General features: G+C 39.1%; 1 protein-coding gene across 1 annotated transcript; it reads left to right on the top strand.

Moving 5' to 3' along the window:
• Positions 1–46,393: 46,393 nt before the first annotated feature.
• Positions 46,394–71,164, top strand: Ndp (norrin cystine knot growth factor NDP). The gene is made up of 3 exons (XM_057760220.1): positions 46,394–46,528; positions 61,105–61,479; positions 69,966–71,164. Exons 2-3 carry the CDS (start codon positions 61,312–61,314, stop codon positions 70,191–70,193), a joined length of 396 nt encoding a protein of 131 aa, XP_057616203.1. The 5' UTR covers positions 46,394–46,528; positions 61,105–61,311; the 3' UTR covers positions 70,194–71,164.
• The last annotated feature ends 925 nt before the right edge of the window (positions 71,165–72,089 follow it).

Raw genomic sequence — 72,089 nt, 5'->3', positions numbered from 1 at the left:
CTCTTCTACTATAGAGTATTGGTAGCTTCACTGCCATTACCATAGATAGACTTAGCTTTCATTGCCATGGCTCTCAGGCGAAGGTTATCTCTACTCCTTGATGGTCATCTAATTTTTGGAGGAATAGCTATATTAACAACACTAGGTCATCACAATGGTTACTCAAAGTACAAGTGGAGGACACAGAGGTGATATGGAAGTGTTCAGAGTGAAGTTATTTGAGAAGAACTTGAAGTGTTGTTAGCTGTGAAGGTGGAGAATGGGTACTATGCACTAAAACACTGGCAGTCTTTACAAGCTGGAAAAGGTGAAGAACCTTTTCTCCTCTAGATCCCGCAAAATCGACATTTGTGCATTTCGATTTCAGCCTACTGGACCTTAACTAATGAGACTGTGTCACAGTTTTACTCTCTTCCACTGTCAAATCATAAATTGGTGTTACTTAATCCATCTTGGTCTGTGTTTAGGTTATGACATAAACAGAAAAAATAATTAAAAGACTTTGTCCCATTTTAGGTCTGTGATAGGCTCTTGCCAGTGAGTGCACTGAGCACACATGGGACAAGGTCTGGTATGAAGCTAGAGAGCTGAAAAGGAGAATTCAGATGCCCCTAGGTAAAAAGCAAAACTTGGAGATTGAAGGACTCTATTACAAGTGACTTTAAATCACCATAGGACAGCTAAATTGAGCTAAGCAAAGTAGCAGATGTCATGATTCCTATATGCTGCTAATTCACACCTTTGTCTTTGATTAAGAATCACCGTGTAAGGTGCTGTCATACAGTTCATTAGTAGAGGGCTTCCTTAGTATGTTAAAGGCCCTTGGACCCATCTCCAGCCCAGAACTAACATATGATATTAAGACTTATCTTAGATTGAACCTTTTAATCTCCAATACATAACTAATATATGAGATCAAGATCCTTAGTTCCATCTCCAGCACAGAACTAACATAGGAGATCAAAATCATTCTAATTGCAATATTATCCTTCTTAAGAATCAAACAAGAATGCTATACAAGTATAACACAAATAAGTCAGCCTCAGTGAGGAATATCTGAAATGTGGGTATAAGAGATAGAGAGATGTGCTCTCACATATGTTTTCCTTTTCCCTCATCATAATAGATATTTTGGGTGTACAAAGCTACTCAGCTGTTCTTGTTTAGAGTTGTGGCAATGTGATTAAGCTCTAGCCAATGGCTAGAGGAAAAGGCTGAATCAGTTCCTTTTCTTACTTTCTGCTGGCTGGAATATGGATGTGGAATGAACTGTTTTGGACCCTGCAATGAGAGCACCGGCCTGGACATGGTAAAGTAATGCAACCGTGTCTGAGAAAGTCCTATATAAACTCATATTTCTATGACAAGGAATAAAATTATCTTTGGTTGTTTCCAATATTACTGAAGGTCTCTATTTTGATGTACTAAACAAATGCACTGACTATATCTGCAGATGTGTTTAGCTGGGTTCTTTCAAATTAAAATAATAAAATAATAATAAACATAACTCTGTCAACTGTCTTAGTTACTATTCCACTGCATGGGAAAACATTGTGACCAAGGCAGCTTATAAAAGAAAGCATTTAGTGTGTGGGTGCACCCCTCACGGTACTGAGTTCCTTGCTCGTACTCTCTCTCCTGCTCTTGATTTGGACCTTGAGATTTCAGTCCGGTGCTCCAATGTGGGTCTCTGTCTCTGTCTCCTTTCATTGCCTGATGAAGGTTAATATTCAGGAGGATGCCTATATGTTTTTCTTTGGGTTCACCTTCTTATTTAGCTTCTCTAGGATCACGAATTATAGGCTCAATGTCCTTTATTTATGGCTAGAAACCAAATATGAGTGAGTACATCCCCTGTTCCTCTTTTTGGGTCTGGCTCACCTCACTCAGGATAGTGTTTTCTATTTCCGTCCATTTGCATGCAAAATTCAGGAAGTCATTGTTTTTTTACTGCTGAGTAGTACTCTAATATGTATATATTCCATACTTTCTTCATCCATTCTGAACATAGCAGACAATGAGGACTACTGAGAACTCAAGAAAAATGGCAATGGGTTTTTGATCCTACTGCACGTACTGGCTTTGTGGGAGCCTAGGCAGTTTGGATGCTCACCTTACTAGACCTGGATGGAGGTGGGTGGTCCTTGGACTTCCCACAGGTCAGGGAACCCTGATTGCTTTTAGGGCTGACGAGGGAGGGGGACTTGATTGGGGGAAGGGGAGGGAAATGGGAGGCGGTGGCAGGGAGGAGGCAGAAATCTTTAATAAATAATGGCAGCTAAAAACAAAAAAAGATCCGCAGAGTTCCACAAAAAAAAAAAAGCATTTAATTGGGGGCTTACTTATACTTTCAGAGATTAGTCCATGACTATCACGGTGGGGAGCATGGCAACAGGCAGGCAGATATGGCACTAGAGCAGTATCTGAAATCTTACATCACGATCTTCATGCAGGAGACAGTGCAAGAGTGCAAGACTTGGCCTTGTATAGGCTTTTGAAAATTCAAAGCCCACCTCCACTGACACACCTTCTCCAACAAAGCCACACCTCTTAATCCTTCCTAAACTGTCTACCCACTGGGAGCCAGAATTCGCATATGAGCCTATGGGGGCCATTCTTATTCAAAACCATTTCAGTTAACTTTGACCTAGGGGTGACATGTTTTTTTTTTTTCCTCCTGACGGTAATGATTAATTTTGATTTTTAACTTGATGGTATTTAAAATCACTTCGAAGATCAGGAGTGATAATGAATGAGTTTCTGGGAAGGTTTAACTGAGATGGAAAGACTCAACCTAAATGTGAGCATACCAGGCACCGAATCAGAGGAAGGCAGTAAGCCAAGAACCAGCATTATTCCCTCTCAGCTTCCTGACTCTGGATGCAATATACACTCTCTCTGTTGGCCCTATTGCTAGAGTACTTTAATTCTCACCACAGCTTCTCCACCATGGAGGACTTTATGTACCCTTGCCTCTAGTGGTCAAATAAAAAAATATCCCTTACTGTCTTAAATTGCCTTTCTCAGGAATTTTGCCATGGCAATGAGGAAAGTAACTGATACACTTGACAATAGCCTTTTCTTCACTGTATTCACTAGTCAATAACGCCCATTTAACTGCCTTACAGTCATGTAGGTGAGAAATCCAGCACCACTTTTGCTGGATTAGAATTAAGATGTTGGCAGACACAAAATGAACTCCATGTTTTTTCTATGTACTTTTGTATTGCTTTGGCATTTTTTTTTGTCTTACTGGTTTTGTTTACTTAAAAAAAATAGTTTGTCTGGTTTTTTTTCTTTTATTGAGAGAGAGAGGAAAAAAAACATGAAACTGGGTGAGGAGGGAGGTGGGGGGAATTCTGGGAATAGTGACAAAGGGAAAAATATATTCAAAATATATGCTTCTGACAAAACTAAATAATTAAAGAAATGATGTTGGCAGAGTTGTGTTCCTTCTTCAAGGATCCAGCAGAAGGGAGTGCTTCCTATATGATTCCTTGTCTTTCTAGTAGCTATAGGCCATCAGCTTTTCTTGGTTCATGGGATTCTTCCTCCATTTTGAAAGCTAGCAGTGTTGAGCTAAGACTGTCTCATACTCACATCTTATCTCTGCTTCCCCCTTCAACAGTCAAGAACACTTCTGATTAAAATGGGCTACCTGGATAAACCAAGGTCATTTCTCCAATTCTAAGCCAGCTGACTAGTAGCTATAATGCAATTCTATTTATGTACTCAATTCCCCTTTACCATGTGATCTACTATATTCACAGTCTCTGGGGATTAAGGCATGGTTATCTTTGGAAAGCCATTCTTCTAAGCATTGTCCATCCTGCAACAATTCTATTTATGTGTGTACATGTATGTACATCCACTTCCTACCTTTTTCCAATGTGAAGCCTAGAAGCTATGCCATCTTCATATCAACTGAGCACACTTAGCACCTAGATTTTGGTTTCTATCTCCATAAAAGAAACATGAAGTCCTTGGAAAAGGGGGCGACTGCAGGGATATGACAGAGGAAGTTCAAGCAGGGTGGATCAGTCCACTGAGTCAGAAAGTCAGGAAGTACTCAGAGAAGGATAAAGGGTTTTCCAGAGTACATAGGAGCCACCTTGGCCATTATTTAATCTGAGACAATCTAATTTGAAACTAAACAATGATTGTAAAGGATGGTAAACCAACTGTGGCGGCGTAAATGAATGCAGAAAGATTATAAAAATATATACAGCTTTAATAAGGAAATAGACTTACAGGACCACAGGTTCCCGTGGAGAACAGGAAAGGCAGAGCAAAAAAGGGGCTGCTGGGATCACGCCCAGCAGATTTATCAGTAAACATTAGCCAAAGGCGAACATGCCCCCAATGGGTGGGGCTATATCCCCTTTAATAGGACAAAAAATTAGGTAGGCGGAGTAGACAGAACAGGATGCTGGGAGAAAGAAACCGAGTCAGGAGTCGCCATGATTCTCCCACTCCAGACAGACGCAGGTTAAGATCTTTCCTGGTAAGCCAGCTCATGGTGCTACACAGAATATTAGAAATGGGTTAGATCAATATGTAAGAGCTAGCCAATAAGAGGCTGGAACTAATGGGCTAGGCAGTGTTCAAAAGAATACAGTTTCCATGTAATTATTTCGGGGCATAAGCCATGCAGGCGGCCGGGTGCTGGGGACACAGCCCCGCCGCTCATATTACAACAACCAACTGCATAAAATAAAAACCCTTGAGTCTGTCTATGTAAATAAGTAAATGCCATTCAAGGGAAATTTCTTTCATATTAGGTCACAACTAGAATTATAATGAATAATAGAAACAGAGAATCTCCATTTCACATTACCATAAAAATAACTGATTTAATGACTAGAACCAGTCACTGATGTCCCATTTAAGCAGAGTATGGTAGAATACTTTCCCGTGATCTATGTAGACATAAAATAGCATGCAATTCCATTGTTGCTCTTGGAAAATATGATCCAGGCGCTCTTGACTTTCCTAGATGTACAGAAGTGCCTTGGTAGACTATGAAGGCCAAGCATCTAACATACACAGCTGGGAATACATGTACTCAGGGGGAGAGGCAAGAGGATAAGCACAAGTTTGAGTCCAGCCTACATTGACTGTAGGGAGATTATGTCTCAGGAAAAAAGAGAAGAAAAAATAAAAAGCAGAACTTAGCACCCAACACTTAAAATACAGGGGTATTTAAGGAACCTAGCACACACAAGTGAGTGGTATTAGAATCAGGCATTGTCATTAGCATTTAATTTGCTATTTAATTATGTTGTTTTAATAGAAAAATAGCAATTGTACACATATATGAGGTACAATGTGATGTTTAAAGATATCATTTGGATGATTATCAATGATAAACTAAATGGATCTACCATGTTGTTTCAATTTTTATGAGATATTTGAAATTTGTTCTGTAAACTATTAGAAAATATACAATATGATTAACACAACTTTTTTTCTTTCTCCAACTGAAACATAAGCATTCTAGAATAATTTCCCTTCCTCTTTCCCCCAAGGATCCTGTGAATCACTATCCTACCTTCTGTCCATTCTGTCTTAGCTACCTACCACTGATGTTATTTTAGTTATCTATCCTTATCTACCCTGTTGTACAATAAATATGGAAACATATTTGTCCCATCTTGCCGAAACTATGTACACTTAGATGAATAGCTCCCATTCCTCTCCTTCTACCTGCAGTCTTTGGAAATCAGCAATCTAATCGTTACCTCTGTCAATTCAGTGTTTTCAGATTTCATATATGAGTGAAATTATGGAGTATTTTCCTTTTCTGTGCCTGGATTATTTCATTTGGTGCACAATATCCTCTGTATTGATGCATTTCCACAAATAACAGAATACCCTTATCATTTAAAGACTGAATAATATTTCATTGAGTATATTTACTTTCTTTTTTCACTCACTAGTTGAAGGATATATGTTATGGTTCCAGCCACACAGTGGTAGCAGGCACTTCCGGTTCCAGGTCCATGTATGTACAGACAAGCACTCAGGCAAAATACTTAGCCTCCCCTGGACCTTAAAAGGCCCTGCATGATTTATGTGCAGCATGGTTGCATCAGCTACGTATGACACAGCTACATAAACCCTTGCGTGCATGTGTGAGCTCTGTCATCTGCTATGATGTAGCTACATAAACCCCTGTGTGCATGTGCTAGGTAACCTTTAAAAAACGTCCCCATGCTCTCTTTCTCCACACCAACTTTCCGAGGCCTGCATACATGTATCTCTCCTCTAATAAGCTCTAAAGTGGGTTTTGGTGTGTGTTCCATTTCACTTGTGCCAGGTAATTTCAATATCTAGGTAGGTTTCATACCTGGCTGTTGTGAATCATATTGCAACAAACATAGGTTTGCATGGATCTCTATAGGATGCTCCCTTTGATTCCTTAAACACTTAGGAGTGGTATAGTTGTCCAAAGAGATGTTTTTCATAAAACTTTCTGCTAATTTACAATGTACCAGGGTTCCTTTTCCTCCAAATCCTTATCACTCCTTTCATTTCATCTTTTTGATACTAGCCTCTAACCTGACCTTAATGATTAGTAATATCAAATATTATCAATATCAAATATCATGGCACTGTTGGCCATCCATATGTCTTCTGTTGCAAAATATCAGTTTACATCCATTTCGTTTATTAGTGAGTTGAATTTCTTATATATCTGGATATCAGCCCCTTATCAGATGCTCACTTTAAAAACATTTTCTTCTAATTTGTAGATTGTGATTTTCCTTCTTTGTTTCTTTTACTCTACAGAACTGTTTAAACTGATGCAACCCTATTTTTATCTTCTTTCTTGTTCATGTGATGTCATATCAAAATATTATTGAGCTTTATACTTATATTTTTCCCACAGCAATTTTATAGTTTCAGGTCTTAATTAAAGTCTTCCCTCTATTTTGAGCAAACTTTTGTATATGACATTAGATAAAGGTTCAATTTCATCATTTGTATAATTTCAGTTTTCTATTATTTAATAATAATGAGCCTGCTTTTTTCATTTTATTTTTCTGTTGGGTTTTTTTGTCTACTTGACACAAACTAGAGTCATTTAAATATAAGGTGCCTCAGTTCAGAAAATGCCCCCATCAAATTGACCCATAGGCAAGTCGATTGGGCATTTTTTTGATTTATAATTCACGTGGGGTACCTTAAACTTTTGTGGGAAGTGACATTCCTGATCAGGTGTTCCTGGGTTATATAAGAAAGCAGTCTGAGCAAACCATGAAGAACAAGCCAGGAAGCAACATTTCTTCTTGACCTTTGCTTCAGTTCCCGCCTCCTAGTTCCTGCCTTGAGTTCTCGCCCAGACTTCCCTTCGTAGTAGAAGCTGTAAGAAAATAAATACTTTGACCATGGTGTTTATCACAGCAATATAAAATAAACTAGGACAATTTTATTGACACCTTTGTTATAAATCAATTGACTGTCAATGCAAAGGTTCAATTTTGTTTAATATATCCTGTTTCTTTGGTAAACATATGTTTTATGTCAGTAATATAGTAAAGGTTTTGCTTAGATATTAATTGTGGTACAAATATATTTTAATGGTACTTATATTAAGCAAATATTATATACTTTATAGTATACAAATGTCTATGTAACATACATATTTACATATATATATGAATAACAAAAAGATTATGAATGACCCTTGATATTCTATAGGGTTTGGGATTGGTTCCAAGAACTCCAAAGATACAAAAAATTGAGGATGCTTAAGTTCCTCATGAAATCAGGCAGTATTTGTATATAATTTAAGCATACGCTCTAATATATTTTAAATCACTTCTAGGTTACTAAAATATCTAATTCAAATGAAAATGACAAGAAAAAAATGTACATGTTCCAAACACACACACAACTTTTTCAGATTATTTTAATCCATGGTTGACTAACTCCTTGAATAACAGGACCTACAGATATGGAAGGCCAATCATACAAAACAAGGTAGCATAGTTATTAAGTCAGTTATCCTATTTTGGCTAGTTTGTTTTAGTGGGTAGTTCTCATTTGCATCAATTTCTTATATGCATTTGACTATAGTCTACATTAGATCTCTGTACTAGTTTATCCTACATATTTGCCACTCTGTATCCTTTCATCTATATCTCATTTCTTTGTGTCCCTTGTCCTTCACACATGTTACTTTTATTTTGTACTCTATCTTTGTATACTTGGAAATTTCTATTATGCTTTTTAGATTGCACATATAAATGAGATCATGAAATATTTTTCTTTGTGTATTTAGCTGTTTTTATTTCCATATTCAACCATACCATGACACATTATTTAGCCCTAACAACAGTGGAATCTTATCAGAGTCTTATTATTTTGACTATAGTAGATCAACAAAGAAATGTGATATCAGAGAATACTAGTTCCTCTGGATTCATTCTTTTTTTATCATGATTGTTTTGATTGCCTGGATCTTTTGTTTGTTTGTGCATTTTTGTGATTCTAAAAAATTTAAAAATTGCATTTTCCTATTTCTGTGGAAAGATGACATTGGTATTTTGATAAATGGTGTACTGAACCATTAGATTACTTTCTCTAGTATGGATGTTTCAGCAGAAGTCTTCCTGTCTGCCAAATACAGTAGAACTTTCTATTTATTTGTATGCTATTCCATTTCTCTCACTAATATTAAATAGGTAAAATAATACAGATCTTTTGCATCCTTACTTAAACTTATACATATCTTGTTTGCTTTTGGTTGTTATTTAAATAAGTTTATTTTCAAAATATCCTACTTGAAATATTCATTATTTATATATATGAACAAGATTTATTTCTTTTTAAAATTTTACATAAGATAAAAATGTAGTTTTAAACTCATAATCCACTTTTCTTAGATTCTCAGTTGTTATTATGCATGTGTCTCATTATTTCTGGCAACTACTGATTTCTTTTTTTTTTTTTTTTTTTTTTTTGAGCAGTGAGGTAGGGTGTTCCTCACTCTTTTTTTTTTTTTAAATATTTATTTATTCATTATGTATACAATATTCTGTCTGTGTTATGCCTGCAGGCCAGAAGAGGGCACCAGACCCCATTACAGATGGTTGTGAGCCACCATGTGGTTGCTGGGAATTGAACTCAGGACCTTTGGAAGAGCAGGCAATGCTCTTAACCTCTGAGCCATCTCTCCAGCCCCTACTGATTTCTTTTTGATATTGACTTTGTGCCTTTTAGTAAATGGAGACTGCTCTTTCATTATCGGCTGCCAGGACTCGAATAATCACGCAGAAACTATATTAATTACATAACTGCTTGGCCAATGACTCACACATATTTTTTAGCTAGCTCTTACATCTTGGATTAGCTCATTTCTATTAATCTGTGTATCATCACAAGGCTATGACCTATTGGTGAGATTTCAGCATCTGTCTCCTTCAACAGATACATGGTGTCTCCTTGACTCCATCTACTCTATATATCTCTGTTCATATTTCCCACCTGGCCTTATTCTGCTCTGTCATAGGACAAAGTAGTTTCTTTATTAACCAATGGTAATAAAACATATTCACAGCATACAGAGGGGAACCCCACATCATCATGTAGCTTTAATGATTTTTTTAATCAGTTCAAGAAGTTTTTTTTATATAATCTTTATAGCTATCTATATCTCTATCTAGCTGTAGATCATGTCATCAACAGAGATAATTTAATTAGCAAACATTTTACATATTGTAATTTGAAGCATTTAAATACAATGGGTAAAGTCATTGGAAAGAAACTGTATTTGGCAAATAGTTCTTATAATGGGCCTGAATAAGCCATGCTTCTTTATATATTTTTGATTTATTTTTTTTAAAAAAAATTATTTATTTATTTTTTATGGATTTTATTGAGCTATACATTTTTCTCTGCTCCCCTTCCTGCCTCTCCCCTCCCCCATTCAACCCTCTCCCAAGATCTCCACACTCCCAATTTACTCAGGAGACCTTGTTTTTTTCTACTTTCTACTTACCATGTAGATTGTATCTATGTAAGTCTCTCTTAGTGTCCTCATTGTTGTCTAAGTTCTCTGGGATTGTGGTTTGTAGGCTGGCTTTCTTTGCCTTATGTTAAAAAATCACCTATGAGTGAGTACATGTGATAATTGTCTTTCTGTGTCTGGGTTACCTCACTCAAAATAATGTTTTCTAGTTCCATCCATTTTCCTGCAAAATTCAAGCTTTCAATGTTGACCATAGAACTCACTGTATGAATTCCTTTGGACTATAGGGCATTGCCATACTTAAAAGAGTAAGAAGCCTAATAAACATCTTCACAGTGAGGTTTATCTGCTTGGAATGTTCTAAGATGTCAACAAAGCTGCTGGGCAGAAGCCTATCTCAAGGTTATCATGAAACCCCAGAGAGTATCCACATGAGGAGGACTAGGGTGTTGTGTTATTTTAAACAGAATTCTGGCCTTCAAAGGCTATCCATTTCCTCATCTCTGAAACCTGTGAATATATGCTATATCTACCATTATGTATTGATTTTGTAAACCCGGTCACTGTTCTGTTAAAGCATAAAAATAATTTAATTTTTAGTATTGCAAAAATAAAAATAAGATATAAAATATATGACAGGAGAGACCACTCAGTGATTAAAAGTGATCCTGGTTCAGTTCCAAGCACCACAGCTGGACTAGGATTATTGCATGTGTGTGATAGTTTGTTACCCCATTATTGTAAAATTAACACAAAAGTCTATAATCCTAGTCAGCTATGAGCTAAATGTACTTGACAACACAGAAAAAAAAATACCAGTCAATCCAGAGTCTGGAGAATCAATATTTGGCTGTGGTCCCGAGGGCAATTCTCTGAAGGATATGAATGCATGTATATCCAAGTGATAGATACTTCCATTGCAAACAGTAGAAGAGTACTTGTACTATTTTATTGCAAAACTGAGAATATGTGTGAGAACATTTGTTAAAACAATACAGATGTGTCTCAGAAACTAGAAAATGAGGTTAGACTATATGAGGGCCTGAAATTAAGGCCCCAAAGCCATCAGATGCACAGCAGGGACTAAGGTATGATTAGGTTCATGAGCAGAGCTTTTAAAATGAGGTCCTGATTTCCATCTCTCCACAACAAAAGAGAATAAATAGGCACAGCAGCAGGACATCTCTGTCTCTTGAGGGCCAGATGTTCTCTCTTCCCTACCTTTCTCTCCTTTTATTCCTTCGGATTGTATGATTATATGACAAATCAGTATATTTCCAGCCCAACTTTCTCTAATTTGCAATCTTGCCTCATATACAAGAAAGTATGGATGAACCTCATGAACGTCATTTCTAAGTTTCTCGAAGAAACAAACAGTCCAAGACCAGAGTGGTTGTGCACACCTGTAATCCCAGCTGCTTGGAAGGCTGTGTTGAGTAGATCATGTCTTTGAAGCTAGTCTGGACACCAAAATAAAAACCTATCTGAAGGAAGGGAAGAAAAGAGAACAGGAAGATGGAAGGGGTTCAAGACACATAATTATGCAGCCATAGTTCAATCGCTCATGGTCAGGAGGGCATGCCAACCAGCATAAGCATAGTCAACAGGAGCCCTGTTAGTGTGCCTGTCATGGGCAAGCAACAACACATGTTGGCATTTTGAGGCAAGCAGACATGCCAGTGGCATTCTTACAACCCAGTTCTTCTAGTTAACCTGTTTGGTCTTGATTTTGTAACTGTGGAAAAATATGAAAAGCAGGGCAAATGATCCCAGGTGCCAATGCCTGGAATTCTGGGAGTTCAGATCCAGATGCTTATTTTGGGAGAGCCTGGGTAGATTTAAGAGCTCCTGAGACACTTTCCTGAAATTCTCACAACCTACTCATAGACAACAAAGCTTAAATTGCTGGGACATTTGGGGCCTGGGAATTCAAGAAAGAGATGTGTCCTTTGGGGGTGTGTGTGATAGACAGCCTATTGAGCTGAATCTGCCTTCACCTCTTTGTGCTTTTTCATCTTTCCTGACACATGCCTTCATTTGAATAATCGAAACTCCCATGCTCTTACTTGTGATTCCTTCTTAAAAGTGAATGAACTATTGTGACTATAATCAAATATGTAATTAAAATATTTACTGCTCATTTTGAGTAAACATGCCTTCAGGAGAAAAAATACTCTGCATTCTCTACCCTTATTTTGTATTACTCCTGGTTGAGAATCTCTGATTTCAATGATAGAACACTAGTCCATTCTGTGTCTTTTCTCTTCTTTTTTTATCTATTTGGAAGACTATTTTCATATAAATAAAATAATTTGTAGATTTTACTATATGACTAAAAGATTACTTATAATATCATATTTATAATTATCAGTAAATTAATAAAAACTATAATTCTCATAAAAAGGCATTGGTAAAATAATAATAGTGGATTCAGGAGCACATGAACTTCCATTGAAGGATACATGCTGATGTTTCAAAGGAATGCAAAGTAAGAACTAATAAATCATAGGAATTTTTAGAAATAAACAATGTGCTTTTATGTTTATTCTATTTACAAAAGAATAGTACAGTTGATTCATTATTTTAAATTGTGATAGAATAATTCTTTTTTATTTCTTTTCTTTTCTTTTTTTTAAAAAGAAAACTATCTATTTTCATTTTACATACCAATCTCAGTTCCTTCTCCCTCCCCCCCTTCCACTCCCCAAAGAGGGTAAGGCAATTTGCTTTGGGGAAGGTCCAAGGTCCTCCCTACTATATCTAGGCTGAGCAAGGTATCCATCCAAAGAGAATGGGTTCCCAAAAATTCAGTACAAGCAGTAGGGATAAATCTTGTGTGTCTTTTCTTAGTGGCATTAATTATTACTAAATCAACCTTTGTTTGGAATATAAGAAATGACCTTCCAGTGAAGATACAGGAAGATACATTTACTAGCAATGAATCAATAGACTAGGGCCATTTTATTTTGTTAAATTTTCTTTTATCAGACAGCTTTATATTTGTTGTTTAAATGTGAGCTATTTTATATGTACCCACATACTGTGTCATGCATTCTGAAGTGTATAGAAAATGCATTTGTACAAATGAATGAAATCTCCAATTTCATGCTTTACTGACCTATACATAGCTAGAATAACCAGTTTTCCTATTGTGGCACTCCTGCCTATAACCCTAGCGGTATTCAAAGGCACACTATATCTTTATGACTCTCATATCCCCATCTGTACTTGGAGACTGCTCATTCATTTCCTCATTGCCCAGACACAAATAATAACACTGAAACTATATTAATTACAATACTGTTCGGCCAATAACTTGTGCATACTTCTAGCTAACTCTTGCATCTTAAATTAATCCATTTCTATGAATCTGTGTATCTCCATGAAGTTGTGGCCTACCAGTAAGGTTCTGGCTGGTGGCTCACATCTTTCTCATTCAGCAACTACATGATGTCTCTTTGACTCTGCCTACTTTCTCTCTATATCTCTATTTGGATTTCCTGCCTGGCTTTATTCTGCCTGCCATAGGCCCAAAGAAGATTATTTATTAACCAATGGCAAAAACCAAACAAAACAAAACATATTTGCAGCATACAGTGGGGAATCCCACATCACCCATCATTCATTCAGAATTGGGTTTACTATTGTCATTGTCTTGAGCATTGTCAATAAAGCTCCTTAGAAATCATACTTTCCTTTAAAGACTCAATTATTTTCAATGCATATCATGAGAAGGCTGTCATGCAAAAAAAAAAAACTTTTCTTGGAACAGTTAAAATAAGAATGGATTAGGTGTTTTATTTTTTATTTTCAAAAAGGTCCAGAAGAATATTTTCCAAAGTGTCCAGTGAGATGTCATCAGCCATCGTGTGGGTAAAACATGATAAGAATACTTGCTGAAACAAATATTGAGACCTTTATTGAAATACCTTTGTGTTAGGTCAGAGTTCTCCAAAGAAACATAACTAATGATATATGGAGAAAGAGATGGAGGTGGGGAGACAATCAATGGTTATGGGGGCTGATAAGGTCCTTCGCCTGACATTTACAGGATAGATACCCATTAGACCTAGTGCTGTGATCATAGTCTGAGATTCATTACCTGAAACCAGAGGAAGCAAACATGTACATGCCAGTCTGGAGCTTACGAGCTGCCTCACCTCTTGAAGGGAAACAAAATTGTGGTAAATTCTTCCTTCTTCAGCCTTTTCCTCTATTTAGTTCCTCATGGAACTGACTAATGCCTACCCACATAGGAGAGGGCCATCTATTATAATGAGCTCCTGAATTCAAATGTTAACTGGGTCTCAAAATACCCCCACAGACACAATGACGAATTTGGGTGCTCCATGGCCCAGAATGACAATACATATAATTTACCACAGCTGCCACTCAAAGCTTTCAATACACTGATGTAGAGGTGTATACAAGAAAAAGATATGTGAACACTGCTTCAAAATAAATTGGAGGTCTGGGCATTGGGAACACATGTCTATAGTTTCAGCAATCAGAAAGTTTACACTGAAAGATCTGACTAGAGTCCCAATGTCCATGGCTAGTTAATCTACACATAGCTGGTCAAGGTCACTTTGCACTATATAGCAAGACCCCATTTCAAAAGATAAAATCAAAACAAAATGAATCCCAAAAGTACTTTATTAAAGACAACACTGGGAGGCTATAATTTCATACAATGTATCTTTAAAGACCTTTACCTATTACTCATGATGTTTTATTTTTTAATTTTTAATTGATGTGAACTTTACAACATAAACCCAAAATACGTTCATCTAAGTTACTTTATTGCATTTAGTACATTTTCAGTATTGTACTAACACTACCTAGCTCTAATTCCCTGTAATCCAATGTGAAAAGGGAGATGATATGGGACGTCTTTCTGTATATGTGTTACTTTAATTTGTTGATGAACAAAACTGTTTGGGCCAATGGCTTAGCAGAGTAAAGCCATATATATATATATATATATATATATATATATATATATATATATATAGAGAGAGAGAGAGAGAGAGAGAGTAGGCAAAGTCAGAGAGATACCATAGCTACTGAAGAAGACAAACGTCAGATCCTTACCAGTAAGCCTTGCATCAATATATAGATTAATAGAAATTGGTTAATTCAAGATGAAAGAGCTAGCTAAAAATATGTCTGAGTCGTTAGCCAAACAGTGTTGTGATTAGTATAGTTTCTGTGTTATTATTTGGGTCTGGGTGGCTAAGAAACAAAAGAACAGTTTCTGCCTACACGGATTTCTCTCCTACCCACCAGTTCCCAAATAATCACTTGGAGGCTTACTATTACTTATAAATGCTCCGTCAATAGCTCAGGTTTATTACTAACTAGCTCTTACATTTTAAGTTAATCCATATTTCTTGTTTGCACTCTGCCATGTGGCGGTACCTTTATTAGCATGGCAATTCATCTCTAGCTCCCTCTGCATCTTGCTGGTGACTCCAGAGTCCACCCACCCTTCTTTCCATCATTCTCAGTTTGGCTTTGCTACCTAACTTCCTGCCAAGCTACTGGCCTATCAGCCTTTTATTAACCAATGAGAGTAACTCATATTCATAGTGTAGAAAAAGGATTGTTCCACAACAATTCCTAAACATTTTCAGCATCCTAAAATGAAGCTCTGTACCCACTAAGAAACTAGTCTCCATTCCACCTCCCCCAAGCTCCTAGCAACCACCATTCTCTTTTTAGTTTCTGGATTTAATGTGCAATTTACCAAAAATAAAAAGGACTATTTTTAGGGCTGTTTTAGGTCCACAGAAAAAGAATGGAAAGTACAGAATGGTCTGCTATTCCATGTCCTCCCCCCACATGCAAACCTCCTACACTATCAACATTCACCATCAGAGTAATACATTTGTTACAAGCCTTTGTTGGCTTTTTAATGGGACATTTTAAAGGTTCTTCAAAGCTGTGTTTTCATAACTGAAGCAGTTTATGTAGGCAGAGTAGCATGGCAAATGTCTACAAAATTGTTCTATAATTCAACTTTTTTAAGGCCATTGTCCGTGGCCTCCCAAATGATGTCAATGAACTTTTCCCCTCTAGCTCTCTACTTCATAGCATTCTTCTTCATGACTTTAACACATGACTGTTTGGACATAGTCCAGGTGTGAGCCCTTTATATTCTATCTTTTATGTGGAATATAAAACTTCAGATCATTGTTTTAATTTTGTTAGTCATTAATATTAAATGTGTGTTAATTAATTGATTAATCATTAGTTCATCCACTATTAGTATGAGAGATAATGTTAGTAAAATATATTATATACTATGTACACAGTAGGTGAAATTCTTTGAGCAGAAACTATGCAATTTATTTATATTGATTTTCTACTATATTTTCCAATTATAAACAAAACTAAACAAACTCCCCTTGGTTCAGTGTTTTTTTTTTTTTTAAGCTGAATTCTTGCTAGCTTCAATAACTTTAGCCAACACAAAGCTTTTGCAGTTATTTTTAAAACTTCCCATCCTTTCTCTGGGATGACAGACATGTTCTTGTGGAGTTACTATGAAGCAAGTGTTAGGAAACAACCTCAGCAAGGGGACCACTGTGGGCCTGCTTCTACTGACTCCTATACACCATTGGGATTTGGAGTGGTTGGTACCTGCCCAGATACTTTTGTCTGGTAACGGATCCATGGTCTTTTCTGAGTACTCTGTTGTAACATTCCCATCTGAACTCAGAAACTGAAGTATTGTTCTCTTTGCTATTCTTGTGCTTGGGACAACCTGGGCTTGCTTCTTTTATACTGTGGGACGGCACAGAGATCCCTGGGTTCCTTTTAGATCTTTCTGACTGAATACTTCAAACATGCATGAGACATTTTCACAGTTCCCCTTCTCTAAAAAAAAGAATCTACATTATAAAAGATGTCAGAGAACAGTAGTTCAGTGTTGCATAACATGGTGTAAATATTGTGCAGGCATTGGCATAGAAAATCAATAAGGGATGGTTTCAGGATTTTTAAAAGAGGAAATTGCCATTGATTCCCTTACATTATATAGAGTGATGGGGGAAACGTCTAATTCCACATTGTACTATGTAGGGATATATTAGATATGATCATGGAGAGGATGGTTGTCATTTTAAAAGAATGGTTGTTGTAGCACACTACTAAAGCAGCTGAGAAAAAAGAGATTTGGTGGAGGATGTGTTGAACTCTAATAAAAACTACAGGTTATCAGGGCTAAAGAGATGACTCAGTGGGTAATAGCACTTGCTGCACAAGTATGAGGAGGTAAGTTTGGATTATTGTGAAAAGCTGGGAATGACCATGCATGCACCTGTAACCCCAGAGCTGTGAGGTGTGGAGACAATCAAATCTCTGGGTTTTGCTGACTGATGCCTAGATAATATACAGCAAGCTCTAGGGGACAGTGAGCGATTCTGCCTTAATGGAATAAAACAGAGTGATTGACAAGACATGCAACATTTTTCTCTAGTCTCCTCACACACCTGCACTCTCATGCACACAAGTACATACACAAACACACACAGAGAGGTGTCAGGAGCTAAGAGTGAGAGAGAGACAAAAAGTGAATAGCAATTGAGAAAAATACTGTGTTTCTTTGTAAGCTCACATACATTTGTGGTTTTGTTAGTTACTTTCTTGTTGCTGTTAGAAAACATCATGACTGAGGGAAGTTATATCAAAACAGTTTATTTGGACTCAAGGTTTCAAAGATATAAGAGAGCATCATGGAAGGAAGCATGGCAACAAGCCATAGGCCCGGAGGCAGAAGCAGAAAGCTGAGGGCTCACATCTTTCTATGCAAGCAGGAAGCAGAGAAAGAGAAAGGGAAGTGACAAAAGGTTTTATCTCTCAAAGCCCTCTCTCAGTGATGTGCTTCCATCAACAAGCCACACCTCCTAAACCATCCCAAACAGTCCCACCAATTGGGGACCAAGTATTCAAATATATGACCCTATGGGGCATTCTCATTCAAACCACTACAGTGTTATAGTTTGAACTTGATGTTCCCTAAATGCATGGATTAAAGGTTTGAATCCAGTGCAGGGTCCACAGGTTATTAACCAAATCTACATGTTAATCCACTAATGAATTCCTAACTACCTAGATTCCTAGATGCAATAATGAACTATTGGAGGTGGTGGAATCTTTGGGAGGTAGACCCTAGTTAAAGGATGTAGGTGAATGGAGGTGCCATTGGAGGGTTTCTTTGTCCCCCATCCTCTTCTTTGCCTCCTGGCTACCGTGAAATGAAAACTTTTCTATGGCAAGTGCTCTCTGCACATTCCTAATATTTTTAGGTTAGTTTTTTTCTGTTTAAAGAATTATTTTCTCACCTATTTGAAAAGAAAAAGGACTGACAGTTGGTTATTTTAAAAAACAAGATTTAGTTTAACTAAACTGAATGTCTCCAAGCCATTTAATGCTTATTTTTATACTATATATAAAGCAAATACAGAAATATGCTCAAAAACCTGTGTTATATGTTTTAATGAGAAAATATAATTTACTTTACTTGTTGAGTGATCAGTTTGATAGGTAAGAGAGTCATGAGTGATATCTATTCCGAAGTCAATGTATGGTGGATATTTGCTGTTCACAAATAAGCATTTCAGGGATTTGCTGAGAGGGATACATTTTTTTCTGTGAGTTAGAGGACACAGTCACAGTTGAGCTAAGTGCCTGTTCATCTCAGAGTTGCATAACAGCCTTGTAGGATAATAAAAGAAGAGCACAGATTGAAATAAGGTAGCGAATCCTCAATTACAGAACGAGGTAGCACAAATGGTGAAGTGTGTGCGCTTGTCTGTTGATTAATAGCTCATATTTATTTATTTATTTTTCTGCTTATCTATTATGCTGAGGTCCTGGCCAAGGGCCTTGTACAGGACAGACAATGGTTCTTTCACTACATCACTGGCTTCAAAGAATGACCACTTGTTTTTTAGAGGAGCTTCCAGGTACAAACTTCCATTCATGTACAATCATGGGGTCATCACTGTCTTTCTGATTGCTTTCCTTAGGCTGAGAGCTGCTCTGGTAACATTCATTCAACAGAACCAGGTAATGACAAAAGATTTTTTTAAACCCCTTAAAGTGGAAGCTCTTAGGAAGGGGAAAAGGGTAAATTCAAAGAACAGGTGCTATGAAACATACTCTTATTAAAATTAAAATTAAGTTCTCCACCTGCCCCAGGATTGAACACAAAATTTCATGTATGTCTGGCTCTACTATAGAGCTGTAAATAAAGAATAAATATTCCAGTCAATAAATGGGCGAATGAAAGTAACAGATACTTTTTCAGCAGATGGAGTAAATGGGCTGGAAAGTGGTTTGGTGGTTAGGTGAATGTACTGCTCTTTCAGAGGATCCAAGTTCAATTCCCGTGATCCACTTGCTAATTTTAGCTCTACAGGATCCAATGCCACCATCTGGATTATAAGGGTACTTTCATTCAGGTGCAAATACTTTTACACACACACACACACACACACACACACAATTGAAAACAATGAAAATAAATCTTTTAAAAAGATGAAGCACAAATGGCCATCACCAGACTCTGGGTTCATGCACCTGTGGCTGAAGACACGCACGCACACACACACACACACACACACACACACACACACACAATGAGAAGGAGAAATCAAGTTTATGGTGAGTGACTGAGTCCACATTCTATACTAAGAACTCAGAGCCTTTAATTGTATCTGCTCCAGTACAATTTATAGAAGAGTCAGGATGGGTTTGGACATGTGACAAATTCAGAGGACCCCCAGAGCATCTTAGAGGAACCACTTAGGTTCATTTGGCTCTTCATTTCTAGAACTAGCTGGATTCTTCCTAACTGTGGATTTCCAAGTCTCTGTTTTTTTTTGTTTTTTTTTTTTTTTAAATGCTGTTAAAACTCAGTCTTCATGTTTCATCTATAACTGCCCTTCATTCCCAGAAACATTTCCTGAATTCCCATCTGGAAAGTTAACAGTTTGAAATTATATGTTTGTTTGCTTGCTTTTTTTGCTCTTATTCCATTGGTAACGACAGGTCCATTAATGTGATCTTCCCACTGCCAAAAAAAAAAAAAAAACCCACACATACACGCATAAATGCCAGGCGGTGGTGGCGGGTGCACACTTTTAATCCCAACACTCGGGATGCAGAGGCAGGTGGATCTTTGTGAGTTCGAGGCCAACTTGATCTACAAGAACTAGCTCCAGGACAGGCTCCAAAGCTACAGAGAAACCCTGTCTCAAAAAACAAACAAACAAACAAAAATACCACAGATAATTTATTTTCTCAGAGTTCCAAAAGCTAGAAGATGGAGTTGAAAAATATGGAAGCTGACTCCTTCCTAGGCTTGTCTTCTTGGTTTGCAAATGTCCAACTTTTCTTAATATGGTCTCTGAACATTTGTTTCTGAGTTCAAATTTCTTCTTTTAATAAAGACAGCAATTATAGTAGATCAGGACCTACACTTATTTTCTCATTGTAAGTTAATTATCCATATAAAGATACTATCTCCAAATACAGGATCATTCTGAAGTTCTGAGGTTTAAAATGTCAACATACAAATTTGAAAAAGGGACATAAGAAATTGTGTAATTTTCTCATTGCCCAGCTCAGCACCTACAACAGTGTCCGTCATACAATAGCTTCTTAACAATTGTTAATAAAGAAGAAAGAATCTATTCTTTCCAAATGACCCAGAACAGACCTTCCTTTGTGGTTCTTGCACGCTGGGAAATTCTTATTCTTCCACGTTTATTCTCTGCACTTTGACCAGTTCTGAGTTTCTGCATTAACTGCTATCTACTGAGTGAAGAAACTTCTCCAATAGGTCTGAGAGCTGCACCAATAAATAAATAGGTGCAAAAAGAATACTTTATATTATGTCCATTTAGCAAAATAATAATAGAAGATATACATATCACTTTACACATATATCCTTACAAATATATATTTATAACCTTCCCAAGAAAGATAGGTTGACTTATTGGAATATACAAAATACACGATGATGGATTTTAAAATGGAACAGAGCTGGGGGTGTACTTCACTGGTAGAGTGATGCTTCTGCCTATGTTAAGCCATCTCTAGTGCTCTAGTGCTGAAAGAGAAGAAGGTAGAGAAAAAGAGGAAGGAAAGAAGGAAGGAAGGAAGGAGGGAGGGAGGGAGGGAGGGAGGGAGGGAGGAAGGAAGGAAGGAAGGAAGGAAGGAAGGGAGGGAGGGAGGGAGGGAGGGAGGAAGGGAGGGAGGGAGGGGAAGAAAGGAAGGAAGGGGGTGAAAGGGAGGAAGGGAAGGAGGGAGGGAGGAAGGAAGGAAAAAAGGAAAAAGGGAGTGGAGGTGGGAGGGAGGAAGGAAGGGAGGGAGGAAGGAAGGAAAAAAGGAAAAAGGGAGTGGAGGTGGGAGGGAGGAAGGAAGGGAGGGAGGAAGGAAGGGAGGGAGGAAGATAGGAAGGAAGAAAATAACTTCAAATTTGAAGATTTTTAAAGAAGTAGGTCACTAATTTTCCATATAAAATGTGTACTCTAGACAGCTGCATTTAATATTACTCAGTGTTTGCACATTTACCAGCACCTGGACAACCTCGTTTAATTTTTGTCAGTTTGATACACGAAATGTGACAGACACTTTATCTTCATTCTCATCTATGTTTTATTACTAAAGAAGTTAAGCTGTATTAAAAACTGTTAATATCACAATCTTGATTTTTATTGCTTTCATTTTGTTATATATTTAATATAATATTTTTATTAATATTTGAGAATTTCATATATCTATACTATGTATTTTTATTGTATTTGCTACCCACTCTTAAGTCCTCCCAGACACAACTCCCATACCCTACCAACGTTTTGTCCTCTGGTTTTGCAATACAGTACACTGATCCCAAGTTGTGTTGCTCATATTTATGAGTGTGGGGCCATCCACTGGAGGGTGATAGACCTTGCAGGGGCCACACCCAGTTTTCACTCCTCCAGAAACTCTAAAGTGTCAATAGCTCCTCAGCTAGGGGTAGATACTCAGGAACACTTCCCCTTCCATGCTGGAATCTTAACTGACTTGATCTTGTGCAGTTCTTATACAGGCAAGCACACTTGCTATGAGTTCTTCCACATAGTAGTCCTGTCATGTACAATAGGCACTGTTTCCCAGTCCTCACATCAAATGTCTGAATCTTAAAATCTTCCTGCTCCATTTTCTGTGAAGATCCCAGGACCTCACAGGGAGGAAGTGCAATATAGATGCTCCATTTTGAAGTTTAGCACTTTGTATTAATACTCTGAAGCTTAGTCAGATGTAAATTTTTTTTGTTAACTACCATCTACTACATGAAACAACTAGAACAAGAGCAACAATAAAAGAAAAAACAGAAACCTTCTCAGGTATAACTGAAAGCAATAGTAATCTATGTTGGCTTTAGCAGCACATGTACTTAAAAATGGAATAAGAGTTGCAGTAATCCAGAAGTATAGAGATAAAAATTTAGAGGGTAGTTTTTGCTATTCCATTTAGCAAACTAACAGCAAATTTATCTCAGAGGCTATAAATTCCCCAACCATATAAATAAATATTGGCCAGAGTTATAGTGCTAAGCATGTATTTCACTCTATTAAGTGGGCACTAAATCCAATCTTTTTGTTTGTTTGTTTGTTTTTGTTTTTGTTTTTCGAGACAGGGTTTCTCTGTGGTTTTGGAGCCGGTCCTGGAGCTAGCTCTTGTAGACCAGGCTGGTCTCGAACTCACAGAGATCCACCTGCCTCTGCCTCCCAAGTGCTGGGATTAAAGGCGTGCGCCACCACCGCCCGGCTACTAAATCCAATCTTAAAGCAGTTGGCTGCTCCCTGATTGCTCTTTGGGCTGAGGAGGGAGGAAGACTTGATTGGGGGAGGGGGGGAAATGGGAGGTGGTGGCGGGGAAGAGGCAGAAATCTTTAATAATTAAATTAAATTAATTAATTAATTAATTAATAAAAAAATAAAAAAAATATTTGTGCCAGGATTGGACTCATGAGCATATCCTACAACCTTGGTCATTACTGTAGTACACAGGGTTCACAGCTCTTTAAGGCTGTTGATGACTGTCCCCCTCAGGAGCCTACACAGCACCTTCTGGTAGATGAAAATAGCCAGTAGGAGTATAGATTTCTGCTCAGTACCACCTTGAACTCTCTATGTTCTGTGACAAAAATGTATGGTATTTTCAGCAAAAGGGTCTTTCGCATCAAGTTATTGTGGACAGACAAGAATGATGTCAAAAGTCTATATTATTTTGGAGCAGGGTCTCCAGAATACTTTTGAGCAGGTAGAATTTATTTGGAATATAATAATGTCAAATTGATTTCTCCACAATCTTTTAGCCATATTATATAATAAATTTGTTTTCTTGAGTAAGGAATGGGGCCTGAAGATCACCTTACCTATCTATGCTGAGCTACTTTCTGGTTTGCTCTTATACAGACCATGTGCAGGTAAACACATGTGCTAGAAGATATGTATGTAGAATAGTCATGTCATATTCAGAAGATATCATTTTACATCAAACCTTCTCATTCTCTGGTTCTTCCATTATTCCTACCTCCTCTTCTGTGATGTTCCCTTAGCCTTGCTGCTGGTACTAGTAGTTGATGTACATGCTCTGTTTGAGTCTGAGCACTCAATATTGTATTCTCAGTACTTTTAGTAGCTATCCATCTCTTCATTGAGTTTTCCTCACTACATAAACAAATTTCTCTGACCAAGGTTGAGAGCAACTCAGGTCTATGGCTATAAATACAAATATTTAGAAGGTCCTTTAACTTATACCATGCGTATATTCCCCATTCTCTAGTGGATGATCCCATATCACATATACTTATAGGTAGCACTAACTAGATGGACCTAACAGATTGTCCCCCCTCCCCATAAAAAGAAAGTATAAATAGAAAGACATGAAATTGTAAGGGAAGTATGTTAGAGAGGATATGGGAGAAGTTGGAGAGAGGTAAACATGATCATAGTTAAATGTATACATGTATGAAAGTCTTAAAAATAAAGAAAAACATAAGTAAGTGGGGTTTTAAATGCCACAACTATAATGCAGTGAATTCTTAAACATCTTTGTCACTAGGAAATATGTTCTGAATTTTTAATTTTTGATGATTTGTTTATCTAGTTCTGTATTGCTAGCATTATTATGACTTTATGGTGCATTTTATCACTTGGTTTCAAGCCTCTTCTCATTTTTTTTCCAAAAATCTGTATCTTCCTGTATGTTTATTCTTTTTTGATAAACTTTAAAAGCATTTTAACAAGTTGAACAGTATTTATGTGATATTAGATTAGATCAGAAATATACTACATTCATAAGCAAACCAGAAAAAAATTAATAATCATGGGGACTTTGTACCAAGAAATATCTATGTCTACAATGCTTTTTGTACATTATTGCCCTTTACTTAAGGTCATTGATAAACATGGTATTTTACTTATTTTGTAAATTAAATAATTGCTTTATTGTGAGTGTATATTAACTGTATAAAATAATGGGATTCATTGTGATATTTAAATACAGTACTTTGATCATATTCACCTCTTGTTAGCATTCTGTATCCCACACCCTCCATTCTCTTCTTTTCCATGGTAATCTCCCCTTTTACTTTAATGTTTGTATTTTCCAGATTTTATATGTAAGAATACTTGTCTTTCTGAACCTGGCTTATACTTTAAAAGTGTGTGTGTGTGTGTGTGTGTGTGTGTGTGTGTGTGTATACACCATTGTGTACACATGAAGGTCAAAGGACAACTTTGTGGAATCATTTGTGTCTTTCCACCTCTACATCATGTGGTAGCTGATTTTGGTTATCAACTGATTCTAGAATCAACTAAAAACTGGAACCTGTTAAGCCTTCTCATGAAAGACTTTCCTTTGTTTCAGACAGGGTCTCACAATGTAGCACTGTTTATACTGGAACTTCCTATGTAAAATAGGCTGGTCCTGAACTAACAGAAATCTTCCTGCCTCCATCTTCTGAGTACCCAACCACACGAGGAATTTTGAAATTTAATTGTGTGCGTGTGAGTCTGTGTACATTAAGTGCAGGTACCTGCAAAGGTCAGAGGCATCATAACTCCTTGAAGATGGAGTTACAGGTAGTTATGACCCAACATGGGTTCTGGGAACTGAATTCATGTCCTTTGTATGAGTGGTACATGCTCTTAACTGTTGTGTCTTAGGAACTTGATCAGATTATTTGAAGTACAAAGAGTTCACCTACTTGCCTTTAGTTTTGCTGACAAGTTCATCTATCCTGTTGTCACTGCATTCCTTCACTGATATTAAAACCAGCTCCTCTTGGGTTTCAATGCAGACTGAATACCATCAGCCCTCTAGGAATCCTCCAGATCTTCAGGGCCAGAATGGGACTGCTGAGATATTCATATTGGTGGACTGAACAACTATAAAATCTTTTGCCTCTCCAATATAGGAAAGTCACTGTTGAAGTACCAACACCATATCATATAAATCAATCTAACAAATATTCTTTTAATATATGCATTCATTCTCTAAGTTCTGTTTCTTTAGACAATCCTGATTTATACACAGAGGCTCCAGGTGTTTAGGTTTGCACAGCAAGTGCTGCTATGGTGATGGGGTGAGTGACAAAATTCTCAACTGAATTAGTCTTAGCAGGATAAGTAAATTCTCTCTTATTTGGCTTCTCTGATAATAACCTTGATATTCTTCATGTGATTCAGCTTTGCTTCTGTATTGTTCTGTTTCTTTAGTTTCCAGTATAGAAGAACCCAAGACTGTGTCATCACCCAGTGAGAGCTTCTATATTATTTTGTAGAATTGGAAGCTATTTTGATTTGTGAAAGACAGTTGAAACTATAACTAAATTAGTCATATCTTTGTCATTTAAGATGAATAAATTACATCTTGATTTTTCCTGACTTGGAGCAAAGACCTGTGTTTTACTGTCCTGTACCCATGCATTGTTGTCTAAGAATTGTAAAGTCAGTGGCGTGGTAGAGGTGAGCTTAACCCCCTGGTACTTTCTGTCCCAATGCCTGTGAGCAAAGTGGCCCTTATAGCCTTTTGTCAACTCTCCCTAAAACAGCTGCAGAAGTCGGGATGGGTTCATGCTGATAAAAGAGATCTAAGAGTCCTGAGCAGAGTAATAACAGTACTCAAGTTGGATTCTCTAATTGTTAAGTAATCTTTTCCAATGGTGTTTGTTTTGCATAAACACTAAATTAAAAAGAAAAACAAACAGATTAGGGTTCTAGAATTTTTCAAATTACTCCGTCTGATAGCCTATAACAACAATTAGTTCACCTATGCTGGAATGCTTTGGTAGAAGACCATGGTTATCTAGGGCTAGGGTTGGCATCTTTTTTTGAAAAGCAAAAAGCCACCTAGCAAGGTACATATACCATATGTATTTTGAGTTGAAGCCTGGGAAAATTATGGGTAAGATTAAGCTTCTCTGAACATTATTTTTCATTTGCATTGTATAGACATGAGAAAAATAAAACCTGAAATTTTTCATTATGTAATAGATTTGGAATACCCTTTGCTTAGGAGTTTGCAAAGTTTTTATCACTAAAACCAGCTCAGTAGAAGACCCAAAGTAAGTTATCTCCAACAATAACAGATAATGCAGTAAAATAATTTATGTGGAAATTATCTATATAACTAAAATGTAAGTTGAAGAAAGCCTCCTAAAACAAGGTTTTAATTCTAACAAAGCTTATTAATGCTTCTGTTTTCACTCAATTTTAACTAGAGCTTCAATAATATGTTCAAAACATAATATACATATATGCTAAAGTATTTTGTATTGTGATCTCCATAGTAAGAGAGTATTCATTTACCCTGTCCAAACATTGTATCATAACCTTAAGAAGCAAATTACCCATTCGTCATGTAACAGATTGAAATTTTCAAAGATGACGGAATATATTGCCCTACCCTCTTTGAGATGATGTCTCGTGTAAGCCATACATAAATTGTTATATAGCTCAAGATGAATTTGACTTTCTGAACCTCTTTTGCCTCCACCTCCCAAGAATTAGGAATATAGTCATAAGCCAATATGTTCAACCTTCATGATTTTCTTACAGTATGATATGTTGACAGTTCTCCATTGAGAGATAGCATCTGTTTTCTTTTCTTCAACCTAGGAGGACTTCTGTAACTGCTTTAATTGACAGAATATGCTTATATGTTACTGTGTGACTTCTGGTCACAAATGGCTCCCTAGAATTAACTGACTAACCAAATCTCAAGCCTAGCCACCATGTTGTGAGGAATTGTAGAAGCCACATAGGTATATTCCAGGTGATGTTCCATAGAAGTACTCCTTATGTACTCCTTAGAATTTCAGACTCCCGCCTCTTTCTGTCCTAGATGAAACCTAGGCATTATTGTATAACTACCACCTGTATATAGTGTGCTTTCTGTGAGGTCCTGACCCATAGAAGCCACAGGTACACTAAATTATTGTTATTTTGAACATTAGGTTGGTGGTTAATTTCCCGAGACATGTACTAGTGATCCATTGTTCTTTATTGGTTTAAGACTTGATTGTCATATACTAGCCTTCCAAGTACATACAGTTCTGTTTAGGGACCCATTTATGTTTCATCAATATATTTAATAGTATCTATTGAGTAATGAACTCTTCTCCTTGTATTATTATATAGTCTATTGAGTATACCCATGTACCTCCAAGGTAACCAATCAAAAATGGACCAAATATATGACAATTGTTCCATAAAATAATATCACAGCATGATATAGTGGTTATCATAATTTGTTGTAATTATATTTTGCATAAAGACTAAGTCACCTAATGAAACAGTTCTCACAATATATCTCCATTGTTAAGCACTCCAATACTGTGATAGTATATATGGAGTCAATGTATAGAAAAAAAGATCCCAAGTCTTTGTTGCAACAAAGGTTTACTTCACATACACACTAACTCTACTATGGATCACTCCTCTCTCCGGATAATTAGGTTCCACATAGAGATTCAGTGATTTAAGCTGCTTTCATGTTGTGATGCCACAATCCTCATATTAAGCCTCCAATTTACCCAAGTATGATAAGAAACAGCCAGAGTTTGTGCTTGGGAATCTTCCATTTTCATCTGGAAGTGATATCTGTCCTACCAAATGGCAAGATATAGTTATATTGTCCCATTAACAATGAAGTGAACTAAGCAACATAGAAAAACATATGGATACTGAGTGAACAGATTATTCATTTTTTTCCAGAAATTTCATAGACAATTCTCATCCATATATCACTACTGACAGATTTTAGGATCTGATATATTGACTTTTAGGTTTTTTTTTATTTTTAGTATTAAAAAAAAGGAGTTTCAGGTGACCATGGTGGTGCTTTCCTGTAATCTTAGCACTTGAGAAATGGAAGCAGGAGGATGAGGAGTTCAATGTCATCATTGTCTACAGAGTGAGCTGAGTTAACCTGAGCTACATGAGACTTTGTCTCTAAAATCAAATCAAAACAAACTCAGAATAGTTTTTATTGGTGCAGGGAATAAGTTAAAACATGGAGGGACCTAAACTGTTCCCTATTTAATTAAATTGATTAGTTTTTCTATATTTATTTTGCACCTAGTAAGAAAAAGCTTTACCACTCAGGAAATCCTGCTGAAGAGAGGGAGAAAGGGTTGCTGGAGCCAGAGGCGTCAAGGACATCACAAGGGAACCCATAGAACCAACTAACCTGGGCTCATAGGAGTCTGTGTGGGACCTACCTAGGCCTCTACATATGTGTGACAGTTGTGTAGCTCGATCTACTTGCAGGAATCCTAACAGTGGGAGCAGGGCCTGTCCCTAATGCTCTGGCTGGCTTTTGGAAACCTATTCCTCATAGCTGGGTTGCCTTGCCCAGCCAAGAGTAGGAGCTTAGTCCTACTGCAACTTAATATGCCATGCTTTGTGACACACATGGTAGGCATGCTTCTCCATGAACAGAAACAGAGAAGGAGTGAGGTGGATGGGAGGAAGGGGGAAAGAATGGAAGGAGAGGAGGAAGGGGAAACTGCGGTAGGGATGTAAAATAAGTGAATCATTTTTTGAAAAAGAATGAACTCTTCTATCATTGAACTGTTCTCCCAAGCCCCCACGTTTCTATTCTATACAGCGAGAAGTTTATATTCCTTATGTCACGATTCCTGCTGATCAATAATTTGTAGGTCTTGATGAGCATGAATCTTTATTTAATATTTACTTCATTTAGCTTAGTATATAACAAATTTTTAGATCTATACCCTAAAACTAATAATGTTTTCAAATTTCCTTAAGGGTTCTCCTCTCACAGTTATTGTTCCCTCACTGAAGTACTAGTCAGAGAAACTGATTTGAAGCAGAAAATATAGCACATGATGGGAAGTTCTCAATAATTTAAGAGTTCTTTGGCTTTAAAAGAATAAAAGATAGCTCTATGAAAGATAAGATAAAATGCTGCATTAAATAAGGAGCTTCACTCAAAAAAGCTTTGGAATGATTACATAATTTTATTTGGAATGTCTAAAACAGTAAGCAAAGAATGGACTTTTGTCAATTTTTTCTTGAGCTGGCATACCATTCCCCTTGATGGAGGGGAGACAAACTTGTGCTTTTAATATTTATGTACTCATCATCACTGTAGAAATACTACACCATTGCCTAAAGGTATATGACCCTTTAGTCTTTTGTTGACCCGCCTCATTTAGTATATCACTGGCATTATTGGGAGGTTACATTGTACTTTTGTGTTTCTTTTTCCTTTTTGGAATGGATGTACACCCTAGGACTGCTCGAAACTTAAATATTAACTGACACAATCTGGGCAGAAGGCAGTTTGTGTGCCCTTTCTTTTCTATAGCTCCCCTTGAAATGATCTGCCTTCATATCTCCCACATGTTTCTGAAGCCCTTAGTTCTAGCCACTCCTTGACTTGAGTATGTGCTAGATACTTTCTAATTAAAATCCTTTTTTTGTTGTTTTTTGATTGAGTTGGGTCTTGTATGTATTCCAGGCTGGTCTTGAACTTACTACCCATACTGTATAGCCCAGGATGGCTGAGAATTTCTAATTTTCCTGCCTCTACCTCCCAATTGCTGGGATTACAGGTGCACACTACAATGCCTGCCCTAACACAAGTCTTGATTTCACCTCCATCCCTATGACAAATGTCTTTACTTTTTCTTATTTCTCTAAATAAAAATGTGTTTCAGTTGGTTGTTTAGTAGAAAAGCCTGTACATTCTTGAATTCCCCTTTACTCCTTATGTAATACAAAGCTAACCCACTAGCAAGTTCTTCGGGAAATCTTCATTCAGAGTCTTTCCAGAATCCAACAACATTTCACCAATCCACCACTACTAACCTAATTCAAGTTTTCACTAAGAGGTAAGTGTTAATTTGTCCATGAATTATCCCATGCAGAGATGGAATTGGCCTCCTGCTAATCTCCATAGAAACTGGCCCAGGCCAGTACTTAAGGCAATCAATCTTGGTGAGCCCTGAGGCTTGGATCCCAGCCTTCTAAGCTCTGCAGCTGGGATAGGGGTTGGTACTTCTCCAGTGGTAATCACTGATATGCTAAATCCTGCTGTCAGCTCCTCTCCTCTATTGTAATTGGGGTTCTGATATATTATATAAGATTCTGATATATCATAGTGTTATTATATTCAATTCCCTCATTAAACCAGAGGAGAGATTGACAAAAATAGGAATAGAATCTGGTATTGCTGAAACATATTCCTTATTTTTCCCTGTAATTCTGGAAATGAAGCCTATTGCCTCAGGGCATGCTATGCAAGCATTCTGCCCCTGACTTATACCCCTTGCTCTCTAAGTCATATCCTACAAAATTCTGGCCCCTTATCATATCAGGAAAGATTCTTGGGTTTCCCCTAATGTTATTCAGCATAAAAGCCCTGTTTCACCGAACTTCCGATCCTTTTCACATCTGGCACCTGATATAAAGCTTCCTCCAAGTCTAAGGAACATAGAGAACTCACATGGATGTTGTGAACACAGTTTCAGAAGATGTGATCGTTTGGCCTTCTGAGCATCTGTCTTCAATGTACAATAGATATTCTATTATGCCCAAATCAGAGCTCTTGGCTTTGCCTCCTACATTCAATTCATTGTACCCATATTTTAATTGTTCCTATTTTGATTCAATGGAAACACTATTTGTTCATTCTAAAATGCTAACTGCCATCTCCACTATCTCTTCTCCTAAACTATTAATTCAGTCTACCAACAATTTCTACAAAGATCCTACTTTCAAAATATAGCCAGAATTCTACCATATTTCATTTCATTGTCCTTCAAAACATAGTGGACTATTTACACAAAGAGCCTAAGGTAATTGTCAATATGAATTATGTCATCCTCTAGTTCGCTTCTCCCCAATCAGACTAAACTATACTCTAACTACCCAAATGTCCATAGACTTATCTGCCCCTTGACACTATTTTCTCTTGCTTTTGTTCACTTTGCTTTAGCCACATAAGTCTTCATTCACAATTTTGATTCTGCTAAGTTTCCTGGCCTTCTAAGATAGTTTCCTCTGTCTGGAATGGCCTCCTAGTCATTAAGACTTCTCTTCTGCCACCCAAGTCTCCATTCAAATACTGCTTCTTTCTGGCCAAGTGTATATGCTAATCATTTCAGCTGAAGTAATACCCCTCTTTGCTCTGTATGTTTTTGGCCTTTTTCATTTTGCTTTCCTTGCAATTATTGTCACGTGGAAGCTACTGTTTGTGACTTGTGGTCTGTCACTCTAGTGGAATGTGAGTGTCATGTAAGCAGGTGCTTTACTTATCTTATTTGTAACTCTATCATCTCTAAGGTTTAAAAACAGAGCTGACATTGCTCAAAAGGTATTTCTTGAATAACTGAATAAAAGGTGTTAAAGAAAAAAGTTTGGAAAGACATTCCTCAAATACCGGGAAAAATCAGGAGCAAATAGAAAAACATAACTATATATATTAATCCAATAATTATTAGATTCTTAATGATTCTAATTGAATAAATAAATGTCTGTATAAATTAAAACTGCCTTTGTGCACCACATAGAAAAACTATAGAATATCTTTATAACTATTATTTTTATTTACTAAAGTGACCAATTGTTAAAAAGATTTTTAATTGAAAAATGGTAAGTTTGGGGCAGAGAAACTTCTATATATGCAAGTTTTCTTTAGGGAAAAGTAAAGAAGTATCAAATATATTGAATAGCACCTTTTATATTTTTTGCTGAAATAAAATGTTCATTTGAATATTCAATGGCTAATCCTCATTTCAAAAACTGTCAGAATAAACCCTGAGAGTAATTTGCCTATGTGAGATTGTTCATACTGACCTTACAAATTTTTTGAGTTTCTACTATTGTAGTGATATTGAGATACAAAAGTTAATTAAAATATATTTCTAATTGAATGTCACATTTTACGTTAAAAGAAGTTAATAGTTTTAGGATTTTTGAGAAATAAGGCTCAAAAACAGGTTCTTTTATTTTGAGGAAGCAGGCTAGGTGTACTTGTACCTGCAGTCACAGCACTTAAGCAATGGAGGCAGGAAGATCGGGAGAGCAAAGCCAGCTTTGGCTTTATAGTCAGTGTGAGGCCACCTGATCTACACGAGACACTGTCTCACAAAACACGCCAAGAAAAAAGATGATATGAGGTGAAACTTCAAATTTGAGTATAACAGTTTTGTCTTGTTCTCTGGAGGATGTCCTTTTCTCAAACGTTATGGGCCTCAGAGCACATGAGTTAAACACAGAGCAATGCAACTTGAGATCTAAATCAGTAGTAGTTCAATGTCTCAAGAAACATGCACACTAACTTCTTAAATCAATCTCCCCTATCTGTAAGACATTCTAGAATAAGTTGCCTTTTCAAAATTTTAGAGCTCCATTGGCATTCTTAGTCTGGGGCAATTTTGGTGTGATTGAAGTAAGGATGCAATACCTGGAACCTTAGGAGAGAAGCAGATGATTAGGTCAATTTGATACACCAGAGAAAGGTGCCAGTAGGATATTTAAATAGAGACTTCTTTCTTCTCTTTACATTTATTATTATTATTATTATTATTATTATTATTATTATAAATTTCCACCTCCTCCCATTTCTTTCCTCCAGTTTCCCTCCCCCTCCCTCTTCAGTCCAAAGAGCAGTCAGGGTTCCCTGCCCTGTGGGAAGTCCAAGGTCCTCCCCCCTCCATCCAGGTCTAGGAAGGTGAGCATCCAAACAGGCTAGGCTCCCACAAAGCCAGTACATGCAGTAGAATCAAAACCCAGTGCCATTGTCCTTGGCTTCTCAGTCAGCACTCATTGTCCGACACATTCAGAGAGTCCGGTTTGATCACATGCTCCATCAGTCCCAGTTCAGCTGGCCTTGGTGAGCTCCCATTAGATCAGCCCCACTGTCTCAGTGGGTGGGTGCACCCTTCACAGTCCTGACTTCCTTGCTCATGTTCTCCCTCCTTCTGCTCCTCATTTGGACCTTGGGAGCTCAGTCCATTGCTCCATTGTGGGTCTCTGTCTCTATCTCCATCCATCGCCAGATGAAGGTTCTATGGTGATATGCAAGATATTCATCAGTATGGCTATAGGATAGGGCCATTTCAGGCTCCCTCTCCTCAGCTGCCCAAGGAACTAGCTAGGGACATCTCCTTGGACACCTGGGAACCCCTCTGGAGACTTCTTGAGAATAAGTAAAAGTTATTGTTATGAACTTCCTTTGAGCTGCCTGATATTTGAAACATGAAATAGAAAAAAAAATCACTCATTTGAGTATTAATAGAGAAGACAACTAAGTTGCTGAAAAAAAAATGAGATTTCGAGATTAGTATGGATCCTATAAGGACACGTTCACTAAGAGAAGAAAGAATTTTCTAGAAGAGTAGCTCACACATGCTGGACACTATGGAGAAATCTCATAGGTTAAGGAATAACAGCATTGAAATAAAATGGATCCAGCAGTTTTTAAATGCTAGCATGGAAGCCTTCAGCAGCAGAGCAGAATACTATGCTGTGACATAATTTCTCATGTAAATAAATCAGGACTAATTTTAGAATTGTATTAAAGCAAGATGACACACATTTTTGGAGGACCTGTTTTCTTCTTAAATTTGTCCTTTTTTCCCTCAAATGTTCTTTAGACTGCCTTGAATTCTAGCATTTTAGTTCTCTGTATACAGTTATTTATTATCTTTTGAGGATACTTCTCAGATAATCTATTTAGAACAAGAAAGACTAGATAGAAATCTTGATTTTTCTATTATGCCAACAATGTTGCTCTTTAAGCAATTTCTACAAAGGTCAAAAGGTGCCTAAATTTAGAGCCCAGAGTCGTTTTCCTTTCAGTATCTTTTTTATCAAAATACTGATTTATGCCTTTGATGAGATGTACAGTATGTTGAAAGAAGAAATGTCTTCTCGGGGCTTTGAAGAAGCTCGTAAAATGGTAAAGAAGATGCCAAGAGAGATTATTCACTAAAATGTGTACATACCTAGTAATTTCTTAGCTCAAATAAGTGCTCTAAAGTTGTTTATTGAATTGATGGACTGAGTATATTTATAATGGCTAATGTCTGCTTTTTTGGAACAACCTGAATTGCTGTTTTGTTTTCTTGAAGCAGACTCCATAGCCCAGTAATCTTAGGAGAAATGGGAGATGTGCATGCTTTGGGGTTATTGTTATTGTTTTTTATAGGGATTTTTAAAGAATAGTTTTAGATTTACAAAAAATTGAACTGAAAGTAAAGAGAGTTCTCATATGCTACCCATAATCAGTACTATTGTGTACTGATTATCACATTTGTTACAAATGATGATCCAACAGTGATATATCATCATCCCGAGTCCACAGTTTACATTAGGATTTGTTCTTGATATTGTTCATCCTGCTGATCTAGACAAATGCACTCACTATTACACTAAGCTGTATAATGATGAATATCTATCTCTAGACTATCACATATAGTAGGTTCCCTGATCTGAATCTCCTCTGCACTCCATCTATTCAACCTTCCCTCCCTACAACTACTGGAAGCCATAGTTCTTTTTACTGTCTCCATAGTTTTGCCTTTTCTGAAATGGCATGGGATTAGAAGCACATACTATATAGCTTTTTAGATACCTTTTACTTAGTAAGATGCATTCAAAATTTTCTATGTCCTTTAAAGTTTGATAGCTATCATGGTGAACTACAATGATACCTGCTACCTAATGACAGTTTTAATCTCGAACATTTTATTTTCCCCATGGAAGGCCAAAAATGTTTTATTCTACAACTAAAAAATTGCCAAGTGAAACAAATATAGTTCCTGAATTCACTGGTTTACTGTAAGGCATGAAAAAGAAGAACAACTAAAAGATATACATGAATATACAGGAAAAGTATGTACATGAAAATCACATGCACAAAGTACTGGTAGATGAATCAAGCACCATAAAGGCATGGAAGCAATTGTCCATGCATGACCCAGGTCAAGGGAACACTATGACAGATGCTAATTGATAGCACCAGCTAATTAAAATAATTCTTCATTCTCACAGAGGTTCTAGTGGCCAATGCCAATCAGATCCGATACTCAGACAAGTGAGTATTCAAAATGCACTGGGATTCATATTCCCAGAAAGTGTATTAACTGAGCTTCTAGACATCAATTTTGGTACCAAAAATCTTGTTTGCACATTGGTACATAGTTGTCAGTGAGTTGTCAGCCAACTGTCAAGGAGACTATCAATCAGTCACTTGATTGAGTTGCAACGTGTTTCACAAAAGAAAACTCAAAATGAAGTACTATTGAAGAAGAGTCCATATTAATTCTGATTAAAGTACCAACTTACTTAGATTTGCTACAATCATAACATGGGAAAATGCACCCTATGGCAATTGCTTATTTCTTTTCAGTGCTGACAAATAGCATGTGGATATACCATAGTTTATTCATTTAAGCATGTAAGGTGTTTAATTGAATTCAGTTTTTGACAATTACAAATAAAGCTGTTATGAACATCTGTAGATAGGTTTTGTGTCCTAAATTTTTATTCATTTGATCAATATCAATCAAGGAGTGTGACTTCTGGGCCACTCAGTAAAACTGTATCTAGTTTTGTATGAAATTACTAAACTATGTACAAAAGGCCTGTACTAATGAATGAGAGCCCATGTTGCTCCATGTTGGTTTTAGTATTTGGTGATGCATTGTTGTCAATGACTTGTATTTTTGCTTATTTATCAATATGTAAGTAGTATCTTATTTTTACTGTGGCTTTCTTTTTGTCTTTTTCTTTTTCCAACTTTTTATGTGGTGATAGGTATAGGATTGCAACTTTCGGCTTAGCAGGCAGCTGTCCCACCACTGCGCTGTATTACTTAGCCCTCTCATTGCTATTTCCTTTGGGAACTCTAGGACATATGTTGTAGATCATTTTATAATGTTATTATCTGCTCTCTATGTGTGTATTTTGCTGGGATGTCTATTCATATAGTTAGCTTTACTTTTATTTTATTTTATTTTTTACTTTTTCAAGACATGTCACAGCACTGGCTGTCCTGGAACTCCCTCTGTAGACCTCAAAGTCACAGAGATCCACCTGCCTCTGCCTTTCTAGTGCTGGGATAAAATGTGCACCACCACCGTGTAGTCCAGTTAGCTAATTTTTTATAGCAAATTATTATTAATTTTTGTTGATTAATTTAATTGTTATACAAACATACATCAGATGTATCTTTTACAAATATTTCTTCCCAATGTATGGCTTTTCTTCTCAATTCTCTTAATATAGTCTTTCTTTGAGCAGAGCTTTTCAATTTTAATTAAGTCCAACTTCTTAATGAGTAATGCTATTAGTATTACGAGAGGGATTTTTTTTTTTAAAAGAAAAAAAAACTCAATCCTTGGTACTTTCATATATGCTTGTAATCTCAGTGCCATGAAGGGGTTGCTGGAGGTTTATCATGAGTTAGAGGCCAGTCTGTGCTATGTAGCATGACCCTGTTTCAAAGAAAACTGGGGTAAAGGGACGTGTTAATGTTAACCGAGCATAAGGATGTATGGAACAGCTATATAGAAATCCACTGGTTTATAAGCTAATTAAAATATAATTAAAAATAGACAAACAAACAAAGAAAAATAAACAACTATTTCCCGTTCCTACCCCCTACAAACTGTTTTAATTATCCTGGATGAAGTATGAACATCAGCAGTGTCAAAGCTCTCCTCTCAACTCTGAAGTTAGGAAGCACAGATTTAAAGCCACAGATTCTGTACCTTTTGTCTGGTTTCAGGCAACATCTTTCTAAGATTAAAATAGAAAAACAGTCCTGGAGAGGCAGCTTGGCTGTTCTTGCAGAGGACTTGAATTCAGTTCCAAATACACACTTCAGATGGTTTACAGCCACCTATAACTGGCTGTAGGTCATCTGACACCCTTTTCTGGTTATAACCTCTCCCCTTGACTCTCTTTCTCTCTTTGATCTCTTCCTTTTGATCCCAGCATGGCTGTCCAGCTTTCCCTCCAGATCCCCACCCTTCTCTTGGTGGCATCCTTTCTTTATCAAGGTGAGCTCCATCAGCCACATTGCTTTAAATGCCATTTCTAGGTTTATAGGCAGCAAATGCATAGCTCCAGCTCTGAAGTAGTTCCTGAAAAATCAGTCTTGAATATCAAGCCATCCTCTCTACATTTTAATTTCTATGTCCTTGAAGAAAGTCACGCTGAGCCTTTCTGAACTGAATAATGATTTCAACGCTAGACTCTCACTCTGTACTTCTTCCACTGCACTATGAGGCATGACTCATCCCTGAAGTTTCTTTTTTAAAATCTAATCCAAATTAGAACCTAGTTTTCTGCATTCTACTCCTAACAAAAATCTGTCCCTTTCACTCTGTCTTTAATGAAAGCCACTACCTTATTTTGACTGGGAGACTTCAATGGCCTCTCCATGTAACTCCTCCCTCCCTACCATTCTATCTGTCCATGATTCATATCCACCCAGGATTGATATTGAGCTCCTGGAGACACAAATCATTGTTTTCAGCCCACAAAGAATGTCCTTCCAATTGCAAACAAACAAACAAACAAACAAACAAAAATGTAATCATTTCCTAGGGCTGCTATATCAAAGATCACCAAATGGCTGCTTTCAATCAATGGAAATGGAATGTCTTACAATTCGGGAGGCTGAAGTCACTGTGCCAACAGAGCTATGTTGACTTTGGAACTCTAAGGGAGATCCTCCCTAGTCGATTCCCGTTTCTGATGGTTGCTGGCAATCACTGGCATTGCAAAGCTTGTGGATACATCACCCCACTTACATGACAATTCAGCCCCTATGTGTCTTCACATCACCTCCCCTCTGTCTATTTCTTTTTTTTTCCTTTTTATTTATTTTTTATTCTTTTTTAATTAAAATTTCCACCTGCTCCCCGTTTCCCATTTCCCTCCCCTCCTCCCAAATATTGCCCCCTCCCCCAACTCCCCTCCCCCTATCCCCACTCCTCTTCTCCTCCCCCCACACCATTCCCCCTCCCTCTCGATACTGAAGAGCAGTCCAAATTCTCTGCCCTGCGGGAAGACGAAGGTCTTCTATCTACGTCCAGGAAGGTGAGCGTCTAAACAGGCTAAGCTCCCACAAAGCCAGTTCATGTATTAGGATCGAAGCCTAGTGCCATTGTCCTTGGCTTCTCATCTGCCTTCATTGTCCGCCATGCTCAGAGAGTCCAGAATCAACCCATGCTTATTCAGTCCCAGACCAGCTGGCCTTGGTGGGCTCCCAATAGATCAGTTCCACTTTCACAGTGGGTGGGTGCATCCCTCGTGGTCCTGATTTCCTTGCTCATGTTCTCCCTCCTTCTGCTCCTCATTTGGACCTTAAGAGCTCAGACCGTTGCTCCAAACTGAGACTCTGTCTCTACCTCGATCCATCGCCAGATGAAGGTTCTAAGGTGATATGCAAGATATTCATCAGTATAGGATAGGGTCATTTCAGGTTCCCTCTCCTTAGTTGCCCAAGGTACCAGCTGGGAACATATTCCTGGACACCTGCGAACCCCTCAAGAGTCAAGTCTCTTGCCAACCCTAAGATGGCTCCCTTAGATAGGATATATACTTCGCTGCTCCCGTATCCTCCCTTCCTATATCCCAACCATCCCAGTCCCCCGAGCTCCTCCCATCCTCCCCTTCTCATGTTTCTCATCCTATTTCCCCTTTGCCCCATGCCATCTCACCCGCAAGTTCCCAGTTTTTGCCCTGCAATCTTGTCTACTTCCCCTCTCCATGCGGATGACTATATGATTTTCTTTGGGTTCACTTTCTTATTTAACTTCTCTAGGATCACAAATTATATGCTTAATGTCTTTTATTTATGGCTAGAAACCGATTATGAGTGAGTACATCCCATGTTCCTCCTTTTGGGTCTGGGATACCTCACTCAGGATAGTGTTTTCTATTTCCATCCATTTGCACGCAAAATTCGAGAAGTCATTGTTTTTTACTGCTGAGTAGTACTCTAATATGTATATATTCCACATTTTCTTCATCCATTCCTCCATTGAAGGGCATCTAGGTTGTTTCCAGGTTTTGGCTATTACAAACAATGCTGCTATGAACATAGTTGAACAGATACTTTTGTCATTTGATGGGGTATCTCTTGGGTATATTCCCAATAGTGGTATTACTGGATCATGGGGTAGGTTGATCCCAAATTTCCTGAGAAATCGCCACACTGATTTCCAAAGTGGTTGCACAAGTTTGCATTCCCACCAGCAATGAATGAGTGTGCCTCTTTCTCCACAACCTCGCCAGCAAAGGCTATCATTGGTGTTTTTGATTTTAGCCATTCTGACAGGTGTAAGATGGTATCTCAAAGTTGTTTTAATTTGCATTTCCCTGATCACTAAGGAGGTTGAGCATGACCTTAAGTGTCTTTTGGCCATTTGAATTTCTTCTGTTGAGAATTCTCTGTTCAGATCAGTGCCCCATTTTTTTATTGGGTTCATTAGCATTTTAAAGTCTAGTTTCTTGAGTTCTTTATATATTTTGGAGAACAGACCTTTGTCTGTTGCAGGGTTGGTGAAGATCTTCTCCCAGTCAGTGGGTTGCCTTTTTGTCTTAGTGACAGTGTCCTTTGCTTTACAGAAGCTACTCAGTTTCAGGAGGTCCCATTTATTCAATGTTGTCCTTAATGTCTGTGCTGCTGGGGATAAACGTAGGAAGTGATCTCCTGTACCCATATGTTGTAGAGTACTTCCCACTTTTTCTTCTATCAGGTTCAGTGTGTTCCCCTCTGTCTATTTCTATCTCTTCATATAATATTTTCTTCTTTTTATAATAAAGACATTAGTCATAATATACTAATATTTTATTTGATTACCTTTACAAAATTCTCTATTTTCAAATAAGGTCACACTCTGAGATGTAAGGGTTAATATGTCAGCATATCTTCTTGTGGAGAAACACAGAGCATGGCAAAACCCCAAACTTCCTATTTTGTCTTACTCAGCTTTATGATGCCTCCCTATGAACAGGTTCCACATTATCCTGCATCAAAGGTATTTGAAAGAAGCAAACTTATCATCTATACTAAATATGTGTAGTATATTTTTATCTTATCTTTATTTCATAAACAATGCAATCCAACAGTTAGTTACATAACAGTACATTGTGTGGGGTATTGTAAATAATGTAGAGATTATTTGAAGTATATAAAAGGATATGCATAGCTTCTGTGCCAATATTATGCCATTTTATGTAAGGAATTTTAGTTAGCACCAATTGATTTTGCTACCATATATTTACTAAAGTTCCACTATATATATATATATATATATATATATATATATCTCCTGTCTTCATCTTTTACATTGTTCAAGCAACTGCTCCCCTCATTCTGTTCAAATGTACTGGCATTTCTGCTTTTAACATTGAAACATAGATGTCACATCTACACAGAGACCCACTCAGATCATCCTATTAACTCAGCCCTGGTAGTTACTCTCTATCTCATTATTTCTTCATTTTTCTAATTAGCATTTGCCACAATCTGAAGTCACCCTGTTCACATATTGTCATGCCGACTGTGGCAGATGCTACTAGTTATCTGTTTAGCTGTCATTTATTCTGTCTCATGGCTAAGAATATGACTACACACCCAACCCCCAAGTCATGGACTGTGATAGGATCAGGCCAATGATGACAACTGTGTTTACCTTTGCAGAAACTGTTGCTAGACTGGCTCAAGTCCAGGTCAATGGGATGGAAAAGAAAGACTGATGTTTCTGGAAAATTCTTCTTAAAGCATGCAAAGAAGAAACTGTTCTGTTCCCCTTTGACACCTACATTTCAATGTGGTTTCTAGAGTTCTAGGAGTCATCTTGTGCCCATAAATTGACCTGCCAAGAAAAACAGAAATTATCAACCGTATGATGGGAGAGAGAGCAAAAATCTTGGGTTTTTGAGGAGCTCTCTAACCTCAATAAAACTACACACTTTATGATAAAGCATTGTGCTGGATAGTTTTATGCTAACTTGACACACCATATAGTCATATGAGAGGAAGGAACCTCAACTGAGAATTATGCCTCCATGAGATCTGACTATAGGCAGGCCTGTAGAGCATTTTCTTAATTAGTGATTAATGGAGGAGGAGCCAGTCCACTGTGGATGGTGCCACCCCAGGGCTGGTGGTCTTAGGTTCTATAAGAAAGCAGGCTGAGCAAACCATCTAGAGCAAGCCAGTAAACAGCACCCCTCTGCGACCTCTGCATAAACTTCTGCCTCTAGGTTCCTTCATGTGGAAGCATAAGCCAAATAAACCCTTTCTTCCTCAAGTTGTTTTTGGTCATGGTTTTCATCACAGCAATAGTAACTCTAACTAAGAGAAGCATCAAAAATGTGCTTATGTTTTAATTCATGAATACTTGACATGTTTGTCATTTACCTTTAATATTTCCTTCTGAACATACTGTTCCACCATGGTAGCAATGAGAAACCCTGGGAATGAGAACACAGGTAGCTAGCTAGGAGGCACTAAAAGAATTATTTTCTAGATATCTAATTTTATTTCCACTTACTAGGTATTGTTTCTGGACAGTGATCGTGATTTTTGGAAATCAGTTCTCTTCATAAAAGAACAGTTGAATTTGGGTTAGATGTGCAGCTCTGTAACTGTAACTACTCGGAATGTTGAGGATGCAGTGGATCCTGAACCGCATCGTGAGACCTGTTTCAAAATAAGAAGGAAGTCAAAGACTGAAAATATGTTGATAAAGGCTTTGCCAGGTGTGCATAAAGTCCTGGGTTTTCTCCTCTATAGCAGAAAGTGTCCCCTGCCCCAATGCTGCTGAGTGAATGAAAGCAGCTGGCTGTTTAATCTGTCTCCCTCTGCCTCCATTCTCTTATCTATATAATCTCTTAGGCTCAGATTGACTTTTCACTCTACCTTCTCCTTTTGCTTTATTTGTTTCTCTGTTTGTTTTGCAACATTGGAAATTGATAACCAGACCTGGTACATAGACCAACAAGAACTCTGCTACCAAACTTTATTGCAGCTGCTTTGTTCTCCTGTTGAGCCCCATTTGGCCTCAGCTTCTTAGCTTGACTCTATGTTGTTTATCACATTTTCCTGGCTCACCTTGGCATAAATTTAGGTCAAGCAAAAATGACTGTGTATTACTACACAAGCATATCTTGCTCCTCTGCTTCCCACTGTGTGCCTTCAAACCTCAGACCCAATGGAGGATGCACATCCCCGGATGTACCACCTCTTTTACTTTTCTCATGGCCCTGTTCACATTATGCCAGGCAGTATCTGTAAAAGCAAACATTTCTCTGTTCCATACAATTTCATAAACACATTAAGAACTGGTCCACATCTTCCCTTTTTTCTTCCATTAATGGCAAGGCTGCTTAGAGAACATCTGCTGCGTGGGAGCAGCATGACATAGTGAGTGGTTATGCTTCAGCCTTTGAAAACGAGGAAGCCGAAAGTTATACCTGCCATCTGCTTGCTGTGCCTACAACAGGCAAATTAACTAACCTCTTAGAGCCTCCATTTTTCCCCACTGTTAAAATAGAGACAACAATAGTGTATATAGTTGGATATCATTCTGAAAGAAAAGATGCTTATGGAACATTTGGCATATAGACTAGCAGAGAGTAAGCACCCATTAGGTGATTGCTATTATTATTAATGTATTTTTGAGATGAATGAATGAAAATTATGTATGGAAGGGCAAAAAGGATTAGTATTCTCACAGAAAAATATAAACTGTGTCTAATACATTGTGATGGTGGCTTGAGGTCTCTCTCTCTCTCTCTTACATTATTCATATAAGAATTTCCTTTGTACCTATGGTGTCATAGCAGAAACTATAGCAGTATGAAAAGTGACTATTAATGACTTTGGTTTCTGTAAATTTGGAAAAATAGCATTAAGGACAGGACTTCTGGTTACCTATAGCTAATTAAACAAGAAAGGAATTTATTAGCAAGAACGTGGAAAGGCCAGGGTTGGGCTGTAGTTCATGGAGTCTTCAGGAAAGTTCTCCAGTCTTCAGATTCATAAATGGTGGTGAACACAGATACAGCCAAAAAAAAAAAAGATCAAACTGCTGAGATCGCCCACCCACGGACTATGTGTCCCCAAGGCCACCCACTATCACATTAATGGGCTCTGTTTTCCCTAACACTGGCCTGCTGCAGCCTCCAGGTTTTCCATTCCTGTGTAACCACAGAGAATAATTTCTGAATGTCTGTATGTACTGTTCATTCTTTCGCATCCAGTCTAGCAAACCAGACTTGATCACACTGGATTCCATCTACTCTGAGGAAGGGAAAAGAATGACCTGATCCTTTAGGTTTGCAGTAAGGAATTAGGTCTTGTCTCCCACTTGCCTTGGGCTTAGTCCTTTATTAGGGGTGTTTAGATGATAGGTAACTCCTCACCGTTCACTAAAAAACACTTAGAAACAAGAAATCAGGAACAGAAACAAGATTCAGAAATGGTCCCTTGGAACTGAGGTGTAGTTTAGTGACAGAGTTCCTCTGTTCCATGCCCAGCACTGGGGTAGGATGCCTTTGAAGATTATCCCCCTGTGCAGCTGAGAGATGTCTTCTTCTGTAAATGTTTTCCATTCCAAATACATATGAAATAGCAACAAAAGAATCTTCATTATTTTTCATAGATGGAAATTTAAAGAAAATCCTCTTTCTCAGCAACATTTATCATGGCTAGTCAAGTAATTGTATGACATACTGACATTTATAAAAAGCGTGGTGAAGTGCTGGAAACAGTTTCTGTTGCCAGATACCTATTGGCAGGCTTAGAAGCAGGTCCCCTGGAGCCTGATGGACAGAGGCAAAGCCTCCCTTTTGAAAGGAGCAGCAGATGGTAGTCTTTGCCATCCCTGACAGGATAAAGCAGAAGGAATCCACGGGGCTCCCTCCATCTGGGAAAGAGTCTGTCTTCTAAGGCCAAGCAGTCAATGTGTTTGCATTCTTTACACTTTCTGCAGTGCCCTTTCAGAAGGACAACTTGTAGAAGGCTGGAAAAGTCCATCCAAAAGAACCACACCATTTCGTGGTGTTTCAGAGCAGATAGGCCAACCCCTGAGAACCCCCAAGCAAAAGATGGCAAGATGGAACAGTAAGAACCTCCTGCGAAAGTCACTAATTGTTTCTTAGAAAAATAAAGAGGTTGGTGACTGACAAACTCTGATACTTGCAAATGTTGGTGATCTTAGACTTTATTCTCCCTCTGAATCTGATCCACTCAATAAAGTCAGAAAATGCATTCATGACTGTTTCCATGGCTCTTACTTGGAGATAAGTCATTTCTGCTTGAAGATTATTCCCATTTTAAAGGTCCATTTCCCATTTGCTTGTTGAACATCTGCTTTCAAGACATTTAGCCAAATCCCTTTCCTTCAAGGTTCTGAACTTGTCATTTATTCTTAATCCTCGGAAGTAAATTCTGTGACTGGTCCAAGGTAAACAGGGCTTCACTTAGAGAGCAAAAGAAAAGAAAACCTCATTAAAAGGTTGAAACAAAGCTGAACAAATTTACATCCTCGAATAAAACACCAATAACTGTTTGAAGTAGTGCTTCTGTGAGGGAAACAAAACACAATTTGATTATCAATTTATTGATCATAAATAAATGATCAGATATAGCATAATATGATGCTTTTGACATCAGAAGTTGATTGGCTGGAGCTCTCAAGAGAAATTTTTCCTTAAGGTTTATGATATATTTGCATTTTAATAAACTATCTTAGAGTGCGTTTCATTTCCTTGGTTTAAGTTTTCATCAGTATTAATAAAATAAGTTATTCTGGGTCTGAATCTGCCTTACATTAGAAAAATTATACATGGTTCTTTGTATTGTCCTCAGTTTTTCAAAATTACAGATAATTTTGTCTTTAAGCATTTTTAACAGCAAGGTTTATGAAATGTTTCCCTTTTTGGTCCCAAAGCTCATAACAGGGCAGTATACAGCAGCAGGTGCTTAACCCCCACACATGGGTTACCTTTGCCGCTTTTCTGCTAAATGTGATCTGGTGAGTTGGCCTTACCTGTTAGTCACGCCCTCACATGTCTCAAGGAGTCATGGACCAAACGTTTTTGCCCTTTGTTTCTAAATCTATTACAAAGTTTTGCTCTAAATGATGTCAGTGAAGGCACTTATTAAAGTGCCAGAGAGAGGTGAATCACATTTATGCTGCTAAAAATCATTTAATGGATGAACAACTTGGAAAAAAAGAACTCTCACCACCCACGCACATCATGCTAAAACAGGGCAACGTTTTTTGCACTTGCTTTCCTGCTTAGCCTGAGAACGATTACTGATGTCCTTCTTTCTCTCCCTCACTATTTCAGCTTCGTCCTGGCCAGCTGCTGAATCGTTAAGCAGTATGCCGCCCTGTCTTTGTAGTTCCCAAACCATGTGTCTCTGTTGCCAACTGCACCGCACATCTTTACGGAAGTGACATGTTTGCAAAAGAATTAAAATCAGAATATTCATTTAGCCTCTTATTTTTTGTAAAAATACAAAAACAAAATGGGGAGGGAGGGAAAGAAAACTTCCGTGTTCTGTGCTGTTTTTCTCATGGTAAGATGCTCCATGGAAGGGAGCCCAGCAGTGGGCAGAGGCTGTGAGTCCACGATAACGAGCGCTTAACATTTCCGTGGTATTCCCATTTGCTGGTGCACTGCAGCGGCCACACGCCTGATTGATATATGCCTGCAATGGCACTTTTCCATTTGACTCTCTCTCTCTCTCTCTCTCTCTCTCTCTCTCTCTCTCTCTCTCTCTCTCTCTCTCTCTCTCTCTCTCTCTCTCTCTCTCCCTGGGTCGCTTAAACAACAGTCCTAACTTTTGTGTGTTGCAAATATAAAAGGCAAGCCATGTGACAGAGGGACAGAAGAACAAAAGCATTTGGAAGTAACAGGACCTCTTTCTAGCTCTCAGAAAAGTCTGAGAAGAAAGGAGCCCTGCGTTTCCCCCAAGGTAAGCAGGAAAACAAGCGCTGCCGGCTTGCCTAGGAAATTACTTCTTTCCAAACTCAGCCTTTCATCCTTCTTGCAGACAAAGAGACAACCTTTAAATATCACTTAAATTTGCATCACTTTAGTTTGCATTAATCTGTAGCTTGCTAGCCTTGTGGGCTTTTTGTTTGTTTGTTTTAAATGAACGGGTGTGTGAAGTTTGTGACAGAGCAGGAAGCGTCTCAGAGAAGCTCGAAAATATCTTTGGGATTGATTTCTTTTCAAACTCTGCGTAGTTAGCTGTAACTTTGAAATGGTTCTTCTATGTGACACTGTGAAGGGGGATGGAGAAGCAGCAGTTGCTGACTTGCATTTGTGAAGTCCCTTATCTTCCCCACCGCCGCCTTCATCCCACTTACAATGGGGGCACTATTAACGCAGGCGAGTCTGCGAGGTTAAATGTGCACTGTTTACTTTTATTGCTCCTTATGTATGCGGCTGATCTCCTGCCAGGGCTGTGCCGGAGTGCTCAGAATGACTTCAAACAATAGGCAACATTTATGCCTAGCTTTCAGTGTCACATTGCTCCTTTGCGCTCTTCTCCCATCCCGCGTTGGGACTTTGCTTCCATGGATACATTCAAGAGTGTCGGGAGATGAGGATGGGTTCGCTGTATGATTATGATTGGGCGAAAAGACTGAGGAAATGCACGCTGTTTGCCTTGGCCTTATTGCAAGGGGTTATTTTTAGTAGTCGGTTTGTCCCTGCAGCACGACCAACGATCCAATGTCCAAGAAGTGACCAGGAAAGGATGCTCCTGACAGCACAGGGACCAGAACCTGGAGGAATGACTCCCACAGACACCTGAGGAATAATCAGAGGGTCCTTTCCAATTCCTGAATGCAACTTCTCTCATTAAATGAACAATTGAGCTGTAGGAGGCCCGGGCATAACTCTCTTGAGGGACGGGAAGTTTGATTGTGTGCAGAATGTTAATGACTCAGAAAGCACAGTAACTGAGGCTTATTGTAATGGACAAGCCCAGATAAGCCTCTGTGAAAGAGCACCCCCCACACATTCTCTCTCTCTCTCTCTCTCTCTCTCTCTCTCTCTCTCTCTCTCTCTCTCTCTCTCCCTCCCTCCCTCCCTCCCTCTCCCCCGCCCCGCTGAGATTCAGGTACAAAGAGTAATCTATTTAGCATGATGAGAATTCCTTATACCTTGTAACTGTCATTCCTAGCAGGTACGGCTGTTACAGAGCATGTTTCTCTCCATTTCTAATATTAGTGTGCTCTAAGTACAAGATACAACACGGCAAATCACCTCAACACAACACTAGTAACCAGCTGCAAATTCACTGGTGGCTGTGGGTGTCAGCTAACTACATCAGGAACCGTAGACTGCCTCAGAATGGCATTTAGACTTCATGCAAGTATCTGCTCACTTCCCCTTCATTAATTTTCCTTCTGAAAGTGAACCTGAGGGTTCTGTCGGCGAGCTTGCATTGTGGAACAGGGGGCACAATTTATGGGGATTCTCCCACACACACATCATTTTCACAAATAACTAGCCTAAGGAGCTTTGTGGAATAAAAATCAGACATTCAAAGGAATGAATTTACCACTGGGTCACTAATCAAGAAAGACTGTAAAAAATAATATGGATTGGATTGGATTGTTGTAATATTTTATGACAATTTAAAAAAAATAATACTGCTGTTAGCAAAGCATTTAAGTGACTGCAAACAATTCTCCTAAGCTGTCATTCAGGCCATTATAGGAGAGTGTTTCAACACAAATGTAACGCTGTGCATCATTTCTCTTAAAGCACATTTGCTTCAGGTAATGGGAGGACTGGTTGAGGCCTTAGTATTATTACTGTGTATCAAGCAGCTGACACCCACAGATGGAAATATGCCTGTGGAGTTCTCAATCTTAATTTGAGTTCCAATGACACTGTCAAGGGAAAAATAAATCATTTTTCAATACATTTAACAATTTCCAACTCATTTATTTTCCTGGGCCCTTGAAAAGTGACTTTCTCAGAATTCTAACCACCAATGGTGGCCAGAGACTGTTACTGTCTTGAGATCTCAAAATTTCAGCACCATTGTTCTTCCTGTGTAGTAATTCATGCCATCATCTTTTAATACATATTTATTAAGCATTTGCCATGTGCCTGGCACTATCCTTATCCTGATGGATGCACAGGTGAATGGGACATTGTGTCACATTTTTATCTTTGGTCTGTATGCTCTTTCCTGTTGAATCTGGGAAGAGAAACAGCATTGCCAATGGGTAATTGACAAGAACTTTCTGTTTATTAGGAACCATATCCAATAGCTGCTAATGTTCTAGATTATTTGAAATACTTATCAGTAGGTTTTCTATTTATAATGAAGGGTTCTCCTCTCCTGTGGCTGTTTATATGAGATTCTGAGTATATCACACTTGCACGGCTAATCTGCTCCAATTTTTTCTTGGGGTTGGGATAGAAGCAGTTTGGAAAAAGAATAGCATATCCTTCTTAAGTTCTCTTGATCACCCTCTGGAAAGGAACTGTCTGCTATCAGTAGATGGGTGTGAGTCACCTCCCCAGCAGCTGGCATCAGGGCTACTTAGTGAATCACTCATTGTATTGGAAACATGCACAGAGGAAGATGCGATCACTCTCTCCCATCACTTATCCCATTCCCTAGACTGAGGAAATCAGTGACCTCTGGGCTTGGCCTAAATTTAAGAGGGCCCCGGGATGAGTAGCTAGACGTTGTTTTCTAAACCTAGGTCTCTGTCTGAGCCACACACAGCGCCGTTTTCAAAGAAGTCAGTCTAGTGTTTCATCACACAATTAGGTTCCAGGGGAAAATCCTGAAAACGTCATCAAAAGTGTCCTTGATTTTGTTGCCTATTAGCAGAAATGTCTGGTAGTTGGAGTACCTCTGACTTCTGAGATGCCTGACTCATCCTAGGAAAGCCACATCTTCTTGCCATTGGCCTGGGTGCCCATGTTCATCTTTTTTCATGACTGTTGCTTAATGACACTCTCCTGCATGGCCAGCAGGAACAGAGGGGATGGAGAGGCAGGTGGGAGGACTAAGAAGCACGAACACTGAACAATGAGAGGGAAGAAGGCCCATGGGAGGGTGGATGAGCTCCAAGGCCCAAATTGCTGTGGCCTGCCCTGTCTGTGATCAGCTGTCATTTCCTCTTCGTGTATGACACTGTGGAACATATTAAAATTTCTCTGGGATGGTATGTTTGGAATTCCTCTGATGCCCCACCTCACAAACTAACCGGACAATAAAAGCAAGGTTGTAAGCCATTGAACAGCTGGCTGGCTATATATTTCCCCTCTTTCTTTCCCATAATCTAATACAGAAAAAAAATCCTGTTAGACTGGCAGTGCCATGTCTGGGCACTTGTTTCCTGCAAGTGCTTCCTCCACTACCTCCTCCTGCACACCCTGGAATCTTCCTGGGTGGCAAGTGGCTTCTTTTCTTTTGTTCACCACTGCTCTCAGACCGCCCCCTTTTCCCTATGCCCAATCTCCTTCCATTGTGAGCTGCTGTTTGCTCGCCTGTTTTCCAGACAGCCTGGGTCCTGTTCCATCTGGGGAGAACAGCCCATGAGGTCTCCTCATCTCCATAGTATTCCCAGGATGTCATTCTTGGCACGGGTTCTGCTGGGCCGTTAGGATATGGGGGCTTTTTGTAGTCCTGAGCCTGAACCCACTCACAGAGAGAAGCAGCCACGTGGCTCGCCAAGAGCGGGGCTGGAGTGACCCGGGTTGGCAGAGACAAGCATACCATCACAGTGACCCGGACATCTTGGTGAAGGCCTGGGGGTGGGAGTGCTATGGGAATGCCTGGGTGCACTTCGGCCCACATTAAGAGAAATGTGGTGATTCTGTTGCAGACTGAGAGACAAGTGACTTGAACCAAAGATCCCTGGATCTTTTGGGCTCTGCCATTCTCCTGGGTTCCTCAAGTTTTTTGTTGTCTCTCCTCCTCAGACAGAAAGAAGGAGAAAGAGGACTTTCAATTTGGCCAGCATAGGCTGATGACTTACCAAACCCATTGCTGAAAGGGAGAACTGAGAAACCTCTCCTGATTGAGTTCGCTGAAAATGTGTAGGAATTGAGGTGAGAAAGGAGCTTGTCCTTCCTTCCCTCTTCTCTCCCTTCCTCCCTCCTCCTTTTTTTCACTTCTCTCACGACTCCCCCTTTCTTCCTCTTTCTTCACTATCTCTTTACCTCAGAAGAGCAGTTTGATTCATGAGTATCGAGCAGAAGGTACTGGACTTTTTAATTAGAGATTCCCATTTAAGACTTCCATTGTGTAACATACCAAAAGACACTGCTAATGTACATGGGAGTGAGAGTCATTATAGAGAAAACCACAAGGCAATTTCTTATTCTTTTTTATTTCTTGGGAGCTTCAGATATCTTTTTTCAATTAACTAAAAATTCATTAAAAGACTCAAAAGGAAAAAAAACTAACATAGCTGAATTAAAATGAGCCTTTTCCTGTTAACTTGACAAGAAGAGAAGGAGAGAGGGAGGGAGGGAGGGAGGGAGGGAGGGAGGGAGGGAGAGAGAGAGAGAGAGAGAGAGAGAGAGAAAGAGAGAGAGAGAGAGAGAGCAACCTTCTACCCTTCACTGCCAGTTCTTGGAATTTAATATGAATTATTCCATACAAGTCCCTAGGCTAGAGCATCTATTTAAAGAAGCCTGGCAGCATGAAGAGAGAGGGTAAAAATACAACCACTCTTTTGTCCCATCAAAGGTTTTCTTTGGGAGGACATTAAGAGCATTTCAGTTTTCCTGTCTGCCCCTGCCAGTGGCAGCATTCCAGCTGGTAGTACCCACTCCTCACCCATCAGGTCAACAACCATGAACTTTTCTGATTTCAGGAGAAAGTAAAGGCTAAGAAATGCTTTAGAAAGTCCCATGTGTGGGCAATATGCAGGGGAGGCTGGGACTGGAGTGCCTACTGGCTAGACTATACAAGTTGTCTGGTGAAATTCACCCCTGACACACACACATTTTCAGTCTTTGAGGAAGAATGTGCCTTTGTGCTGGTGGCATTGTCTGCCCTCATATTTTCAAAGCTGCCTTCTCACATCTCTGGCAAGGCTCTGCTTGGTGTGTTCACTCTATCTCCTCCATGGGGGTGTCTATGAGCCTAGTACTTAGGTATATATTACTAAGTGTCCCACTCCCTGGACCCTTTTCAGCTGTTCGGATCTAGCCGCCTAGAAGACGTTTACAATCTGGAACAATGACTTTACTGTTAGAAGGCATGCTGACTCAGAAGATTCAAAGAATGGGCTAGTTCAGTTGGCAAGCCATCCTGAGTACTTAGAATCAGGATTTCATCCAATGGAGGTCCATTTCATCCTCGTGTCAAAATCTGGACATGAATACTGACTGGTAGCGTGGTATAAGATTTTCTGTTTTCCACAAAAGCTAAGGCTTATTCAAACAATTTGCTCTCTTCCAAGGCCTGGCTATATCCCAACTTTTTCTTTTAAGCCATGATCCAACTGATTGCAGTATCCTTTATAAATGAGAGGGCAGCAGGTTAAGACCAAAAGTGGACCAACTGTCAGGAAATGCTAAGGAGTGCTCTTTCTTTAGCACAGTAAACTACAATAGGCTGAAACCTGGAGTCTCCTTTCATATTTTCATTCATAGGTAAGAAAAATAATAAGCCACACATAAAAGTAGAAAATAATATTTTTGATGTTAAACTTGGCTCCTTTGTTTTTTTTTCCAAAAAGCTCAGTTTCAGAAAGAGAAAGTTTAGCTCTCCCACTCCCCCAGAAATGGGTTTGAAATTGCCTTCCTGACTTACTTGAAAAGTGATCAAACCCCCAAGTGAAAAATATCCCCAAGCTCAACTTTAGGTACAAATGTAGGTATACCCATTCCTGAAACAAACATGATGAATCAAAGAAACCGATCCTTAATCAATTTCCAATTTATCTTTAAAACTCAATTGGACACATTAGACTTGATACATTTCTGTGATCCCTTCCCCCGCCTCAATTCTGAAAATGAGCTTCCTTTCCAAATTTAAGTGTTTCTTTTGAGATTTGGGTTCAAAGGCAGCAGAGAAGAATTGTGACAGGAGAACTGGCAGTGCTGAATCAAAACAAAAGGCAGCGAGAAAGCCCATAGTTCAACCACTGCAGGATGATTAGTAGCACGGCGCGGGGGGAGGGGGAGGCATGCTTTTCACATGATGCTTGTGCTAGCCAGTCTCAGCCCTTTTCATGAAGGCCTGCATCCAGGAGTGTTCCGATTTGAATTTCACATTCAGTCCCATCATGGCGCAGAAAAGGCAAATTGCATGAGCAACAGAAAAGACTGAGTGCTCTTATTGTTTATTACTGAGGACCCTCCAGCTGTTAGGTGAGATCACTCCCCACCATTCCAGAATGTGGGTTCTGGGTGAGGAGACGGCAATGCAGCTTTAGAAACACTTTACCAGACACTTTGAAGAAAAGCCAAGACACCCATTTGGCTTCTGGGTGAAACGGAGCTGGTACCAAGTTAGAACTGGTCATCTCCCTTCTCCTAAGACCATGCCACGCTAGCAGTCAGGGAAGGGTAAGTATTGCATTATATCAGCACATAGGTCCCAGAATACCTTATCTTTTCTACCAGAAGGGTGCATCTTTAGCAAGACTGTGTCCTCTGAGTTTGGTTTCTCAAAACTCTGGTTCTTAGCAAGGTGAGTATCTTGTATCACACTACTCGCTAGTATTCTGGCTTGGATCTCACTTCTGTAGTAGGGAGCAGGTAAAATAAAGTGAAACATTCCCCTCTTGAAATTGTGATAGCTGATAAAATTGGAAAATCTATGGCAGATTTGGGGCATCAAGAATAATTTCTCCTTTTCTTCTGTTACTATTGAGGAATCTATGCTGCTTTTTGTTGTTTCTTTTAGTTTGTTTGTGTTGTTTCTTTTTAAGGCGGGATATGTAGCCCAGGATGGCCTTGAATTCACTATGTAGCTGAGGATAATTTTAACTTCTTATCCTCCTGCCCCTGCCTCCTGAGTACTGGAATCCCAGACATGCACCACTATGCCCATTCTATTTGTTCCCCATGTCTTTATAACACTACAAACTGAGCTACATACCCAGATCTAATCCCATTCTGCTTATTTTTATTCCTTGTGGATGAAAGGATAGCACAGAACTCAGAGTTCAGAGCCACTGGTGATTTGTGGCACCATAGAAAGACTACCGTTGAGCATTTTTTGACAGCTTATCACCACATCAGTCACAGTTCATAGTCTGTGTCTAGATTTGCAGAAATAATCCAAACCCCCAGAGAAAAAGATTTCAACAGAAAAGTGCTTCCCAATACTCTGGTAATCATTTCCAATTTGTGGGAAATTTATATCCTAGAAGTCAATTAGTTACATCAACTGTTAAGAACTCAGAATTAGTTTTTTTCATGGAAACTTAGATAAGTTAAAAAATGCCTAATGGAGGATCCCACAGCTATATTCAGTGGCCTATTCTTTTGAACTCAAGCCTCAACCCAAGACTTCAGGATTGTCCTTCCCTTAGGACAGAAGTTCTGCAGATACTGTACCAAATAGGGAGACCTATTCTTGATCCCCTAAGACCTTAGTAATTCACATCTTCAAGATGGCTTTTCAGACCCAAACTTCTCTTTTGTCTTCTCCTGGGCCAGAGCCCTGCACATGGTAGCTTAGGCTGCAGTCCAGTGTGGGATTATAGGTCATTCTAAGAAAGGAACTGGCAGATAGAATTCAGCCTATAGCATCACCATCATCAAACAAAAGATGCTGAACTCTAGAATGAATGACTACCTTTGACTGTTCTCTCCTCCTGATGGATACATTGAATGACACTGGAGAAAATGGCACAAATTTTAAGAAAAATAGAAACTGGTTAACTATACTCACCAATTATTATTAATAAAACATGAGCTTGGTGTGGTGGTACACACCTATAATCTTAACATTGTGAGGGCTGGATAGGGAGGCTCATCCAAGAATTCAGTGTCAGCTTAGTCTACAGAGTGAATTTCAGGCTATCTGGGGCTAAATAGCAAGACACTGTCTAAAAAAAGCAACACAAAACAAAACCAAGATATTAATAATTTATGAACTGCATTTAGTAAATCACAAGCACCAAATCAATTGGATATTGGAGAGTATTTTTATTTCGGGCCACCCAAATGGCCTCATGGAAGAGAACATTCTAATAGCTTGGCCTCCTGTTGGCTCAAGCACATTCATTAGAATGTTCTTGGAATCTATTAACTCCTTAAAGAAGAAAGGAAGTCTCACTGTAAGATGTCTTGGGAGAGTATCTAGTCCCAGAGCAGTGCTATATCGTCTGAGAAGCCTGGGAAGAGACAGACATGATTGAAAATGGACAAAGCTGTGAACTAGTATAACCAACTAATTGATTTTATATAGAAGGAAACTAAGTTTTAGAGAAAACAAATAACTCAATAAAGCACTCGTAGCCAATCATGGAAGGCATGCTGCAGCTTGACCATCTCAACAGATCAGCCTTCCTTCTAATGGATCAGACAACAGCAAAATGTTCTGCAGGTTGCAAAATGCAATGAAATAGTTATTCATTATTTCAGACAAATGAATGCATAGTCTGGAGATACAGAACACTAATAACACAGGTTAGCAGAGGTCTGGAGAAGTAATCATGGTGTTTCAGGTAAGTGGTAAACTGGATAACAGTGAAAGCTTTCTTTCTTCACAAATGTGTCGAAGGTCATGAACTTTAGCTACAGTCAAACTCAAGGTCAAGTCCTCCCACTGCACTCCTCCCCAGACAGTGAAACTATAAAAACCAAACACACACACACACACACACACACACACACACACTTGCGCACACGCAGGCACACATGCGCAGTTGTGGTCCACTGACTTTTGACTCATTGTTGCTCCCCACCAAGTTATATTTATTCTCAGACCTTTGTTTGAGCAACCTTATCTACAGGGGTTATGATATATTGCTTCTTCCCCTGGTTCTATTCCTCCTCTTCTTTTGCTTTCCCTTCCTCCCCTTACACACCTACCTGCTGTCACAGATGGCTAGTCACACAGTGGGAAGAACACAGTGTCTTATCCTAGAATAGAGGGCTATTATTTAACTGCAAGAATATTTTCTTCTGGTGGCTGGAGAGATGGCTCAGAGGAATAGAGCACTGGCTGCTCTTCCAGAGGTCCTGAGTTCAATTCCCAGCAACCACATGGTGGCTCACAACCATCTGTAATAAGATCTGGTGTCCTCTTCTGTACTGCAGGATACATGAAGGAAGAAACCTATATACATAATAAATAAAAATCTTTAAAAAAAAAAAGAATATTTTCTTCTTTCACCCAAGGTACCACTATGGAGGTGACCATTGCCTCCTACTATAGAACAGACACCCTGAGATGAAGGGAGCAAGAACCACATTCTTCCCCATTGACCTTATGGCTGCATCCATAGAGATCCCCAGGGACCTTGTATCTTTTTCATTGAGTACTACTGCTTCAGGGTCAGCCCAGACTTGGCTTCTTTAATGTTACTCTTGTGTTGCTAGATAGAAATAATTTTAAGCCATTCACTGAGAGCAGGGGATGCTTTCTACAATCTGACATGCTGTTTACAGTTTATAAATTAAGTATCTTGGGAAGAAGCATCTGACTTTTCTCCAGGGCATCTTGTTGACTAGATACCATTGAAATTTTGGGGGTTCCTGGGAAAGGGCTACTTAGCACTTTGCATTCTGAATAAGATCCAGCATTCCTTGTTTTTCCAATCCTTGTATGAAGTATTATGTAGTAGCAAACTTTCTCCCTCTTTTTAAAAAATTTCCCTCTTTTTTTAAAAAAAAAAGTTTTAATTTCCCTCTTTTTAAAAAATTTCTGTGCTTCGGTGCACCACAGCCTTATTCCTGACTCAGAATATTTTTTTAAAAATTAAAACAAATATTTGGGAGTAGTGTTTCACACCTTTAACCCCAGTGTTTGGGAAGCATACGCAGGTGTGTTTCTGTGAACTCAAGTCCAGTCTGGTCTTCAGAAAGAGTTCCAGGAAAGCCAGAGACAGGTGAATCTCTCTGAGCTCAAGGTCAGCCTGGTTTATAGAGAGAGTTCCAGGACAGCCAGAACTACATAAAAAGACCTACCTGATCTCAAAAAACAAAACAAAAATATGGTAAATAATAAATATTTCTGTATGATACACTGAGTTTATTTCAAAGTCAATATATTTTATTCACTTCACTAAATCTTTTTAGAGATGATGCTGCGCATGCTGGACATAAATTAGTGAATGGGATGATGTATCAATGGGGCCTCAAAATTAAAAAGGAAAAAGCAGGCTAAGACTCTTTACTTATAAATGCAGTGAATCTATTTTTTCCTCTTACCTTTATCTATTTTACCTGTTTTTAGTGATGGGAATTTAACCCTGGGCCTCAATATGTAGGCCACACCCCTGAACCCTGATCCTTTCATTTTATCTGCTAGAGCGAAAGGAAGCCCATGGTAAACGCTCAGTGAATGGATATGTATGCTGAATAAACAAATGTTTGTTGAAAGAAGCCAGGGAAAGAACATCTGTCTATTTCAGTATGGAAAACAGCTCAGAAGAAACATAGATATGGAAACACTGCCCTCCTTTGCCTCAGAAGTAGGGCAAAAACAAGGCCGTTCTTGGCACATGACACTTGTCTTAGCCTGTTGCTGAATTCACTTGTGCAAAGCCAGTGCTTTACTCTCTGCCAGGCAGAAGGTCAGCCCAAGAATGAGTTGATCTGTGGGCACAACACCATCTCTCACCCAGGAGGCCGCTCTATTATTTCAATGAGGATGACAGGTGGGGAAATCTGGGCACCAGTTGTTCTTTTCCACTGGTAGCATTTGAAAGGTAGCTCCAAAGTCGGGCATGCTGGCCTACGTGCTTCTCCTGCTGCAAAGGCTCTACACTGAAGTCAGGAGAACATGGTTCTGTCCTGTGGCCAAGTTCAGATCTCAGAGACTGTCCCAGAGCACATAGCACAAAGGACTACTGAGTTCTGTTCTTCAACTCATCGTGGCTTGGTTGGCTGAGGTCCTAAATCCTGATCATCACTATTTGAGTTTGTTACATATGGCTAAAGTTAAAGACAAATGAATTAATTTAGTTTCAAGAAAATGCAAGGAGCTCCCATAACGCTGAAATGTCCTAGCATGCCAGAAAGCAAGCTATCCTGTGGTGGTGTGGGTTTTCTTAATTGGCCATGCACCTCTGTGTGACTCGCGGCTCACACTGCAGACCCTGTTCTGTGTACACCGTGGCTGGGCTCAGTTGTTCTCCGTTCTCGAGCTTTATTGTCATAAACTCTACTCTTCAGCACAGCACTGCGGGCTTATGCAATTTGTACAGTTAAAGCAAAAGCAAAATACAACAGAAGTCTCAGCCTCTGGTGCGGTAGAGGCCTGCAATTTCAGGATGCCTTGAGAGCTCAAGAGGTCTACACCCTGAGAATCTGTACCAAAACAAACAAACAAACAATTGTGGAGCTGGAGAGATGCTCCGTGCTTAAGAGCACTTGTGTTTTCAGAGGACCTGAGCTCCATTCCCAGTACCCACGTCTCATGGCTCTCAAGCATAAATACCTTCTAAAGCATTTGATCACATCTTCTGATCTTCTCCAGCACCAGGCATGCACTTAATACATATATATACATGTAAGCAAAATACTCATATACATAAAAGAAACTGAAAATAAATAAGTCTAAAAGACTAGTACTGCCAATAATAATAAAACCAAATGCCAGGGTTGTGTTGTAAAGATCTTACCTGTACGTTTTGAAGATTTTATGAATTCTTTATTATCATAGTTTGCAATGCTATTTCAGTGTAAATAGAAAGCTGAATGAAAATGTCATGACTTGTATGACTGCACTGAAAGCAAAAATCTTAAAACTACAGGTAAAGTCACATTTCCTTTGTTATTTTTCTGTCATTTTATTATTTTTATTTTTTATTTTATGTGTGTGGGTGTTTTGCCTGCATGTATGTCTGTGCACCATTTGTGGGTCTGGTGCCCATGGAGGTCAGAAGAGGGCATCAGATTCACCGATACTGGAGTTACAGAAGGTCGTGAGCTCTCTTGTGGGTGCTCGCAATGGAACCTGGGTTCTCTGGAAGAACAGCCAGTGTGCCTAACTCCTGAGACCTTACTCCAGTCTTCTTTGTCCTTTATAACTACTTTGGTGTTCAGTTTATCATCTCAAGAGAACAAACCAGTTCACAGGGTTGAGGATATATGCATCAGTTAATAGAGTATCCTCTGCTCAAACATGAGGTCCCCAGCAAGTGTAGAACCCCAACACCCATCTAAAAACTCATGTCTGTACCCTAAGAAAGGTAATTCCCTGATGATCAGCACTGAGAGGGTAAGTAGACACAAGCCCACATCTCTAACCCAGAAGCTATCTTCAATTGTTAACCTCCGTCAAATGAAAAAATTGTTTTCTCCAAAGGAGTCTCACTGGGTATATAAACCATACTTAATGGCAGGCCCCAGCAGTAGATGGACAACAAAATGAACTCAATGACATATTTTGAAGCTTGTTTTGTCTCACAGTGCTTTGTCTGAGCTTTTTTTTTCCCATTGTAACTTTTGGGTTTGTGTTTTTATGAGATCTCTGTGCACAAGTGTGTGTATGCCTGCATCTATATGTATTCCTTGTGCTTTTTCTTTGGCTCTTTTCCCCAATTTGCTTGGTTTGCCCTATTGTGGTTTGTTTGTTTTTGTTTTATAGTTTTTTAGATGCTCATTTCTTTTCTAATGAGAGCAAGAAAAGGTGTGGTTTGGGGTGGGTGGAAAGGTAGCCAAGGTCTGGGAGGAGGTAGGGGAGGGGATACTGTAATCAATACATTGTATGAAAAAAAATCGATTTTCAGTAAGAAAAAAAATATTCCTCAGCCTTGACCCATTGAGCCGTTTGGGCACAGGCTTGATCCATTTTAAGGAGAGGTCACTGTGAGCATGTGCATAAAGGAGAGGGGTACAAGGCTATCTGGGAACAGACTCTTCTCATCTTTAGGATTACCCTCTGCGTAGCGAAATGGTGGTAGCTAAATCCATTGCTATTCATTGCTGGCATTTTAGAGCAGGAGGGAACAATGTATGCTATTGCTGTCAGTTCTTCTGTCCTACAGGTGAGGAAATGAACTGGAAGAATTTAAGTGAGCTGTGCAAGACATCACAGCTGATTAATGTCTGTGCCGTGACTGAATCCAGGTGGTTCCTCTCATTATTGGTCTATGGCCTTCCTGAAATTTATAGAATGTCCCAGAGACACGTGCTCCTAGTTTTTGCTAACAGGGATGCTCTGCTCTGAGATGGCCTTATTGCCACACCCTTCTCCACTCAGAATGCCCTGTCCCACGCTCGCAAGTTGTCTAATTGCAGCTAAGTGGGTTTGAGGATACTCTATTACAGCAAAATGGATTGGCTTGCACCACCTTGAACTTCTTATCTTGATCACATCAATACTTTCCCCTGTTTATTCAGACTGTTCACAAATAGGAAGTCAAAGAAATACTTGCTCTCTGAACAAACAGTCCAACTTTGATCTAAAATATCTTTGAAAGTTTTTCTGAAGCTTTAATTACTCCATTCCTTTGGTTTGGTATGTGCAGTCAGGGTCTCTCAATTTCACCGAATTTTTGAAAATATTTTGATATTCTGTGTCTTCTGGTATAATACAAAACATCAGTGAGGTAAATTAGTAGATTGCAGAACTCCGGTCCCTTGACCAGGAGCTATGGTTAAAAGAACAAAGCAAACTTTAGGGAAACCAGTATAGCATAATCTCAGTTTAATGGAAAGTCTCTACTCAGATGACCACTCTTTTCAAATTACACTGTGGGCTTCAGCTACAAAGGTTGTGCAGCAATGTGTGACTCTGTTGGGAAATACTCATGTGGTGCCTTAGCCACGCTGGAGGCCAGGGATCACAATGTGGGTTTCAGATGCAGTTGGCCACTGATGCTGGGTGTCAAGGACTTAAAAACAAAAACAAGAAGAGCCCAGAGCACAGCAGTGGAAAATTTAGGTGGGTGGGTACAGAGTGGAAAATGTACTCCCTCGGGCCATGGCCTGTGTTCATTAGCAATGACCTTCCTTTGCTCTAGCCCCGTAAACTGATGTTGATAGCGAAGCTTCGAGAGAATCTGAATAAACCCTTCTGCCTTGTCAATCAAGGACAAAGATGAAACCTCCCAATTTAGTTAGACTGTGGCCAGAAGCATGTATTTTTAATCGCAACGATGGGCTCAAACTATTCCGGGTCTTAGGCACATAGATTCAAGCAATTCAAGTCAGCATATGCTTCCACTCAACCATCATGTCCATTTCCAAATGGTCATAAATATGTAGTATAAACACTAAGGTCGGGGGACATGAAATGGATGACAGCATAACCTAATAAGGCTCCAGAAACCAGTGTTCTTTACCCCAAACAGTATGGGCATGTTTGACTTCGTATCTCTTGTGTTGCATCCATATTTCTGGGGAAAATAATTTCTGCCTTCATTCCAGCTGTACAGTAGCTACTGTGGTGATCGATTTCAAGCGAAAGGAGCAAGACAAAACTCCAGCATACAAAGGACAATGACAACCAGAAAGCGACAGCCCCATCCTGTCCTGGCCTTGAAAGGAATTGGATCCTAGGTGGCGACAACATTTCCAATCTATTGTCCTCTGTCGCCCTCTGCTGTTCTTCTGGAGAAGTTTCCCCTTACAACAATGAGAAATCATGTACTAGCTGCATCCATTTCTATGCTCTCCCTGCTGGCGGTAATGGGAGATACAGACAGCAAAACAGACAGCTCCTTCCTGATGGACTCTCAACGCTGCATGAGACACCATTATGTCGATTCTATCAGTCACCCATTGTACAAGTGTAGCTCAAAGGTAAGATCAAGGTCGCTCCAAAGTCTTTGAGAAGATACCCCTTTCCCTCATTTACAGAAGAGAGGCCATAGTTCCTTGTCAGGTGGGGGAGAACTGTGACCAGAGCCCAAAGTGTAGCTCTATGACTGGCTTGTAAAACTCACAAGGGAATCTTTCTTTAGAGATTTCCCAGCATGTTTTGCAATACCATGACTGTAATGAAGCTTGTACATGCTGATCCTGTTGTTGGGTATCCTGTGTCCCTGACTGGGAAATTTATGAGCAATAATGTTTATTTTTCAATAAAGAAAAACAGTGGTTGGAAATAGGGCTCAGTGGGTAAAGTGAGGACCTCAGTTTGGATCCCCAGTACCCATGTAAAAGAGCTGCCATGGTGTTACACACCTCTAATCTTAGGGATGAGGAAGCAGAAATAGGAGAACCTGTGGGGCATGCTGGGTAGTCAATCTAGCCCAGTAAACGAGCTCCAGATTCAGTAAGAGACTCTGTCCATCAACCTCTGACCACCACAGTCACCTTTGTAAAAATGCACACATGTGCAGGAACATACACACACACCACACACACACATACACACACACACACATGCACACAAACATGCAAGAAGAAAGAAAAATGGAGCCTCCAAGTTAACATAATTCCTTCTACCTGCATCAACAACAAAAATAAGGGGGAGAAGTTGAATAAGATTTAACAGTGGAACACAATCTTGGAGGCTCCTCAAACAGTTTTCTGAACTACCCCAGAACGAGCTGTGTGGTCTAAACCTTCCTCCCTGCGCCACATTTATATTAAAATGACTCCAGAACTAAAGATGACAATTCAGTTGTTTATCATTTTATCTTGCTTAGCAGTTTTGTCTTCTTTGCAGTGGGTAGAGTGTTTCTTGCACAAGTCATCTATGTCTCAGTGCTGAAAAGAGGTGTGCAAAGTACTAACACCCTAAAAGACCACCGAGAGTGGCGGCCATGTAGACCACCCAGAAGGGAGGCACAACGTAGGATGGAATGAATTCCAAATTAGAGTTCTCCTGACTATCATTACCTCAGCCACGTGCACTAAATGTGGCCACACTTAGTAAATAAGATTTTGTTTAGCTCTACCTCAAAGGATTTTCACTTTAGTCCTGAGACTAAAACAGCAGCAACAAAACCCATTGAAACATTCTCATATGTTAAGTATTTTTAAAATTACCCATATAATTAAGAATTTTCAAAACAATATAATTCACTAGAATTAAGCTCATAGAAATAAATCTCTCCACCCTCCATTTCAAACATGTCTGCGTTTACATTTTCCATAACTTACATGATTGTAGACCTAGGAAGATCTCTTATTTTAGTTTGAGGAGATAAGGGTTTGAAGGATCAAAATTTAAGTTAAATCAATTTCACTATTGTATTAATAAGACCTTGGACTGTAGGAAAAGAAATAGAGATTTTTCCACTTAAGAAAATATCCTGGTTCTTATTTATACTTGAGGAACAAAACTGAAGAGAAACAATTAGATGCTGAGCAGAAAGTTTCCTTCTTGGAAATGGAGAGCAGGAGCTGGTGGAGCTGGTAGGGACTGGGGGTTACACACTGGCTTAAGGTTCATTTCAGCACCACAGAAGCACAAAAAGCAGCAGCAACAACTAAAACAACTATGAGGAAAAGATGAGAGAAACATTTTTATAACCGTGATTGCTCAGAAATTACTTCAGAAGAGACAGCACTCGTGTTCACTGCTTGTTAGTTCATGGACGATTTCTTTCTTTGTTGAACTGTTCTTTATAATCCTGTTTCTTTAAAGGACAGAAAAGGAATTCAAATTTAAGAAAGTGTCATTGTGATGAAAGGGAGAATAACAGAAAATAGTGGCATCTATAAAAAGTTGAGAGTGGATGGCAGAGCGCTTGCCTAACATGTTTGAGATCCTAGGTTCCATCCCCAGAACCAAAAGAAAAGTTGAAAATAATCCAGACGATTGGACAAAATTATTTGTGATAGATGGAAGACTATCTTAGCATGTTAACCTAAGAGAGGAAAGTTCAAGGAAAAAATGCCATTCATGCAAACTCACAGGATTTGAGCAGGACTCTTAGAAACAACTTTTAATCAAATGTTGTTCAACTTTGCTTCTCCCAGAATGCCACCGTGCATAGCAGTGTAAAACTTGATAATAGAAAAAAATGTTTGCCATTTCATGGAATCAATCTGTTTCCCAAATGACCCCAAATATAGCAATGGTTTTATGTAAATGCTGCTTGTAATTATTAACCTTCCTTCCTTGGTCACAGAAATTTGCCTGGCAGAGTTTCAGTTACCAGACCCTTTCTGGATTAAATTTTCTTTATGTATTCAGGAAGAAAATGATTTTCATTTGGAAATATTATATAGTTTTCAACTTTTACAGACTTAAGATGATAGTCCCTCTAATGGGTCTTGTAGCATGAATAATAAAAACCCAGAGACAGAAATTGGGGTTCAATCTGAAAGTCAGAAAAACAAAAGAGCCAAGCCACCAGGGAAGTCTTACCTCTACCAAAGCTAGGTGACTGCAAAACTAAGCTTCTCTTTCATCCCATTTTATATTCCCTTTAGTGCTGGGATTAGAGGCATGTGACTCCCTAGGACTGGGATTAAAGTTGTGTGCCACCACCACCTGGATTTGTTTCTGCACTGATCTCGTGTAGCCCAGGGTGGCCTTGAACTCACAGAGATCCTCTGTCTGGCCTCCAGAATACAGATGAAATCTATGTGTGATCAAAGGAAAGGAATGTACTGCCTTGAACACCTAACCTGTGTCAGTCACTTCAATACACAATATATACACACACACACACACACACACACACATTGCCAAGAGACCTGCCACGTAGGTATTATCATTCCCGTGATGGAACAAAGAAAACTTGCAACTGAGAAGAAAAGAGGAATTGGGTTTCTTGATGCCACACAATTTGGGAATGGCAGTATTTTCTTTGTAGAGTTCATTTTTCTGAACCTGGCTCCTCATATTGAAGAAATGCAATAAGAATATAGGAGCTATTATTTAGAATTCAGACCTAGGTGCCTGCATAAATGTTACAATTTTACTCTAGAAAAAAAAAAGAAATAATGGGTAAAGGTTTTCTGGACAACTTTTGTGGGACTCTCTGTTCACCATGGCCCTGAACTTGTATTTGCCCAGTTTTCGGTCCTGTCAACTTTCTCCTAACAATTCAGTAAAGAACTAAAATACACTCAGCAGAAAAGACTGACCTACCAAGAAAGACAGAGTAGCCACTGTTTAGATTATACCCAGTGTCTTTGTTAGTAATGATATCTCATGGGATTTGGTCCAAAGGAGCCTGGAAGTGTCAAGCCATTTCCATTCTTCCTAAGAAATCAAATTTCCCTGAAATTCTGCAGAAAGGTCATAAAGCAAACAAGCTTAGGATCTGCAGCCAGAAGAAATGGGCTGTCTGTAAAATGGTGATGGACACTAAGGCTTTACTGCAGTAGAGGTCTGCTATTCAGTTCTTGATTCACAGCTTTCCAAATGAGTGATTTCAGGAAGCCAAATCATTGTTTGGTGCCTCAGTTTCCTCCTCTGCAAAAAGAGCTGTTTGCTCAAGGATGTAGCTATGTATGGCAGCGATGGTAATATTTGTAAAGCAACTATCACAGAGCTTGCCATATAATAGACCTTTAATAAAGCTGTTATGATACTGATGAAGAAGTTGTAAGCTAGACAGGTGTTTCAACCCACTCTTCTATTTCAGTCACTACTAAGACTTCCATAACTGTTGGGATCCCTGCAGTATTAAAGGATTAGGAATGTGAACTTCCCTAGGACTCTGCTGGCTATGGGAGGGGTGGGAAAGAACAGAAGAGCAAAGTAAATATAAGCCCCTGTGCTGGGTGCTGAGAGAGAATGAAATAGAAGCAGACTACTGGCTACCTTCACAAGGGGAATGGAGGAGGTGCAATGGTGAGTTCTGACTCCTGACCAGCTTATATTTCTGGAAACGTGAACTGGCTCCATGGATGTTTGAAGCCCAAGTTGTTGAGAAGTAGGGTACGGTGGTCCAAGGTAATGGAGTAGAAACAGGTTCTAAGTGAGGGGTGAGGGGCAACCACTCTGGTCAAGATGAGACAGCAGACTGTGAGGAAAGAAGGAGCTGAGTTGAGGAGACCAAGGCTGTAAACATTCCGAGAGAGAAGGTTTTTCGTGTCAAGGACTGAGCTGCAGGATTGGGAAAGAGCTGCTAGAATCCCCAAGCCCTATTCTGTTGCTGCCCATAAAGTTCACAGGAAAATGTATGGGAGTTAGAGATATGGAGTTTATAATATAATTGATCACCTGAGACATGTGGCATAATTTTTAAAATAAGAAATCTATACTGATGGCTACTGTGTGCAGGCATCATGAAAGTTGTTAAAGACAAAAACAATAGGGGAAGAAGACAAAGAAATATTTACCCCTCATAATGCTTCAAAAGGATATAGGAAAGGGAAGTGTTCTGGATGCAAATGCCTCTTCACATCTGTTTGATTTTTAGCTTGTGTGACAGTAACAGACAGCAGTTGGAGTGATGTGAGTTCCCATCCAAATCTTCAAGTCTCACCCCTATGTTACTTTGTTCCCCTGGTTGTCATTTTGTTGCTGACCTCAGCTGGCACAGGCAACCCTTTAAATATTGACCTGGTTTCCTAGAGATGAGCTGAACAGTCATATCTTGATGTCGCAGGTAAAGGAAGGTGTGGGAAAGTGACATTGATGGATCTTGTTCCTGGTATATATATATATATTGAGATCATCTGGAAGAAGGACATACTCAACTCAAAGTCATGAAACATATTTAGAAGGTTAAAATAATAGAAAAGAATGTTTCTGGACATGTTCAGTTCTCATTATAAAGGTGAATTTACTCTCCTTCCTCTGTCCTTCCCTTGCCCTCTCTATCTCTTTGTGTGTACGTGTGTGTGTGTGTGTGTGTGTGTGTGTGTGTGTGTAGTAAGGAGGCTGCTTGTTGGTTCCTGGCTGCTTATCCTGAAATAAGCACACAGAAACTGTATTAATTAAACCACTGCTTGGCCCATTAGCTCTAGCTTCTTATTGACTAACACTTATAATTTAACCCATTTCTATCAATCTGTGTATTGCCATGTGGCTTATTGGCTAAAGTTCCATCTGGCTCCTGCAGGTATACATGGTTTCTCTCTGACTCCACCCTTCTTTTCCTGAGTATTCAGTTTAGTTTTCCCCACCTAGCTCTGCTCTGCCCTGCCCTGTTCTGCTATAGGCTCAAAGCAGTTCTTTATTCATTAATGGTAATCACAGCATACAGAGGGAAATCCCACATCGTGTGTGTGTGTGTGTGTGTGTGTGTGTGTGTACTGAGAACACCAAAAAAAAAAAAACCCCACTAATTGTTTCAGTGTTTGGAAGAGGAGACCCACAGACAAGATATAGGAAGGTTTTCATTAGACAAAACCAAGTGAAAATGACGTCCCTGGGAAAGTAAAGACATGCACAAAGGCAGGATGCAGAAAAACTAAGGGCAGTCCCATGGGCTCTTAAGTAGTTAAGCTCGACTTTAACTGGAGCAGGGAGCAGATGATGAGAACAGCTATAAGACAGGAAGTACTTGACATGTGGGACAGTCATGGTAGGTACTGACTGTATATCTCTGTTTATGCATTTTGTGTAGAAACAGTACATGAGAAACAGGGACTAGGCCCAGTGAAGGTGGACCTAGGTCCTTCCATCCTAGAGATCTTGTCCTTCACTGTGGACTGGGTATGGAGCATGATATCCTAAAAACTTTTAGTTTAATCACAATTAAGGTAGCTTATCTTCAAGTTGCCCAGTATTGCAGACTTGACTATTTTATGGACAGCTAATATCCTGTTCAGTTAGGGCCATGTATGTCTTACTGGGATATCCCATGCTGTCTTTGACCTTTTGTAATTATCCTTGTTGGAACAGGTTTGTTTTATCCACCTGAATCTCTAAAGACTTCACTTTGGGAAGTGGCAGAATGATTGTTTTATTCTCCAATAGGTAATCTGGATTAGAGAGCAGCAAATTTTATGCTGTTTCAGTGTGTGAAGCAAGTTACCCCATGTACTAGCAGATACAAGGAGAAGGAACTGGGGAAGTTCTAGGACTCTCAGAGAAATGGGGTAGACACCAGAGATGGGCCAGGTATTGTTTATCTACAGCATAATCCTCTCAAACCTGGTTGGGATGATGTTTATCTTGCCTGTCAATTTGAAGAACAGACAGAATACCAATACAAACTTTAATAGAATCAAAACAGCTTACAGTAGCCATTTTCTCTCTGCCTTTGTGACCTTGCAAAGAAAGTAATGTTAGACCAATCTAACTTATTCCTCCCTTAGTCCAGCTAGCTTTTTCTGCTACTATCTCATAGTTCCTTCATGTGTGTGAATTGTTGACATTTCTCCCAGTACTTCCTCAGATAATGATGTTAGTAACCTTTAACTATTTGTTTAATTTTGCCCCATAGGATGATGTCAGAAGTCATCTATAGTGAGTCTTTAATATTAACTTCTAATTACCAAAATATTATAAGGTATAATATACCTTATATTATATCACCAGGGATCAAGCTGCCTTGGCCCATCTCACTTATGCCTCCCATCCCTAGTATTCAAAGATCATTGAACTATATGAGCTGTCATTTATCTTTGTGGGGCAAACTCCTGTCTTAACGCACATTCAAAGCACCTTTTCTTTGGGTTTAGCTCAAACTTTTTGAGAAAGCAGAGCAAATGAGTCCACCTGCCTACTGTTATAATTTAAACTAAGCATGACCAGAAGAGTTCTTGCACATCCACTCTCTGTCTTTGACCTGGACCTGCCAAGGTCAGCATTTTTCCTTCTTGAACTATGACCTTAAAGCAGACATGTTTGGGAATCTGTTCCTTATGCTCAGTGTGATCAGGAATATGCTCACATCTAAAGTGCTTTCCAGTGTGAATACACATAGGCTCCCATAAGAAACCTCCAGACTTCCTTTGTTTGGGAAGATCATTACTTCAGAAATTTCCTCCTGAGTTCCTTACTTCTACTCAAAAAAAAAAAAAAAAAAAAAAAAAAAGAATCAAAGGAACCTTTTGGCCAGCTCCTTAAGCTGTATGCAAAATGGTGAGTATGTACATTTTCCTGAGGATAACTTTTATACTTTTTAAACAGTCTTTCATTTTTAGATTAATTTATTTTTCCTTTATGTGTGTGCCTGCTTACCTGTATGTACATCTTCTCAGGTGTCTGAAAAGATCAGATGTTGGACCTCTCTGGAACTGGAGTTACAGGCTGTTGTGAACCATGTGGTGTAGATTCTGGGAATAAATCCAGATCATCTGTAAGACTAGCAAGTGGTCTTGACCATGGAATCAGCTTTCTATCCCCTTAGTTAGTCTTAATAGAGTCTTACTATAAAGAACACACAAGCTCTGACACAGCAGCCCAAATCTCTGGAAACGGAGAGGGTCAGGGTGAATTTTTTCTAAATAATTCTGAAGATGCTGACATAAACTGTATGACAGGTACCTCTTTAAGGTACAACCTCAGGTACAAACTCTCAGGCCTGGAAATGTATCCTGTCTCCACTTTCTTCTTCTAAGTTAGTCCTAGAATATTTCTTCCAAAGCAACACTTAGATAACTCCTTTTTCTTCCGCAGAGACTACATTCCTTCTGTTTAGTTATTTCCCATTGAACCCCCCATTCCATCATTCTCTGTTTGAGTCTGGATTTCAATCTGAAGTGACTTTCTGCTTGTTGGTGGTGGTAGAACTACAGTACATTTGGGCAGTGGTAGTCCTCCATCCATCAGGAGAAACTCATTTTGTACTCAGATGTTTATTTGCCTTTGGTTTTGGAGGCAAGGTGTTAACCCAAGCTAGTTTTGAACTCATTTATGTACTTGAAGATGACTCCTGATACTTCTGCCTCTACTAAATGCTGAGATTACAGGTGTGTGTCACCATCCATGGTTCATATGGTCCTAGAGACTGAACCCAGACATGTGGGTGAACTTGGCAAGCGCTCTATCACATGAAGTACATCACCAGGCCCGCTCTTGGATTTTTTTTATTCACATCGTAGTGGTACATCTTCTTAATTGATTCTAAGCCATCACTGCACTTCACAGTCACCAAAGGAATCTTGAAAATCATGAAAGCTTGGGCCCTACTATAGGAGTTAAATTCAAAATCATTTCAGATGGGGTAGTGTTGAATGATTTCCTACCAATCTCCAGGTACTGGGGATTGAACCTAGAGCCTTGTGCATGTTAAACAAGTCCTCTACTGCTGAGCCACAATACCTTAAATACATATTTTAGGTTTACCAATAGATTCTGAGTTGCAGCCACTGGTCTGACCCAGCAGGAATTGGATAGGAGTGTTAGAGCCTTTCAAAGGATGCTGTGGTAACTTGAGATCTGGGCACCTGCACATAGTAATCACCTCCCGTTATTTCTCCAGATGGTGCTCCTGGCCAGATGTGAGGGGCACTGCAGCCAGGCATCACGCTCTGAGCCGTTGGTGTCCTTCAGCACTGTCCTCAAGCAACCTTTCCGTTCCTCCTGTCACTGCTGTCGACCTCAGACCTCCAAGCTGAAGGCTTTGCGTCTGCGCTGCTCAGGGGGCATGCGACTCACCGCCACTTACCGGTACATCCTCTCCTGTCACTGCGAAGAATGCAACTCCTGAGGCTTGCTGTTGAGTGGCTTTCTGGCTGGGACAACCACAGGAGCAGTTCAACCAGCCAGAGGAGGACTGGCAAGAAAAGAGTTAAGGCAGATAAAAATGGAGAGAGTCCCATAGGATTGTGCATATTCTAGTCCTAAAGACTCAGTGTGCTTTCAGTGGAGAGTGACTCTGGGAACTCGTCTTTCATTGCCATCTCCTTTCCCTGAAGGAATTTCTTTGGTTACTTTTCAGATTCAGGCATTTCCCCTGTTGGCTCTGAATGTGGTTTGGGTTTCTGACAATTCTGCATTAGTGGGAAAATGTGGGGCCCTGTGCAAAAGTGTGTCAGGCTGTCCCTATTTGGTGCATATTAGGGAAGAATTTGCCCAACTCTTCTTAGGAGATCTTCGGTTTTTTTTCACCTTGTTGTTTTGGTCTAAGAGTTGTCTCCAAAGGTTACCGGTTTCAAGTACCGGACAGCAAGTCCGTGGATATGTTTAGTGAGGTTTATTCACAGCTCGCTGATACTAAAATAACTAATACATGGGTTCTTTCATGTGACTGTGGAACTCCTGACAGCTATAGTTCTTCATAAATGACTTCGGGGCTATAATGGTGGCATAAGGAATTTATTTTCTGGAGGCCTTTGCAGGTAAATATTGCTAAACTTTTGTAAGGAGGTAGATGTTCAAAGACACACACACACACACACGGATGGATACAGTACTGACTCTAGAGAAAGCATAAATTACTAGTGGCATGGGAATATGCCATACTCATAACTGAGAATTAGTCAAGCAAGTAGGAATCTATTCGTGGGTATTCAAAAGCTTCAGTCATGTCTTAAGCATCCATCATTCTCTAGCATCCACTTGTCTACGTGAGGCTGTCTAGTGGAGGCCTAGCTTATCCTCTGAAAATTTTGTTCCAATATATTTTTGGTCATTGAGGCTCAAATTTTGAATTCTCCCAATGTTTTGAAATAAAAATAGAGTACCTTCAAATTTTGGCTGCATAGGTATTGTTATTTCTTCCTCCTCCTCGTCCTCTTATAGTCTTCTATGATGTGGATATAAGATCCATGTAACTATTGTTTGGAAATCTCCGAGGATATGATAGAAGTAAGAACAATTTGAAGGAAATTGAGTCTCAGGACACATGATGGGAACTTAAAAAAAAAATCAATATACTGTGGTGCGTGAACTTGGCTGCTGGTCTCAAATTTTAGTACAAAATATGATGTGTTGTGGCTTCCTTAGGTACTATTGTGTGAAATAGACATGACACATCCCTTTTGGTCTCTTAATTTTTCTCAGGAAAGATTGGGTGCCCATAAGTCAGATCAACAGAAGCAGCAGGACAAAGTTCACAAACAACACTGTCGCTCTGTACTCCAAACCTAATGATACTACTTTGATCTTCCTCAGCGCTGCAGGAAGTGTGACATTGGCATGCATTATACATACTACAGGCACCTCAATGTGAATGCCAACATGAAAATTCAGTTTCCAGAGCAACCTTGATACCACACTGTCTTGACTAACCAGGAGTGACAGCACTCCCCACTGTTAACACAGCTATCGCGTGAATTATTTTTCCTTCAGAGATGGTGGTTCTCTTTTCTCTTTGGTACTACTTCCACACAATTTTGTGAAAGCCAGTGGGATTAAATTTTTATTCATGGCTTTGAAACAGAATTTTTTTAAAAGAAACTTTAACTTGATTTTAACCTTTATGGTGATGCAGTCAGCCAATTCTCTGAATTGGAAGATGTCCTCATCCTGAAAGCAAATTTAAATCGGCAATTTGGACCATTATATGAAGAGAAAAATTGTCATGTGAAAAACTAAATTTAACACTGAAAGTTAAGTGGGTATCTAAACCCCTCCCTTGGTTTGAGATAGATTCTTGCTATGT

Source organism: Chionomys nivalis, chromosome X, assembly GCF_950005125.1.
Source record: "Chionomys nivalis chromosome X, mChiNiv1.1, whole genome shotgun sequence".
Taxonomy (NCBI): domain Eukaryota; kingdom Metazoa; phylum Chordata; class Mammalia; order Rodentia; family Cricetidae; genus Chionomys; species Chionomys nivalis.
Note: the sequence above shows the minus strand (reverse complement) of the source record. Positions and strands in the feature narration are given on the sequence as shown.

Excerpts from the sequence above, each read along its gene's own strand:
- Ndp (XM_057760220.1), top strand. The coding sequence starts at position 61,312 with ATGAGAAATCATGTACTAGCTGCATCCATTTCTATGCTCTCCCTGCTG. Across the intron at positions 61,480-69,965 it reads TGTACAAGTGTAGCTCAAAG|ATGGTGCTCCTGGCCAGATG; the intron begins GTAAGATCAAGG and ends TTATTTCTCCAG.